The following is a 68224-nucleotide window of genomic DNA, read 5'->3' as shown; positions in this document are numbered from 1 at the left end:
CGCCCAGGGGTCTCACGCCCAGTCTGGGCAGCTCCCCACCACCACACACCCTGCCCCATCCCCAACACAGCTCCAGGCTCCGGTCGCCGCTAGGTGGAGCGAGGAGGCCAGTGGAGACCTAGCAAGAGCAGAGGCATGCTCTGGCTCTGAATCTGCAGAGGCTAGAAATGGGTGGTTCTCAGGCACAGCTGGCAGAATGCCTTGGCCTTCTCTGAGCCTGAGCTTCCTGCCCCACAGACAGCTGGCCTCGGAGGAAAGCACCAATCATGGCCCAAGAGCCTGCGAGAGGTGCGGACCAGGAGCCTGTGGGATGGTGGCCAAAGCACATGAGCTGCGCATAACTGTGACCTTGATCCCCCAACCCTTGACCCTGCTGTTTCAACAAGATGCCCACATGGAGTTCAGAATCTCCATCTTCCTGGCAGCTGGGCATATAGGCAGCTGGGGAAGCAGGCTGGATGCCTGGCTAGTGGGTGAGGGCTGCAAACACCCTTTGTACTTAGGGCGCTGTTGAGGCTAGGTGAGACTTCTCAGGGTCTGAGTATGCCCAGCCCACCCACGGGCAAGGACTCAATGACATGGAAGACAGGGCAGTTTCTCCAAGGAGGTGGTGGTTCAGCAGAAATCTGAAGTATGAGAAACATCAGGTAGGGGTGAGCACAGAAGAGACAATTCGTGGTGGCCCCAAGGTGGGGTCCAGCCTGTCTTGGAAATTAGAGACCAGGTGAAAACGGGACAGGGCCAGCCCCCACCCCCAGGCCTTTGTAGCAGCGAACTTGAATCTTATGCAGAGGGTACAGGGGCACCATGGGTGAGAACAGGAGAGTGACATAATCTAAGTTGCTTTGTCTCACAGCTCCCGGAGGCTACCTGGGGGACAGGCTGTGGGAGCAGTCACGGAGGCTGGAGAGGACCAGAGAGGGGCTGGGTAGGTGCCCAGTGGAGCCTGGGGACCTGGTACAGGGGAAGAGTAGGAAGGCTGAGCTGGGGATGACTTTGGTGGGCTCAGGTGCCAGGCAAGCCCTCAGGCTGGACCCAGGGGGTCCAGACTTCTTCCCACACCCGCCCCTAAAGTCTCAGGGTTGGACCTGTGCCTCCTCCTGTGTCCACCAGCTTCTCCTGCCCCCTGGTGAGTGGCTTCTGGCTTAATCCTCTTGAGTGACTCGTTTTCCAGAAAAGAAAACCGAGACACAAAGGCTTGGTCACTTGCAATACATCGGGACCTCTTCAGTGTAATCAGCACACCTGGGGGCCATTTTCCATGTCCTGGGCCATAGAAAGGCCACATCACCTTGGAACCTATTCTAGTTTTTATTGTATAAATGTGCCCCTTAACTTCCCCAGTCCAGTCTCCCTCGGCATGCTGTCTGCACTCACATGTCCATCCATGTGCCCGGACATCACTGCAGGGGCAAAATGGGCTTTGGGTGCTGGTTGGGGTTCCGATGCAACCCCGAGGCTCTGTGGAGCAGGGGGCAGCCTTGGGCTGGCGGGTCCAGCGTGTTGGGGCTGTCTCACCCCTGTCCCACATCTCCTGCTGTTTTTTCCAAATGATTTCAAGGCACGAGAGTCATGAATCTGGCCCTGACCTCCTCACTGGATCTCTCCAACCCAGGCACCTTGCTCTTTTTTAAACGAACCTGCCCTTGCCTCAGGGCCCGTGCCCAGGCCCTTCCCTTCTCCCTTGAACGGCCAGGCAAATAGCAGCACCCCCACCTGCTGCCCGCTAGTGGTCATGTACACCCTCCCCGACTGCTGGCATCCGTTTTTATTTTCAGTTTAACTGCATTTATCACACATGGGTTAGGTATTGTGCCCCTTTGGTGAATGAAGCACAGTCCCTGCCCTCCAGAAAGTCCCAACTGAGCACAGGAGACAAGCATGTTTTAAAAAGATAGAACCTGCAGTAAGGGAATAAAAGAGTCCTTACCCAGAAGAGAAGTGCTTCTGGCTTTGTTTTTGTTTTAATTGAGATAGAATTCGAGTCCCATGAAGTTCACCTGCTTAAAGTGTACAGTTCAGGGGGGTTTAGTACATTCACAGAGTCGTGCATCTACCCTAATTATCTAATTATCTAAGTTTAGAATATTCCATCACCTCAAAAGAAACCCCATCCGTGCCCTGGCTGGGTACCTCAAGTTTGCCAAGTTGTCAGGTCAAGGCACATACAAGAATCAACCAATGAATGCACAAATAAGCAGAACAACAAATCAGTGTTTCTCCCCTCTTCGTCTCTCTCTCTCTCTCTCTCTTTCAAATCAACAAATAAAAAAAAAAGAAAAAAGAAACCGTATCCCCAGCAATAGTCGCTCCCCATCCTCCTTCTTAACCCTGTGGCAACCATGGATCTACTTTCTCTCCATGGATCTACTTTCTCTACTTTCTGGACATTTAAGATAAATGGAAACACTCGTTGTGTGTCCTTTTGTGTCCAGCTTCTCTCACTGGGTGTAACGTTTCCAAGCAAGGTCCATCCACACTGTATTGAGTGCCGGTGCCCCCTCCCTTTTGTGGATGAATGATATGCCACCGTGTGGGTATTTACGATGTTCTTCCCCACTCTTCTCTCCATATTGATCAAAGCCAACAGGCGGGGCCTGAGGGGACAGGTGTGGACATTGTCCATAGGCAGCTGAGTTCGTGCCTGCCTCCCGCTGGGCAAGCATCCCCAGGCTGTGGTCTGACAGGGACCTGCCTTCTGCCTGACTCCCAAGCTGTCTCCTCCCTGTGCAACACACTTGGCAGCAGTCCGCTGCCTTCGCCCCAGCCTCTGCTCTGGGCTGGGCCCCATTAACAGCCCTATGTACCCTCCTTCCTGGAGCGACCAGGGGAACTTTTCAAATCCCCAAATCACCAGTACCTGTCCCTGCCTAACCCCCCTTGTGGCTCCCCATCGCCCCAGGGTTAGTCTGAATTCCGGGGCCTGATCAGACATCTCTGTGCGTTACATGGTGAGGCTGGAAGATTCTCGGGAGGTGGAGGAAGCGGGGTGCTTCCTTGTCCTAGGGGTAGAGGCCAGGAAAGCTGGGGAAGTGAGCAGTGGGATTGTCCCCATTTTCTGTATAAGGACACTTGGGCTCAGGGGATGAGGCTTCAGTTGGGCCCCGTGGGTCCTATTCTCAGGCATGTGAAGCGATGTCAGCCGTACCCACGATGACCAGACCCTGCTGCCCACCTGGCATTCTTGCTCAAAAGGGAAGGGCCCTTTCTGGTGGCTCAGGGGCCCTCACGTTGCTTCTGGGCTGGTGGTGAGTTGCAAAGGGTCGTTGTCAGAGACCCTGAAACCTGCAGGAACATCACCAGCCTAGTGAGGGTCCTCAGGGCCCCTGCCCAGCCTGGGCCAGGAATAAAGGCCACCTCTTCCATTCCACTGTTTCTCCACCGCTGTTGTAATAGGATTGGAACTTTTGAAGTTAATAGCAAATAAGGAGGCTCCCAAGTAGAGAATACTGTGCGAAGGGCTTAGAGGGGCCTTTGTGTGCCCAGCTGGCGATGATGAAAGCACTGTGAAATCAACAGTGTCACCAATGCCTTGATCCATGACAGGACCTTTTACTTGAACAAAAGAAGGGAAAAAAATCCCCAAATAGTTATATAGGTTCATGTGAACCTATCTGTTTGTGTATGCAGGGCTTTGGCTGAGGCAGAGGCCCTGCAGGTCGCCAAGACTCCAGCCCCAAGGTTCCATCTCAGGCAGGAGGGTCTGAGATGCCAGGATGTTTTATCAGCAAAAAGCATCTGGATTTTCAGCACTGGATCGGAGTCAGAGGCAATTTCTCACCCAGGGCAGGGAGTCCCACCCATGGCTCAAAGCCCTCTGCTTGCATGCCTCTGGAGGTGGGAAGCTTACTATCTTGCAGGCTTCCAGACAAGGTTTCCTTGTGTGTGGCCCCCAGGTGAAGGTGAAAATGCAGCTCACCTGAGCATGGGCTTCCAAAGTCAGGGAGGAAAGGTAACATAGGCAGGAGAGAAATGTAATGGTTTTAAACAGCCTCACTGAGCTATTCACATACCATACAGTTTATTCATTTAAAGTGCATAATTCATTTGTTTTAGTATATTCACAAAGTTATGTGTTCATCAACGCAATCAATTCTAGAGTATTTTCAGCCTCCTCAGAAGAAACTCTGTCCCCAACGGCTGCCACACCTCCCCTCCCCTTTCCCAGCCCCGGCGACCACTAACCCATTTTCTGTGTCTGTGGATGTGTCTGTTCTGGGCGTGTCATGTGAATGGAATCACACCCCGTGTGGCCATTTGTGTCTGGCTTCTCTCATGTGTTCGAGGTCCGTCCACGCCGTAGTGGGTGTCACTGCCTTGCTCCTTGTCCTGGCTGAGTGATATTCCGCTGTGTGGACGAACACATTGTGCTTGTCCACTGCTCTGTGAGTGGCAGTTGGTGTTCATGAAGGGAATTATTCTAGAAAGCCCTGTAGTCGTCTCTTCTTTCTGGCATTAAACCCTCCCACAAGTTCAATACCCACCAAAGCCCAAAGCAAAGGGCAGATCCCCACCCAGCGTGTCTGAGGCACCAAGAAGAAGCCATGTGTGGGTTTAGGTCATGGACCTGAGTCTCTTCAGTCAGGCTGCTTCCCTCTCTGACTTCGAGTTTCTCCATCGGCCAAAGCGGCTATCATCATCTATTGCGGTCACCTCTTCAGCTGCCAGACAGCGCCTGTGTCTGCCCTGGGAGGTGCTTACTTGAGTGGCAGGCTCCCATGGTTGGGGATCTCATCACCACTTGAACTGGAGGGCAGGCCAAGCTCGAGGGAGGGTATCCCTGTGTCCACGCCCCTGTTGCCCACCCAGATCTGAATCTCCTTCTGTGATCCCCGGTGTTGGAGGGTGGTACACTCGGAGCAGCTTCCTGCCCTACCCATCTGTTGGGAACTGTGGTAAAGGACTGGGAGGAGGGCAGGGTGGGGAGAAGTTCCAGAGACTGGCCTGGGCTTGGGCAGCAATAGAGTCTCCTTGCCCACTGGCCAGGGTGGGTGCAGGCATGTGGCAGGTGTAGGGTGGTCCTTGGAAGCTGCCCTGCTCTGCCCAGGGGTGCCTGAGAAAGGCCTGATCTTCCCTGGGCGGCAGTGACCCATGTCCCTTCCGTTCCTTGGTGAGTAGGAGGATGTGTAGGTCCCAGCCCTTTCCCACCCCTGAAACGGTTCCACCGCCTTCTTTTCCTGAAGGAGGTCTACGAGACAGAGTGGAGACTACACCGGACAGAGGCCAAAAAGGACAGGGGAAGGCCAAAGGTCATGAAGCAGGTCGGGGACAGAGAGAGAGTTCTGCCATTTGAGCTGAGACCTGAGGGGAGAGAAGGAACCATGCACTTGGTTAAGGTGAGCATCTTAGCAGAAGAAACAACAAGTGTAAAGGCCCTTGGATGGGCTGCAGCCTGATGGGTTTGCAGGGCCTCTGGGCGGCTGGCGTGGCTAGAGCAGAGCGGGTGCAGGGAGAAGTGTGGTTTCCCCACCAAGGGCACTGAAGAACCACGGCAGAGTGTAGAACAGGGGAGGGACGTGATGGGGGCATGCGTTTATTAGGAGGGCCAGGCAGGGAGGGCTGCCTGGAGGTGGGGAAGGGGCTCGGGACAGAAACCCTGTTAAAGGGAACGTGAAGAAAAATCCCTTCTCCTGTTCTCTTTCCTTTTGTTTTTGTCACTGATTGAGAAATCAGAGGGAAGGGCTTGTAGAGTGGATTTCCCAAGTGTCCAGGGTGCTGGTTCCAACAGGCCACCTCTCAGTGGGGATGTGCCCAGCTGAGCCGGCACCCTCATCCTGCCTGGCATTTCTCATCTGACCCTGAGGGACCACCCAGGCCCAGTGATGACCTTGGGCCTGGACAGGTGTCCAGCCGTGGCAGCCTTGGGGGTGCATTCTTGGTAGGGCCCCTCGGTCACTCCTTCCAGTCCCTAGGTAAGAAAGCACAGTGTGGTCTCCACAGTGGGACAAGCAGGTCCCATTCCAGGGTATATTGGTGGCTCAGGGCTGAAGAATTGCCCCAGGCTGGCCAGGTGGCCACCTCTGCCCATTGGGTCTTTGCAGCATCCCACCTTCCATGTGGGGAAACTGAGACTGGAGTGTTGATCTTGGCTGAATAAGTCATGTGTGCTGATTCCCAGGTCCTCCCCCCAATAGGTCTGTCTGACAGCCTCCCCTGACACTGTTACCTCCTCAATTTGAGGAGAGGTTGAGGCACAGGATTGAAATTCCTGGACTAGAGGAGAAATTCGTAATAACTTGCTTAGACAGGTGCCTTTAAATTGCTTTGCTGTAGAGGGGTGGGTGGCAGGGAAGGGGCTGTGTGGAAGAGATCACCCTGTTTTTTGCACAAAGGTCAGTTGCGGACCACTGACAAGGCAACACCAGTTTAAAGATGGAGGCTTAAGAATAACAGAAAATTTCCCTTCCCAGATACCTTGTGTGAGGGGGTTGCGGAGGTGGGGAGACCACTGGAGTAAAGTGAGGTAGCAGGCAGGGGACCGAGGAGGAACATGTGGCCCTGGAGACAGACCTCACACCCCTCACCCTGCCCCCGTGTTCTTGGCTGTGAAATGGGAACAGTGTCCACTCCCCTGGCCTGATTGGTATTGGAATTGCCTGCAGAGTTCTGGGTTCCTCTGGCACTCAGGCTCAGCAGGGAGGGACTGGGGGCTCGGCCAGTGTCCCAGCATCCTGCTAACCACAGCATCTTTGGGCAGAGCCCAGGAGGAAGAGCTGAGGCCTGGGGGAGGCCGGGATTCTCTGCCCCTTCCCTAAGCCCCAGGCAGGGACCCAGCAGTCCCCTGAGTCTGAACCAGACCTGAGGCTCAGATTTGCCAACCGAAGAGCCTTGACCCTGAAGGATAGTGCCCCAGAGGGATGGGGGTGGTCCCTTCCTATTCTGTGGTATCTGAGGACCTTCCTGGCCAGCCAGGGATTAGACACGAGCTGGCCTCAGCTTTGGGGACCATCAGCTTTGACTGTCATTGCTTCTCAGTAGTCACATAAAAACAGCATTGTCCCTACAGACCTCATTCCCTGAAGGAGACTTTGAACACGGGAGTGTTCTACATTGCAGGCTAGAGTCTTTTATTACTGTTTGAGTCAGCAGTGACCATGCCTGACTTCTGAAATATAAAGAAGCAAATTAGGAAGGTAACTTTGTCATTGAGATGAAACTTACATAGCGTAAAATTAGTCATTTAAAACAAATGATTTGGTAGCATTTTGTACATTTGCAATGCATGCCATCATTGTCTGTATCCAATTCCAGAATATTCTCATCACCCCAAAAGAAACCCTGTGCCCCATTAGCGGTCACTCTCATACCCCTCCTCAGCCCTGGGAAACCACGAATCCACTTTCTGTGTCTGGACTTGCTTGTTCTGGACACATCACATGAATGGAATCACACACAGTGTGGCCTTTGGCTTCTGGCTTCTCTCACTGAGCATGATGTTTTCGAGGTCCACCCCTGTCGTAGCAAGTGTCAGACCTTCACTTCCTTTCACGGCTGAGTGATAGTCCACTGTGTGGATGGCCCACGCTGTGTCCATTAGTGGATGGACACTTGGGTTGTTCCCACCTTCTGGCTGTTGTGAACAGAGCTGCTGTGGACATGATGTGCAAATACCTCTTCATGTCCCTGCTTTGAATTTTATTGGGTGTAAACCCAGAAGTGAGATTACTGGATCGCGTGGTAATTCTGTGCTTAATTTATGAGGGCCTGCCATCCTGTTTGGCACAGTGGCCGCCCCGTTTCCCTTTCCCACCCGCTGTGCACGGGGTGTTCTGGTTTCCTACCTGAGCGCCGGCGCTGAGCCACCCTTGTTGCTGCACACTGTTGTAGACATCCGCCATTCGGTCACTGAGCTTTTATCTACTATTTTTAAGATAAATGAAGACACGGGACACTGGTCTGCAAGGGTAGTCTCCCACGAGGGCACCCCCTGCATGGGGCACCCCGATCTGTTCCGAGTGACTGAGTGCGTCAGTTTCCTGGGATGGCTATAGTAATTGACCACAAGCTGAGAGGCTTCCAGTAGCAGAAATGTGTTGTCTCCCAGTTTGGGAGGCCAGAAATTTGAGGTCCAGGTGAGGCCACAGGGCTATATTTCCTCTGGAGGCTGCAGGGGAGGGTGCTTCCTGCCTTCTGATGCTTTACTGGAAATCCTTGATGTCCCTCGTCACCCCGGCTATCACACGGCCCCTTCCTGTGTCTTGTGTCCAAATTCCCCTCTTCTTACAAGGACACCATCACACTGCAGCAGGGCCAAGGCAAACTCATCTGACCTTGATCACATCCACAACGACCCTACTGTCAAATAAGGTTAATTCATGGGGTTTCATGGGGTCTGGGGGTTGAGAGGTGGACATATTTTGGTGGGGCACCATTGAACCCATAATACGAGGGATGAGAAAACTCACCTTCTGAAGATTATAAACAATTTGTGCAAATGCCATGGGTGGAGGGATGGATTAAGCAGATCCTTATATGACAGGGAGTTCTGGCCAGAGGATCATGGAGAGATGACATGACTAAATGCAACGCGAAATCCTGGACGGGATCCAGAAACAGAAAGAAGGCACTAGTGGAGAAACTGGTGAAATCAAAGACAGGCCGGCTTACTTAGCAGTAAGATACGTGTGCCCGCTCAGCCACTGCTGTTTTGCTTGTTGATTTGTGACCTGTTATCACTTAACAGTGTATCACTACGTGGCTCTCTTCCTCTGTAGATTCTTCTGGAACAGTGTTTGTGACGCTTGCATTATCCTTCTAGGCAGGGCCATGGTTGGCATTCACTGTGACTTCTCCCATGGGGCAGACCCCCTGGGGCAGGCCCTGGACAGATGTTTCCTAATTGCACCTCCAGGAGGGCTGCACAGACCCCAACGCCCGCTGGCGTTTGCACAGTAACCCACAGAAAGCAGAGCCTTTCCCAGCCAGGTGCCGTTGGGAAGGAGGCCCTGGTAGGGAGGGAGGAGCTGGGGTTCGGAGGGTGGGACCAAATAACCTGCTGAGGGGAACCACTGAGGCTGGTGGTGTGATAAGGAGGAGGCCAAGGCCTCCACATTCGAGCCCAGGGCACTCACTGTGGGCTCACTCTCTGCACCCCAACATGCCTTCACACTTCTGACCCTGTCCCAGCTGTGGGGTGCTGCTCAGCAAGATCTTTTCCAAACAGCTGTGCCAACAGCCATAGGGCCACTGGGCCCAGGAGCCCTGGTGGGGTCTGGGGTGGGCCAACGGAGGGTAGGTGGGAGGCTGAGTGGGTGAGCTAAACCCTTCCACAGGGGCTGGTTGGACATGCGCAGCAAGTCATCGAGTACACAATGCCCCTGTTGTCCCCAAGTTTCTGCTGTCCCCATGGGTTGTCTGCTGTCCCAGAGTCGCTGTGGGAACTGGGGACTGAGAGTCCTTCCAGGAAAACTGTCTTTGTCACTAGTTTGAGCATCCCTTTGGAGAGACAATGAGGGACACTTTCCTTTCCACTCTCTGGGCAAGGCGGGTGATGGCTCTCTGCTGATGGCGTAACAGTCAGACCCTCATCCATCTGGGCACTTGGGGAACGGGGGCCGCTTTCCTTCCTTGCACCTGCTCATCCCATTACAGGCTCTGTGGGGACCAGCATCCTCCTGCCCAGGGGCATTCAGCACTGTGACTGGTGACTATTTCTCCACGGGGACATGGCGTTTCTCTCAATCCCAGGTGACCAAAGACAGTGCAGGCATGAACCAGACAGAGAGGAGCTGAGGAGTGGGAGGTGGCCTTTGAGGTGATCAGGTGGGAGAGGGGCTCTGGACCCACCGCCCAGCTCAGGGCTGCCCCCTTGGAGCCATGGGGTGCAGAATTAGGGAAGACACAGAACTCTGTCAACCTAAAGACAGTATCGAGGAGAAATCAGAGCAGACACAACTTTTGCAGCCGTTGCAGAGGAAGGCTCACAGACAGTGAGGAGGCACAGAGTCTACTTTTTTAAAGATAAGAAGCCCGCTGTGACTGTCAGCCAGTTCCAGAAACCTCGAGATTTTCTCACTTTTCACCCAGAGCCTGTGGTTCTGGAGGGCAGCGATGACAGAGGGTGTCAGCACCAGGAAGGAGCACATGTAAACAATGCAGTCTCCTCTCCCTCTCCCGACCTCTCGGGAGGCCTAGAGTGAGGTGGCCACAGGTACCTGGCATTTCAGCTTCTTGAGCTGGCCGTGGCTTTGCTGCCAAAACCCGTAACAGTCACACAGATCCTGGGTCCATGCATAAAACACAAGGCTGTGCTAGCATTTCCTCTCCCACAGTGAACGCATGATCGGTGCAGACCCGCTGCACTGGAATGGCAAGGGACTACCCACACCATGGTTGCACAGCTGAGGGCCCTGCAGCATGGGCTGTGCCCCTGAAACAATCAGTGATTTCTGCACCACTGGCTTGCTCATTGCCTCTCTAGCTGGTCCTGTTTTGCAGGCATCTGACCTGACCAGGGACCAAAGTGTGCATTAGGCACCCAGTCACCCTATGTTCCTGTCCCCAGGGCCAGGCTGGTCTCCTTCCTCAGATGTGGTCTGCACTCCATCCAATTGGAGTATGGTCGCGGGGAGGAGGAGAAACGCTGTATACACCCGGTTTGCACACAGAATGGATTTTTATGCTGAGAAGCAGTAGCAGTGTTTGAACCCACCAGGGGCTGTTCATACCCATGCAAAGCCCTGGGGTGGGGAGTCATAGGCCCCCACCTGGACCTTGAATTTTCTACCTGTGGTGGGCATTCGCCAGCCAGCCAAGCAGGGCTTTGGGAGGATGGCTGGCATCCCCGATCCTGTCAGATACCCCAGCTTCTTGTACAAATTCCTCCTGTAAAGTGTACCATAAAGATTGTTTTTTATTTGAGATGAAATGTCCGAAATATAAATAAATAAGCATAAATATAACAATTTAAAAGTGAACAATTCCTTGGCATTTGGTGCATTTGCAAGGTTGTGCAACTGCCACCTCTATCTAACTGCAGAATATTCCACTGCTCTACGAAGCAGCCCAGTCCCCAGCAGTAATCACCCCGTCCGCCTCCCCAGCCCCTGACAACCACGCACCCACTTCCTTTCCCTGTTGATTCCCCGAGTTGCGATCAGGTCCCCAGCTGGGGTCCAGTGAGAGGCAACCTATGGATGTATCTCTCGCACATTGATGTTTCTCTCCTTTTTCTCCATCCCTTCTCTAAAAATAAATAAATAAAATCTTTTAAAAAATATTAAAGGATACCACGTGTTCTGTAATCCTACATGGAATACCTACTTTGTCTTGCTTTCAAACTTGGAATAAAGGGAATCATACTCTGGGGAAAAAACTCAGCTTCCAGAACCTGAAAACAAAAAGTAACAGTTTTTGTTTTTTTAAAATACTCAACTGTTCTCATTATTCATATTAAAAAAGTATGTCTCTTTCTGAATTTCAGAAGGAAATAATATTTTTACTGGCCAGTGGCTTCCCTCTAGGACTGTTTTTTACAATTGTATGTTCTTTCACCTGGAAGAGACAGCACGTCTGTGGAGGTTACCTGACTAGAGATTTACACACAGTAGTGGTGACTCTACTGGGGCGGTTCTGTCTCCAGAGGACACTGGGCCGTGTCTAGGGACTTCTGTGGTTGTCACTTGTGGTTGTCAGAACTGGAAGGGCTTCTAGCATCAAGTGGGGGTGGGGAGCCAGGGATGCTGCTTAACACTCCCTGTTCCCAGGGTGGCCCCCACAGAGGTGACTTTGCCCAATGACCCCAGTGTCCAAAGGGGGTCCTGCCCTACACTGAGTATTCTCTTGTGTGTATGCCCATGTCTGAATTTCCTTATTTAAAAAAATATTTTACTTATTTATTTTTAGAGAGTGGGGAAGGGAGGGAGAAAGAGAGGGAGAGGAACATCAATGTGCGCGCAGCCGGGGACCTGGCCCACACAACGCAGCATGTGTCCTGACTAGGAATTGAACCTGCAACTTTTTGGCTCGTAAACCAGAACTTAATCCACTGAGCCACACCAGCTAAGACTCTCATTCTTTTTTTAAGGACACTATCGAATTGGATTAAGGGCCACCCTGCTCCAGTGTGACCTTATCTGAACAAATGACACTATTTCAAAATCAGGTCACGTTCTGAGGTCCCAGGGGCTAGGATTCTAACACGTGAATTGGAGGTCACAATTCAAGCCCTGAACTTGCCTTCTCTTTGTACACTGGATTCCCTGCCACAGTGTAGCACGTTGATAGCTTGTCAAGGTCCTTTGGATTCTAGTCCTGTCCTCCCACGTGTCTTTGTGTCAGGACCATTTGCTTCAGGAGGCAGGCCTACTGCTTAAAAGCTCCCTTTCAACCTGCCTCCTCCGTCCTGGGGACTGGCACTGTTTTCCAAGCTGGGAAGCACTTTGGGTTCTGAGGGTACCATCCTGCTCTGGCCTCTGGATCCGTGGGCCTTTCATCCACAGACAAACGGCCTGGAGCAGCTGCCTGTCCCCTGGTTCTAGGGAGACAGTGTCACCTGATGGGACAGGCTTCTTCAGGGAGCCACTAAACTCCCCACTGCTTTGCGTGGGCCCCCAAATGAGCAGGGGTGACGGCAGCCCTGGGGCCCAATGGCTCCTGGTATGTTGCAACTTGTTGGGGACTTTATTTTAAGCCACTGCACTCCCCTCCAGCCTGGTGTCCTGTGAGTTCCATCATGTCTGCGTTTTCCCATCTTTCCAGAAGCTTTGCTTATGCAGTGGAATATTAACATCCTCTTTCACTCTAACAAAGACACAGGATGTCTGCCTCTCCTGCAGGTGATGATGATGAGTTTGCAGAAACACAGCGTACTGTGTTTTTTTTTATCCTCACCCAAGATAATTTTCCCCCCATTGATTTTAGACAGAGAGGAAAGGAGAAAGAAACATTGACGTGAGAAAGAAACATCAGTCGGTTGCATCCCATACACACTTGGACCAGAGATCAGACCTGCAACCTAGATAAGTGGGAACAGAACCCACAACCTTCTGGTTACGGGATGATGCTCCAACTAACTGAGCCACACCAGTCAGGGCTACTGTGGGGATTTTAAATACATTGCAAAGCTTCTGTCCCTGCTTAGCTGGAACCCTGTCAGCGAACACACACAGTCCGCATCCCCCTAAGCTCGTCACTTGTGAGCCTGGGGATGGTGAGGTCAATGGAAACATGGGTGGAGGTACCAGGGCTGCTGGGAGATCCCCAAGTCTCCTGGACAGATGGGAATTCATCTTGATTGGATGGGAGGTGGAGGGTGCCCACAGAATCTAGGAATGGGGCAGTTCTCCAAGTGGGAAGGACCTGCTGAACCCCCTGAGGAGGCACAGTGGTCTGTCTCCACATAGTTGGATGGGTGCCACTTGTCACTGTTCACAAGGCAGCGCCAGCAGCCTGGGGAGAGAAAAGATTTCTGTAGAACTTCCTTTTTGTGAATTTTTAAAGGAACTTTTAAACTTCTTATTTTGAAATTAAAGTCACTGAAAGGTGCAAAAAATATGTAAAGGGAGGTTCAACCCTTCACCCAGGCTCCTCCAGTGGTAACATCTTATAACTAGAGTGCTGAGGGGCCAGTGGGCCTGGACACTAGCCAGAGTACCTAGACACGAGAGTACCTGGATATGAGAGTGTCTAGGTAACAGAGCACCTAGACTCTAAAGTGCCTAGGTTATAGAGCACCTGGATTCTAGATTGCTTAAATACCAAAGTTCCTAAATTCTGGAATGCCTAAACACAAAGTACCTATGAGGCAGGAGACAGTCAGAAAGGAGGAAACTCCGGAGATGCCCCAGGGCTAAGACGTCAATACAGGACAGAGACCCTGTTCTAAGACCAGTTGTTCCCATTTTCTGGAAAGGTGCTGAATCATGGTGAGTCATGAATGCACCTGTACAGAAGATGCTGCATGACCCCTGCTTCATTATAGTAGCCTTATAATAAATTAACATCCCCTTCCCTAGTGGCCAATCAAGGAAAGTCATGGGATACCACATGCACAGTAGCTTTAAAGTAATATAACTACTTGTATATGTGCATCAAAAGCCCGCCAAATCTAGCCAGGAAATATCCACCCTATAAGAACAGAATCCTTCCAGCCCCTGACGTCCATCTCTGTTTAAAGTTGGCCCACTCCCATGTTCTGTGGAGTTCACTATTGCTTAATAAATCTACTCTCTCTTTCTGCTAAAAACTCTGTGCGTTCGGTTCAATTCTTTGTTTGTGATCATCAAGAACCTGGTTAGCTGTGCCCACCTGTGACACTAAGGTACCAGAGTACCTAGATTCTATGGTGCCTAAGCATCAGAGTACCTGGACACTCGAGTGCCTAGATTCTAGAGTACCTGGATTCTAGAGTACTCGGATAGCAGAGTGCCTAGGAATTGGTGTCTAGGTAGTGGAGCATCAAAGTCAGAATATTGACCTAGTACCAACTGCAGAGCCCATTGAGATCATACCAGACTTACATGCATGCATTTGTCTGTGTTTCCATGCTACTGAATCACATGTGCAGTTGTGAGTCACTGCTCCTGCGGCCGAGTTACAGAAGGGTCGTGCCCACCACCAGGAAGCCTCCCTTCCTCTCGAGAGACTCAGGAGCCACTCTGCCAGGAGTGCCCAGCGGACGAAGTGATCTCTGAGCAGATAGCATCAGCACATCCGTGGTTTCAGAATATAGCAAACGTTCATTGTGTCACAAAAAAGTCATTTTTATTATTTTTTTCTTCAGTTTCCCTCGTTCCCCTATATTCTCATGTATGGTGCTGTTGACAGCAGGTATAAGAGTCTAGGGTTCTCATGCAGCCAAGGATTAAAAGGTACATTTACAGCTATACTGCACCCAAGGAAAACGAGGCACACTGGTGCACAGTGTCACGTGACGGCTCCCACAGCCAGGCAGAGCACGAGGGGTGTGTGATGTGTTAAACTCCCTACGGAGGAGGAGGGGCCCTAACGATAGGAGGGGTGTTCCACAAACAGACTCATAACATCACTGAGCAATCCCCACTGCACTTTCTCAGGACCCGAACACTGAGAAACAACAGGTTTCTCTTCCTGACATTTTCATTGTCATCTTGGAGACCACACTGTGCCTCCCTCCAGCTTTTGTTACACTGACATAGACTCGTGGGTTTTGGACAATTTTTATCTACTGGCTTCACATCCAGAGAAAGGAGTTCAGTGTGGTGGGGATACTGACACCCCCTGATGTCATGTTGCACTTCGTTTCAGTGAGATGGTAAAGTGAATTCATCTGGACCTCATGGAAAGAATTTAAAAGCCTAGGACACTATGGTTCGCATCATGAGCTGATCCTGGAACCACAGCAAATATAAAATGGGAGTCAACTGAAAGAAATGCCTATGGTTTTAGTTTCTTAACCAGATTTGTGGTGGAACTGTTTTCTGTCCAGATGACAGATGAGGGGGAACACAGAAAATATAACCCAACTTTCAAAACTGGCCGTGGTTGGTGTGGCTCAGTGGACTGAGTGCTGGCCTGTGAGTTGAAAGGTCGCAGGTTGAATCCGGAGTCACGGCGCATTCCCTGGGTTGCGGGGCCAGGTCCCCAGTTGGGGCGTGTGGGAGGCAACTAGCAGTTGTTTCTCTAACACATTACTGTCTCTCTCCCTCTCTTTCTCCCTCCCTTCCCCTCTCTCTAAAAATAAATAAAAATAAAATCTTTTAAAAAACTGTCTTGCGTCTGGGGGAGTGCGTGTTGGGGAGTGCAGGTTTCATGGCATCAGAATTGCAGTTTAGGACAATGAGAAAGTCACGGAGATAATGGTGGGAATGAGTGAATAACAATGTGAATGCACTTAATGCCACTGAACTATACAATGGAAAATGGTTAAGATAGTCAATTTTATAATATGTGTATTTTGCCACAATTTTTATTTTTTAATTTTTTAATATTTTATTGATTATGCCATTACAGTTATCCCATTCCCTCCTTCACTCCCCTCCACCCTGCACACCCCTCCCCCACCATTTCCCCCCTTTCGTTCATATCCATGCTTCACAAGTTCTTTAGATTCTGTATTTCCCATAGTATTCCTGCCCTCCCCTGTCTATTTTCTACCTACCGTCTATGCTACTTATTCTCTGTACCTTCTCCCTGCTTCTCCTCCTCCCACTCCTCTGTTGATAACCCTCCATGTGATCTCCATTTCTATGGTTCTGCTCCTGATCCTCTTAGTTTGCTTTTGTTTTAGGTGTGGTTGTTAATAACTGTTGTCACAATTTTTAAAACTGTCCCTCTACCCTGGCCAGGTGGCTCAGTTGGTTAGAGTGTCAACCTGTGCACTGAAAGGTTGTGGGTCTGATCCTTGGTAAGGGCACATGTGGCAGGCAACTAATTGATGTTTCTCTTTCCCATCAATGTTTTCCTCTTTCTCTCTCTCCCTTCCTCTCTCTCTAAAGTCAATAAACATATCCTCAGGATTTTTTTTAAATTGCCCCTCTGGGAAAATGAGACATAGAAATAAACAAGGTTCCTTGGAATCCATTTCGAATCCTCACTGTTGAGCTGAGGCACATCTTCCCTGGGTGGGATGAAGGTGACAGTCAATACGATTAAGATCCAGACATTCTGAGTCCTAGCCAGGGTGTGTCCCCCCGGGTGAAAGCTGGACCGTGTGCACACACCCTCGGTGCTCTGGCGTGGGTGCCCAGGTTCTCGGGGACTTAACAAGGCAGAATCCTTACCTTCACTCAGTGTTTCGGGTAGAACTGAAACAGGGTTGGAGTGACCCTGAGAAATTAGAGTTCTTGGTGCCAGGTGGGGTCCTGGCTTGTATGCTGGGGGAACTGGGAGGCGCAGTTGCATGGGGGTTGGTAGCTGTGTCCTTGTGTAAGAGTTTCAGACAAAGAGGAAAATTATTCACGGGAACAATGTGAGGTTTTATGATAGAGGACCTTGAAGAAAACAAATAAAAGATGGTTGTAGATTACCCATAGTCTGGGAGAAGAAAGGGAAGGAAAAAAGGAAGAAAATAAATCCGTGTGAGGCACTTTTTTGAAATGCAGATGACACTGTGCAGCTTGCCCTGAAATGCCTAGTAGTTAAAATGAAAGGCTTGCTTAAAAAAATCAAAGGCACACAGGATGGAAATTCATGGGCCTAATCCTTGACTCTTTGTTGAAGAGACGCTGCAGCCTGCCCCTGTCCTGGTGGGGAGGACACAGAGATAAGAGAACAGTGGGGGAGAGGGGGTCGTGTTCCCGGTGGGGTCATATTCCCGGCAGGGTGCCTGTCACTCTCTGATCTGAGCAGTGAACACGTCGGGAAACATCCCACATGGGAATGTGGTATGGGAAACGTTTTCTTGTATGAATGGGGTTAAAGAATTTTTTTAATGTGGCAAAATATGTACAACATAACATTTTAATCATTTTTAACCAGTTTAACCATTTATTTTTTGTTTTTATTCTTTTAATATATTTTATTGATTATGCCATTACAGTTGTCCTATTTCCTCCCCTTCATTCCCCTCCCCCACCATCCCCCCCCTTTACTTTATGCCCATGTGTCGCAAGTTCTTTAGATTCTATATTTCCCATATTATTCTTGCCCTCCCCCTGTCTATTTTCTACCTACCGTCTATGCTACTTATTTTCTGTATCTTCTCCCCCCTTCTCCTCCTCCCACTCCTCTGTTGCTAACCCTCCATGTGATCTTCATTTCTATGGTTCCGCTCCTGATCTAGCTGTCCTCTTAGATTGCTTTTGTTTTGGGTGTAGTTGTTAATAACTGTGAGTTTGCTGTCCTTTCACTGTTCATATTTTTTATCTTCTTTTTCTTAGATAAGTCCCTTTAACATTTCATATAATAAGGGCTTGGTGATAATGAACTCCTTGAATTTGACCTTATCTGAGAAGCACTTTATCTGTCCTTTCATTCTAAATGAAAGCTTTGCTGGGTAGAGCAATCTTGGCTGTAGGTCTTTGGATTTCATGACTTGGAATACTTCTTTCCAGCCCCTTCTTGCCTGTAAGGTCTCTTTTGAGAAATCCGCTGACAGTCTGATGGGTACTCCTTTATAGGTGACTGTCCCCTTAACTCTTGCTGATTCTAGGATTCTCTCCTTCATTTTAATCTTGGCTAATGTAATTCTGATGTGCCTTGGTGTGTTCCTTCTTGGGTCCAACTTCTTTGGGACTCTCTGAGCTTCCTGGAAATAGACTTCCTGGAAGTCTATTTCCTTTGCCAGATTGGGGAAGTTCTCCTTTATTATTTGTTCAAATAAGTTTTCCGTTTTTCGCTCTTCCTCTTCCCCTTCTGGTACCCCTATAATTTGGATTTTGGGACATTTAAAGATGTCTTGGAGGTTCCTAAGCCTCTCCTCATTTCTTTGAATTCTTCATTCTTTTCTGTTTGGTCATTTTTTTTCTTCCTTCTGGTCCACTCCTTTGATTTGAATCCCAGTTTCCTTTCCATCACTATTGTTTTCCTGTGCATTCCCTTCATTTCAATTAGTTTAGCCTTCATTTATTCCTCTAATTTGTGACTAAAATCAACCAGTTCTGTTGATCACCATCCTGATCACCAGTATTTTGAACTATGCATCTGATAGGTTGGCTATGTCTTGGTCACTTAGAATTATTGACTCTGGGGCTTTGAGCTGTTCTTGAGCCATAATGTTTTGGTCTGTTCGCACTTGTTACATGTGAGGGGTGGAGCCTTAGGTGTTCACGAGGGCGGGGCAACCCAGGTCACTGGTTTGTGACACTGTATGTGGGGGCGGGGTCAGAGAGGGGCAATGGCATTTGATCCACTCTCTCCTGGATTTTGGTCCCCTCTGCTGCTTCCTGCAAGCAAACCTGGCCCTCCTGGTGCCGGCTCCCGGTGTGTGCACCTGTGCACCCTCCAGGACCCGGTGGGTCTCTCCAACAAACTCTCTGTGAGCCTGGGAGCTTCTCCCCGTACCTTTACCCTGAAAGTTTTTCCAATTGGTCCTTTTAGGTTTTAATTCCAGTCACTGGGGCCCTAGCCTGTGTGGTCTGTCTCACTGCTCGCTCCTTCGCCTGGTTTATCTGCATGCGAATGTGTGACCGAGGTCAGCCAGCCACCTTTCTCCCCCACTGGGTCTGCCTCTTGCCACCCCATGCCCGGGATCTGCCAATTGCCACCTGTGCTCCTGGGTTGGTCCGGCCAATTTTTCCTGCCCGACCCCGCTCGCCAGCCACTGACTCCACCCCTCTTACTGGTCTGGATGAATGGTTTGTGGTTGTTGGACTTTCGTACAGTTCAATTTTCTGTGTTTTGGTTGCATTTTTGCTACTAAAACTTTGTTGCCCTTAAACTTGGTTGTGCGAGGAGGCACAGTGTTTCCACCTATGCCTCCATCTTGCCTGGAAGTATCCCAGTTTAACCATTTCTTAAGTGTACAGTCCAGTGGCATTGAGCACATTCACCACCATCCATCTCCAGAACTTTCTCATCTTTCTTTTTTTTAATCCTCATCTGAAGATATAGTTACTGATTTGAGAGAGATAGAGAGAACCATCGACTGGTTGGCTCTTATAGGTACCCCAACCAGAGGTCAAATGTGCAACCTAGGTATGTGCCCTGATCAGGATCCAAACCCACAATCCTTTAGTGTGTGAGATGACATTCCAACCAACTGAGCCACCCAGCCAGGGCCAGAGCTTTCTCATGTTTCAAAACTGAAACTTCATCCTCATTAAACATGAATCCCCTTTCCCCTCCTCCAGCTCCCTGGCTCCCATCATCTTCTTTTTGTCCCTATATATCTGGGGACCTCCTGTGAGTGGAATCACATAGTATTTGTCCTTCTGTGTCTGGCTTATTTCACTCAGTATAATGTCCTCAAGGTCCATTGTAGCAGGTGAATGAATGGCTTTCCTTTTTGTGGCTGAATAGTACTCCGGTATGTGGATGGGACTGTGTTTCATTTGTCTATTCATCTGTTGATGGACACTTGGGTTGTTTGTGCCTTTTGGCTGTTGTAAATCATGCTGCTGTGAACATAGGCGTGCATCTATGTTCCAGCCCCTGCTCTCAAGGCTTTTGGGTATGGACCCAGCAGTGGAACTAGGTCACATGGTGATTCTGTGTTTACCTTTTCTGAGGAACCGCCACACGGGCCTTCAGAGCAGCTGTCCCATTTCACCCCTGTGCCTGCAGCTCAGCTCTCGGCCAAATCCAGCAGGGGGTGGACTCCAGCACTGGCACGTGTGCCCAGCATGCGCCAGAGACCCGGGGCATGTTGTCTGGAGAGCTGACCTGGAATGGCCTGGGAATAAGGACTCTGGGTACAGGGGGGCCTGGTGGTGGCAGAGGCAAAAGAAAAATCTGGTATCAGGTGTCTGAGGTTGCTGTGTTAGTCTGCTCTAGCTGCCGTGATGAAACATTGCCAGCAGGGCAACTCAGACAACAATGTATGGTCTCCATAACGGAGGCTTGAGGTACAAGGTCAAGGTGTTGGTGGGGCTGGCTCCTCCTGAGGCCTCTCTCCTGAGCATGTAAACAGCTGTCTTCTTGGTGTCTTCACATGGTTGTCCTTCTGTGCATTTCTGTGTCCTGATCTTCTCTTTGTATAAGGACACCGGTCTCACTGTATTAGTGCCCAACCTACTGACCTCATTTCAACTTAATCACCTTTTTAAAGACACTCTGTTCAAACACAGTCACATTTCCAGGACCTGGGGGTTTGGACTCCAACATGTGGAGTTTTGAGGAGACACAAATCAGCCTGGAGCTGCTGCTAGAAGACATGACCACAGACTGGGTGGTTAAATTCACTCTCTCATTTCTGGGGCCAGAAGTCTGATACCAGCGTGTTAAAAGGCCCTGCTCCCTCTGGAGGCTCCAGGGAGGGATCCTTCTCGACTCTTCAGGTGGCTCCAGGTATCCTCGGGCTTTTGGCCACATCAACCCAGCCTCTGCCTCAGTCTCCACGTGGCTTTTTCTCTTCTGTGTGTGTCCAATCTTCCACTTCCCTCTTACAAGGACACATGGGGTATCTAGGGCCCACCTGGAAAATCTCCCAAAAATGAGGACAGGGTAAGGAACCTCAGGGACAACCAATATTTCAAGAGTACCAAGTTACCAACATTTTCAGTTACCCACAGGGGATCTCCCATAAGACTATCAGCTGATTTTTCAAAAGAAACTTTGCAGGCTAGAAGGAATTGGCAAGAAGTATTCAAAGTAATGAAAAGCAGGGACCTAGAGCCAAGATTGCTCTAGGCTCTAGGCTATCATTTAGAATAGCTAAGCTAAGCAATTCTAAAGCTATTCTAAAGCTATATCTGCCCAGCTAAGCTATCATTTAGAATCAAAGGGCAGATAAAGAGCTTCCCAGACAAGAAAAACTGAAGGAGTTCATCATCACCAAACCATTATTGTATGAAATGTTAAAGGGACTTATTTAAGAAAAAGATCAAAACTATAAACAATAAAATGGCAATAAATACCTATCTATCAACACCTGAATCTAAAAAACAAATTAAGCAAACAGAAGAACAGAGGCAGAATCGTAGATACGGAGAGCATTTTGATGGTTGCCCTATAGGAGAGGGGTGTGGGGGAATGGGTGAAGAGGTGAGGGGATTAAGAAGTACAAATAGCTAGCCCTGTCTGGTGTAGCTCAGTGGATGGATCACAGGCCTGTGAACCACACGATCGCGGTTCGGTTCCCAGTTGGGGCACATACCTGGGTTGCGGGCTGGTTCCCTGCAGGGGACTCACGAGAGGCAGCCATGCATTGATGTTTCTCTCCTTCTCTCCTTCCCTTCCCCTCTAAAGATAAATAAATAAAATCTAAAAAAAAAAGAAGAAGAAGAAGAAGTACAAATAGGTAGTTACAGAACAGCCATGGGGGTGTAAAGTACAGTATAGGAAATGGAGCAGCCAAAAAACTTATATCCATGACTCATGGACATGAACAATGGTGGGGGATGGCCTGAGGGAGTGGGGGGTGCTGGGTGGAGGGGGGCAAAGGGGAAAAACTGGGACAACTGTAATAGCATAATCAATAAAATGTAATTTTAAAAAAGTTATGCTGAAGTCCTAACCCATAAATGTGACCCTATTTGGATGTAGGATTTTCGTTGATGTAATTAGTTAAGATGAGGTGACATCCTGAAGTGGGGTGGCCCTAATGCCATGACTGATGTCCTCATTAAATGCAGGAAATCTGAATACACAAAGAGAGAAGACAGGTGTATAAATGTGGAATCAGAGGCTGGAGTAACATGGCCACAAGCAAGGGATACCAAGGGACCTTCGAGCCCCCAGAGGCTGGAAGAAGCAGGAATGACACTCCCTTGGAGCCTGGGGAGAGAGCAAGACCCTGCTATAACTTGAGTTTGGATTTCTGTCCCCAGGACTGGGAACCAATAAATTTGTTTGTGGTATTTTGTTGCAGTGGCCTAGGACAATCATACAGAGGTGGTCTGTGTTCTGTGCAGAAATTCAGGCCTGTAACTCCAAGCTGTCACCTGTTAGCATCTCATCTAAGATATGTTCATCCCGTGTCAGGGCAGCCCTTAGGGACAGCACCAAGTTGTGAGCCCCAGAGGAATGACTTCAGACATGCCAAATGCAAATGGCTGGTGACAGAGGTGTATGGCTGGTTGTCAGGAAGGAATATTTTCAGTGAAAAGGAAACCAAGTTTGCCAAAACCAAATTGAGAATGCCAAGATTTTGTGGCAGGAGAAAGATTGGAGAAAGACAGTGGGAACAGGAGAAGGTCCCTGAGGGACCATCCAGCCCCTGGGCTCTCCTCCTCTCTTGCTGTGGCCCACCCCAGAGGGAAGTCTTGACAAACAGGTGAAGGTGCTAGAGGGAAACTGTCTCATTTTTTCATATACCAGGTGTACGGATGTTGGGTACAGGACAACCCAGGAAGAAAGCTGACCCCATCACAGCCACATCCAGGAGTGATGCCTGGAATGCAATTAGTCTATGGCTGTGGCCTCACCCAAGGTGGTGCTGCCCTCAGGGGACACTGCATTATGTTTGGGGACATCTGTGATGGTTATACTGGGGGTACTCCTGGCACTGAGTGGAGGGGAGACAGGGATTCTGCTCAATACCCCAAAGTGCCCCGGAAGGCCCCCCACAGAGAGTGACCTGGCCCCAGTTTCCCCAGTGTGGAGAAGAGTGGTTTGCGAAGTTTCTGGGTACCGTTGATATTTTGGCCAAATAATTCTTTGTTGTGGAGCTGCCTTATGCATTGGAAGGTGTTTAGCAGCACCCCTGGCCTCCTCCTTTTAGATACCAATAGCAGAAGATAGCCGACATACTCAAATATCCAAATCAATAAAGTTATTGGTGAAAATGAAAAGTGTGCTTTTTATTTTATGGAAAAAACATAACGGACTTTTTGGTCAACTCAAATATTGGTTCCAGGTCACCAAAGGAAGCTAAGGAACAAGACAGAATCCTGCCTAACCCCTCTTCCAGGACAGCAGCCCCACATTCACCAAAGTCATCATGACTGGGCCAGGTCTACAGCTTTGGTCCCTTGGTGACTTGAGCATCTTGGAGTTTTGTTTTAATTAGCAGCTTGTTCCCCTTGGGTTTCTTATGAATTGCAGGCATCTTCCAATAATCACGGTAATTGTCATCCCTTCAGCCAACACTGTCCATCCACTGGGTGCTGACTGGGCCCCTAGGAGTCTGGCTCCTCCCGGCTGGCAGGATCAGGGCTCTGCAGGCTTGTTCTCCGCTTTGGCTGAGTGCATCTAACTCAGGGAGGGTCTGACTGAGCTTCGTAGATGAATAGGAGGGTATGGATGATCTCAGACTCCAACCTGTCCGCATTTACCCCCCAAGGTTGTCTGTCTTTTGATCTCCGTGGTTCCCACCCCTCACAGCATCTCTCCCTCTCTTCCCAAACAGCAGCTATGTTGCCTGTGGGCCTTTCATCCTGTGTCACCGGGGCCTCCCTTACCATGCCCTCGTACTAATTAAGGTATTTTCCTAAATAAACTCTACATCTCTAAAATGATTTTGGTGCCAGCTGGTCGAATTAATTTTTCCCACTTTTCTATGATACAATAATGAATGACACATCATCTCTTGTCAGCAGGAAGTCAGCATCTGGGGGGAGATGAGTGTGTAGACAAATAATTACATTACAGTGAAATTAGCCCAACTTTCTGAGGAAAACTGCAGTGATAAACACCCAGCAGGTCAGTGTCATGATAAAAGGAAATGCACGCTGGCCACAGTGCTTTGCTGATATTGCATTCACCCAAGCAAGTAGAAATAAAACCACTACGTGCCCCACCCCCCAGCCCAGAGGAGAGAGAACCAGACTGATACAGTACCAGTGGCCACCATGATTTAAGTGCAGACTGGCTGTGGGCTCAGTGGAAGGGTTTCCTGAGAGAGCTAAAACTTGAGCTGGACCATGGAGCACCAGGGGGCAGCCAGAGCACAAAATGGAAACTAACTAAAGTGGGGGGTGGGGGGGCGGGGGGACTGGTAATCCCAACGTGGTGGATGAAGGAGCGCCCAGTGTATTTGTTTCCTACTGTGGGGCTGTGCCCGCTGCTCAGGGTCTCTAGGGTGGCGATCCATGTGTTGGTGGGGCTGTGTCTCCTCTGAGGCTAGGCTAGGGTCTCTCCCAGGTCACAGGTTGTTGGTGGCATTCCCTTCCTGGCAGCTGCATGACCCGTTGTGTGCTGCTTCTCCTCCACCCACAGAAGAGCCTCTGTGACCTCAGGGGGACCCCAGTCCCTCTTCTAAAGGGCTCCCCTGATTAGGCCAGACCCATTTTTTATTAACTAAAGGTCAGCTCATTAGGGACTTTAATTCCATCCTGCAAATCCCTTTGCCTTTGCGATATAGTATCATGTAATCAGGGGCACAACCCCCATCACCTCACAGGCTCTACACGTGCCTGAGGGGAGAGGAGTGAGCCACTGGAGCCTGAACTGCACTTCTACTGTTGGACTTTCAGGGGACTCCTGATTTTTTCCACAGTATAAATCATGGTGCAGAAAACCTGCCCCACACACATATTCGGGCATGTTTGTCTGTGTCCTTACGATAAGTCACTGGAAGTGGAAATGGCAGGACCGGAGTGTCTGAAACATTTTCAAGGCATCTGACAAATAAGCCGCAGTTCACATTTCCCAGGTGCCCTTCATCACAACCCACCTAAGCCTTCATAGGGCCAGGGACGAGGATGCCTTTCCTCTTTGTTAATCTGATGATGAGTGAAAAATGTGTAAATTTGCCATTGAACCATGAACTGAATCAAAGATTAAAACCTACTCATCCATGCACCACTAGTGAGCGAGCCAGCCTGAACCAGAACTGAATCTATGTTTTCTAAGGTGATTGAAGTTTAACATCAAAATAGTCTTTGAACTGAGTCTCACCTGGTGTGTCAGTCCATTCAAGTCCCTAATTAGGACATAAGGGGACCACAGTGAAAACCTTGACCATGCCTTGACCTTGTTGACACTGACAATCCAATCCAATCACTGGCATGAACAAACTGCCAGCCACATTGTGGCTCCAACCACAGCCCTACAGGAGCTTTACAGGTGTCAGTGACAGTTCCCCTTAAACCAGCCAAGTTTAATACAAGAAGTTCAGAAAACAAGAGGCAGCTGTGACACTCCAGGAGTCAGGCAGACAGACAAAGGCCTCAGGGTTCAGACCTTGGGGTCCCACTCCTTCCCTCCCCCTCAGTGCAGCCCTGGGGGCACATTAGGACCTGAAAGGCCCTAAACTCTGAAAAGACGTAAACAGAATCACCCTCCCCAATTTTTATTTTCTACCTGACATGACACTTCCACACTGGGTCCATGTTTGAGCAGGATTATAACATGTCAAGAAGCAACAGAAAAAATGTATACACATACATCAAATGGCTCAGTTGTACACCTGACACTAAGAAATAGTAGTCCCGCCCTGGCTGGTGTAGCTCAGTGGATTGAGCACAGGCCTGCGAACCAGAGGATCGCGGTTCGGTTCCCAGTCAGGGCACATGCCTGGGTTGCAGGCCGGTTCCCTGCAGGCCAACTCCCAGCAGGGGACACACCAAAGGCAACCATACATTGATGTTTCTCTCCCTCTCTCCTTTCCCGTCTGAAGATAAATAAATAAAATCTTAAAAAAAAAAAAAGAAATAGTAGTCCCCCCCTTATGAATGATTTCAGTTACCCAAGGCCCACTGTGGTCTGAAAATATTAAATGGAAAATTCCAGAAATAAACAATTCATAAGTTTTAAACTGTGTGCCATTCTGAATAGTGGGATGAATTGCATTCCCACCATCCCCTAAGGTGAACAATCCCTCTGTCCTGTACACACAGTTGTCAGAAGTACTTCATGGCAGTGCCTGAGTTCAAGTCACCCTTATTTTACTTAATAATGACCCCAAAGCCTCTCACATAACTTTTATTTCAGCATAGTTATAATTGTTCCATTTTATTATTGTTATTAGTCTCTTACTGTACCTAATTTATAATTTAAACTTCACATACCACTGACCCTTGAACAACATCAATTTGAACCGCACAGGTCCATTTATCCATATATTTATTTGAATACATACACTTGGCTTTTCGTGGGTTGCACATCCGCCAGGTTCAAGTCAGCGAATTCAATCAACTGCTACTCATTGTTTCCACATTCCGGATTGTATATATTTTTTAAATCTTTTTAAAAAATTTTATTTATCTTTAGAGGGGAAGGGAAGGAGAAAGGGAGAGAAACATTAATGTATGGTTGCCTCTCATGTGTCCCCTGACTGGAACTGGCCTGCAACCCAGGCATGCGTGCCGCCCGGGAATCGAACCGCAATCCTCTGGTTTGCAGGCCCGTGCTCAATCTGCTGAGCTACACCAGCCAGGACCGATTGTAGATTTTTAAATTTTCTTCTGGCTGGCTCACCAAAACTGTGGGAGCTAAAAAAAAATACTTCTCCCACTGTCTAAGTTCTTCTAGCTGGGCTAATAATCAGATGAACAGGGACAGATTAGCAGGAGAAAATCCATTAAAAAAAGATTTTTAATTTATTTTTAGAGAGAGGGTAAGGGAGGTAGAAAGGGAGAGAAACATCATAGTATGGTTGCCTCACACACCCCCTACTGGGGATCTGGCCCACAACCCTGGCGTGTGCCCTGACTGGGATTCAAACCTGTGACCCTTTGGTTCACAGGCCAGCACTCAATTCACTGAGACAAACTGGCCAGGACAGAAAATCAGATTTTAATACATACATATGGGGAATTCACATAAGCATGAAAATTCCAAAGACACTGAGACAGCACTGGGTGTATGACATTTTAGATAAAAGAGAAAAGGTGGGGGACAGAGTCTTAGATTTCAGAAGTAAGAGAGATTTATAGGTAATTGAGGAAGAGCAGAACTCACATGGCAGGTAAATTCTTTAGTGACAACCCAGAGACAATGGGACAGGGGTATCTAGCAAAGTAGTCCTTATTTGATGCCCTCCCACCCACCATACTCAATGCAAATGAGGCTGCTAAGTCCAAATACTAAGATTTTCCTTGCTGTAGCGGATGTTTCCCTCTCAATTTCTGGGGCAGGAAGAAGTAGAGTCAAAGATTCTGATTCTTGTTTCTTAATAACCAGTTTCAAATCCATATCCCAAAGGCAGCTTCAGGATGGCAAAGTTTCAGTCCCCTTTGGTCCCAACAGCAGTTGGTCAACTTCACAGATGCAAAGGGCAGAAGATATAGTGAAAAGGTATAGGGGAACTTCTGGCGGCACAGGATCCTCACCTGTCACCCCTGCTTGGGTCAAGGGTCAACCACATAGGAAAAAAAATATCTGTGTAGAGAGGGCTGGGTACTTCCCATGGTTTCAGGCCTCAGCGAGGGTCTTGGAACCATTCCCCACAGATTGAAGGGATGACTGTCACGTTCTGTGTCGATCTTATCTCAAATTTAAAAACTAACATTATAGTAAATAATTATATTAAAAAGAGAAAGGTGGGGGGAGCGGGAAACACGGCGTGCAGGGCTTCCAGGGGCCGTGCAGGAGCCCTATTTCTACAAGTACTGGACAAAGTATGCGGATTATTTGCAACATGCATGACTCCCTCTTCTGAGTGTGCGCCACCACCCTGAATTTGAATCGCTTCAGGAGAGGGTCCTCAGGAACAAGAAGGCTCTGGAAGGTTCTGGAAAGGTTTTCTCAGGGTCCATGCCAAGCCGCGCGGGTCTGACTGGAGGGAGTGGGCTTACAAACAGCTTTGGGTCAAAGCCCTTGACAAACTCGCGTAGGGAAGCGGCCAGGAATATGGAGGTTGCCTGCCCGCCAGTCACGTTCGCGCGCGCACATCACCTATCACTTATCACTCAGTCTACACACCCCACCCCACTCCAAATTGGTGTTGCAGCCTGGCCTCCCACAATTTGTTAATGCCCACCTGCGCCCTTTACTCAGTCTGCGTCCGCCCCACGCCGACCTGTCCATCAGCCAGCCTCGCTCGCGGCCCGGCGGAAGGGGTGGGACCACAGCGCAGTCGCACGCGCCCCATTGGTCGGTTCAGGGGGAAAACTCAGAGGCGCCGCGAGCCTGGCTCCGCCTCCTGCCCGCAGGGAACCACGGCGGCCGCGGCGGCGGCGGAGGAGGTGGTGGTGAGCACGGGCGTGGGCGAAGGCGGCAGCGGCTTGGGTGGCGCGGGTGCCAACGCCGTTAAGCCACCGCGGCCTCCTCGCTCTCCACGCTGGCCTCGGAGACGCCGCGTTGGGGAGGCCGGGCGCTTGGTGAGCCCGGCGTACTATACTTTTTCGGCTGGAGACTGAGACGGCCAGGCCTGGGGGGTGGGGAGTGGCGGACCCCCATAGAGGCTCCTCGGGGCGTTTCCCGAGGGGATAGAGGCTCCGCGCTTCCGAGGTACCCCCTCGTCCCTGCTGCGTGAGCTCCACCTCTGTTCACTAATCTCCTCTGCTGCCTGATTTCCCCGTCTTCAGCCCGAACACCCCTGCTGCCTGAATCCTCCACTCCGCTGCATGAGCTTCTCTCTGCTGTCCGAACCCCCTCCTCTTCTGACTGAACCCCCCCAACCCTACTGCGTGAACTCCCCTTTGCTGCCCGTAACCCCTTCTTCAGTCCCTGTACCCCCTCCTCTGTGTGAACGCTTCTTCTGCTGCTCGAATCCCCGCCTTTCCTGCCTGAATCCCCTCTTCTGCTGATTGAACCCCTTCTCTGCTGCCTTACCGCCACCCAACCCCCTGCTAACTGACCTACCTTCGCTGCTGTGGTGAATTCCTCCTTTGCACAAACGACCCCCCAGCTCCTTTGCATTTATGCCAACAGCCCAGCCAGCTTTCCCACTGATGTAAGGAGCCCCTGCAGCTGTCCCGTCCTTCAGGGATATGGCGGCCAAAAGAACAGGCCTTTCCCTCCGATTTTATTTTTTTGCTCTGCGGTCAACTGTTAGCTCCCCAAATAGGGGACAGTTGTGCATCTTGTTAAAAAAGCTTCCTGTGCTGAGGTCCGAGATGGCCTTCAGCATAGAGGCGATTTATTTAGGAGCTTTTAAGAAGTAATCTAGATACCGGATTTTGGAAGGGAATTTGGCTGTGTTTTATTTATTTAAAAAAAAAACACACCGAAATAACAACAGAAAAAAGGTGCTTCCCTGGGTACCAGGTCTGGTCATCTCTCTTTGGTATCAAGCATCTCCCTGCAGGGTTACCACTTGGGGATTAACTCCCTCAATCTTTGGTATTAAGGATTGCATCTGCCTAAAAGTCACCAGTGAACCGCGTTAGAAACCACTCTGCAAATTTTGTTGCAGGGTCCATCGCACCAGACCTTCAGGCACTGTGTGCCACATCCTTCCCACTTGCCACATGAGTCCAAGTCATGACGGACGCCAAGTATGTCCTGTGCAGATGGAAAGAGCGATTATGGCCTGCAAAGGTGACAGTGTGATTGTCTAATTTCAGGAATAGAAATGATTTTTCAGGTGACAAAAATCTTTATCAAGAGAGACACAGGAGCTTCAGTGGAATAATTGAGCCTGAACATTTGGCTGCTGTTTCTGTTGGCACTGAATCTCATTCCCCATTTAATGGGGTTTTGGTGGAGTGCTTACAAGGTTAAACTGCTGGAAGTGTCTTTTTTTTCACGCTAAAAAAAAAAATTTAACACCTCTGAAAGGCACATACGGCTGTAATTCAAGGAAATTTCTGGCAGGGAGCCCTGTGATAGTAAATAATGTGAGGATGTGGGGAGACTTTCCAGCCAAGCGGTAAGAGGAAAATCAAACCACAAGGCAGAAGTCCATCTTTGTCGGGAGTCTGCCATTGACCTTTTGTGCCTCAGTTTCCCCTCCTGTAAAATGAGGAAGATGAGACAATATCTCTGAAGTTCTGCACTTGTGTATTTACAGAATTACCTGCTTTGTTTGTATCTGTCGTCAGTGCTTCTTACTCTGTGTCAGCTGTTTGGTGTGTCATAATAACCAGGATTTTTTTTTTTAACAGGTTTTGGCCAGGACTGAGATATTAACTAAGAGGAAAAAGGAATTTTTTCTAAATGTTCAGATACTTTCCGTAGACAAAAAGTTAAGTGTTAACGGTTTTTTTTTTATACTATATTCTTCCTTATGGGATTTCTGGTACCTCTTCCTCCCCCCAAAAGGAAAGTCCATGCCTAAGGGCTTATTAAATGAACTCTTTAGTTATTGTAACTGGTTAATTCTCATAATGACCTTAGGAGGAAAACAACTGATTTTATTTTATACTAGTTTGGAAATTGAAGAGCCACACAAGGTGCATTATATGTGATCTCCAGAGAGACCAGTACAAAAATGTAAATTTAAATTACATAATAAATTTATTATTTAAATTTAATAATATAAGTATAAATTACAACAGGGTAAACTCTCCTCATTGGTGTTCAAATAGGATATTTCCTTCCCATGAATCTATTTGTGTCTTTTTTTTCTCCTTTACAAATTTGTGTAATAAGCCCATCAGTTTTGAAACATTTGATGTTTGAGCCTGTCCCTCTAATAAACTTATTTAGCATTCCGGAGGCAGATCCATGACTCTGGAAGTACATTATTGTTTTCTTGATTATCTGGGATAGAAGGACATAAAATCATCTGGAATGAGGATTAAAATGCTTAGATCGTGTAAGACTGGTATCGTGTGTCAACCTACCCTCCATCCCAGAGTACGATGTCTTCCAGTTCTTTATTTCTGGAATGCTGCCTATTATAAACAGAATTAAAACAACTGAGAAGGGCTCCTGTGGCAGGTCCGCACCCCTGTTTCAGAGCCTTCTTCTAAGCTTGGTCAGTCCCCAGCTCACTCTCCCTGAGGCTGGGGAGATAATTGAATACTTGAATTTGAAAGGAAAGCACATCCTTTTAAACTAAAACACACCTGCTGGGCTGTAAACAGCTTTCAGTGACATTATCTTTACTGTGAAAACAAAATGAAAGAGTTATATGTGCAGTTGAAAGTAGGGTTTGCCTTATAAAAGTCACAATTTGAATTCACTTTTACTCTTAAATCTAGCCAACCCTTTCTGTCTTGAAAGGGAGGGAAAAAATCATATTCACGAGGGTCCTTGTTGCCTCTAACCTCAGGCACATGATTCCTAGTTGGCTTTAACTTAGTTTAAGTATAAAGTTGAGAAGGAAGAAAATGAGCCTAGTTCTTTTGTCATCTGAAGAAAAATGTGTTTGAAAATGTCTCCATGGCCTGTCAGGTATCCAGTAGCGTATGACCGTTGTTTCTGTCCTTGCAGAGTGAGAGTGAAAAGCACAGAAGCCAAGATTTTGAGGAAGTCCCACATCGAGGACATTGCTGCCTTATTGGGTAAGGATCTGTTGAGACCTTAACAAAGGAAGGGAGGGTTTGGGGACATACATGTAGGGGACACCGCTCTCCAGGTCAAAATGATCTGACTCACCAGTTAGTCTTGTCACACAAGGGAACATGATTTCCCCAGGCTTAAGGAGAGGAACTTTAAACCTTTCTAGAATTTGCCGCTAGGGCCAATCTGTGTTTGGCTCTCAGTGGCAGGCTGTCAAGGATCTGCTGGTCACATCCATGTCCTTCAGGGAACACAGACCACTGAGTGGGTTTGGTGTCTTGAGGAAAGGTGGAAAGAATTTTCCTTTTCTTTCTTTCCCCCCCTCATCCTGTAAAACGATGCTGTTGCTGTCTGGTCTATGCCCAAGGTTTCTGAGGCTGTATATTTAATTTCTGAAGCTGAGCCCAATGGGGAAAGCACTGGTGGCTGGTCTGGCCTGGCATTAGCATTGCTGGGATTCAGAGACCCCTGCCCTCTTTGCATATTGTGTAGGTGGGAGACTTTGCCTGGGCCTAGACCTACAGGGGATTGCTGAGGCACGCTCACTCCGCAGGAAACCCCAGCTACAGGCAGCCCTGAGTTATCCTTCTCCTCCAGGTGTGGGAGTGCTTGTCCCATGTGCAAGGGGCTGTTTGTCTTGTAAAGGGGTCACTCAGAATTCCTTCCTTTGTGTTTGTAAAATAGGGTCTATATATTCCTGTGTCTTTGGAAAAGCATTTTTTTATTGTTCAAAGCACGTTCCACCCCTGCACACCCTTGGCGTGTCAGCCATCACCTCTTGGTCATCGCCATCTGTGTGCTCAGGTCGTGTTGGTGGCCACTTATTTGTGCGCACCTTTATATGAAACATAGGGAGTCCTGTGTTGATGGAGGTTGCTACGAGATTGCATCTGTCAGCTGGTTCCCATGAATAGTGCCAGGTCTGTGTGTGTGGGAATGAATAAATGATGCTGTTGCGGCAGAGAGAGGCCAGGCTGAACTCAATGCCTCGGGTGCTCTTGCAAAGAAATACAGAAAATTGACCAGCTCACAAGGAGTCCTCTCTGTACGGTCTTTCCCAACCTACCCTCCATCCCAGAGTACAATGCCTTCCAGTTCTTTATTTCTTTGAACTGGGTTCTCACTGACACTGATTGAATTGGGAGTTGTCAGGCTGCGAGAGGATTTGTGAAACATCTGAATATGTTTTGCTGGCAGGACTGTTTTGTAATCTGGAGGAATTTATTTTTGTAACCCACTCAGGTGAGAGCCACTCAATATGTTTTTTTGAAAAACAGCCCTGCAGCCCTGAACACAGATCCCACAGGCAGCTATGGTTTTGCAGCCCCGTCCCCCTTTGGGGAAGACTGGCAGGAGAAGTGTTAGTCTTCCCTTGAGGTGGAAAACTAGCTACAGAATGAGACCCAGTCTGCAAAGCAGTTTAAGTGCTCTCATGGCAGTGCCAGGGTGTCTGGACGTCCCCAGGCTTTGTTTCTTTGTCATCCTTCAGCCTCACAGGAGAAGGTTTCAGCAAAACCTGTGGAGGAGTTGACCTACAGACGGTCGCTTCGAGTGGCGCTGGACGTTTTGAATGAGAGAAGCTGTTTGCGTCAAGAAAACTCTTCTAGGGAAGAAGGAACTGCTGTGACTGCGGGAGAGAAGCGCGTGGAACGGGCATCCTCACCCTGTGGTCCCAACCCTTCATTTCTTCCCCATGAGAGGGTGTTGAAAAGTTCTGGACTTGAGAGAAGGGAGCGAGTGTACCAGAGGCTGTCGCGCTCGTCCATTAGTGAAAGTGACCTCAAGTGCCAAGTGGACCACAAAAAAGGGATTGGGGAAAGTGAAAGCCCACTTGCCCTGGTGGTCTCAGCTGGAGGTGGCCCTCAGGACCGGAGTAGATCAAGAATACACCTCGAAAATGGGACAACCCCTAGTAAAAGGGGAAGAAATTTGGCACAGGAGCCCAGTGGACATCGGAATGGCCCTTTCCTTCCAGTGGGAGTTGGGGCAAGAAAGAGTAAGGAAGAGGCGGGCAGCCCAGCGGCCCAGAGTTTACCTTCTGCAGTTAGGGAGCTGGGTCTGTGTGCCAAAGGGCGCCACCCAGATTTGCCATCAGGCAGCCCAAGTATGTACCCAGCCCGCCCGGATTCTCGAGACCCACTCGCTAAGCAGCTGTGCTCTGGTGGCGGCCAGAGGTCTGGGCCAAGGGGATGCATGATTCTACGCAGTGCCAGTAGGTCCACCCACCTCGCTCCCTCGGAGGACACAAGTCTTCATGTCCTGGAGGAAGGTAGGTCTGTCCCACCATTGGGACAGGGTGGGGTTCTGGTTCTCCCTCAGCCAGATTCGGAGCCAGGCCCCATGTTTTCCTTAAACCACATCTTAACGAGATCAGTACCAGAATAGATCAGACAGACCTCCCAGTCCCTTTATGCCTACCTCTCCCACTGGGCTGTAATGACTCCCACTTCTCACCATATCTGTGTCATTATTTTTGTTCTGAGTGGGGAGGAAAGGGACAGAGCGGGGCCTGGGGCAGCTTGCCCACTGCTGCTCTGCGCAGCCCCGCTGTGGGAGGCACGGTGGTTGTGACAATGCTCTCTCTGTCCCCAGGATTAACTGCTTTATTTTTTAATTTTTTATTTCTTTAGTAAAACTTTAAAAATGTTATTTATTTACTATTAGAGAAAGGGGAATGGAGGGAGAAGGAAAGAGAAACATCAATGTGCGAGAGATACGTCAATCATACATTGATCGTCAATCATACATTGATCGGGTGCCTCTTGCATACCCCCAGCTAGGGACCTGGCCCTCAACCCAGGCGTGAACCCTGACTGAGAATGGAACTGGTAACCTTTTGGTTCGCAGGCCAACACTCAAATCCACCAAGCTACACCAGCTAGGGCTAATATTTATTTCTTAATTTTTTAATCGGTTTGAGAGAAAGAAATATTGTGTTGTAGTTTCACTTATTTATTGTTCTTTGTATATGTCGTGACTGGGGATTGAACCTGCAACGCGTATTGGGTGTGAACCTTGGTGTATGGGTATGACAGCCTAACCGACCTTTGCCAGCCAGGGCTAATTCCTTCTTAAACTGTTGCTGGAGTGAGAAGACAGGGATCTCAAACTGATGAACTCTCTGTAGAATTTCCTGACCTCTCAGGAATTCCTGTATAGACATGTTTCTGTGCCTCTACAGTTGGGCGCTGTGATTTTTTTCCATTTTCACATTGTAGCAGGCCACTTACTTTTGAAATGCTAATTAGAATCTTTTCATTTCTGCTTCCTGGGGTGTCTCGAATTTACTTGCTACCTACCTACTGCCCAGAGTTCTGCCCTAAGTCCAAACTTCCTTCATGAGGCCTGAGCCTTGGCATATTCACAGGCTGCACCCTCTTCCCCCATGCAGAACACAGGTTCTCACCTCCCCATGTGCAGAGTACAGCCCTGCCTTGTTCCCAAGTTGTACCCCATCCCTGACATCCACTGAGAGCTTTACATTGGAAAGAAATAAGCCCCACAAAAGGGATCCTGCCCAGAATCCAGTCATCCTCCTGTGACTTCTATTGCTTCTTGTGCCTTCCAGCTTCAGTGTGAAAGGCGTCCCCCACTCTGTCTTACCCTCTGTCTCATTTATTTGTCTTTTGAATGCCCTCTAATGGAAGTGCACCCCACTTGAGTCGGGCAGTGTGGAAGTCTGTGTAACATGGGATCTGTTCTCACTGATGGTCACGGATCACGAAGTGTTTTTCTTGGGATGAGCCCACTGACCATGAAAGTCTAATCTGACATTATTGGCAGACCGTCAGTCTTCTGAAGAGTCAATGGAGTTTGATCCCATTAATTCCATCCTGGAGGAGGAAGAGGAGGACGAGGAACTCCCAAGAATCCTTTTATATCACGGTAAGGCTTGAGAATGACCTGGGGGTTGGTGCTTGGGGGTGGCGCACCCAAGTGTCCCGTCCTCTGGAAGGAAGTGTGCGTTCTTGATCCACTGTGAGACCTTGCTGGAAGGTCTCTTCCTCTTCTGTTTTCCTCCTCCTGAACCAAGACCTTTGAAAGTGCCACACTTTCTCTTCCTTGCCTTAAGCTTAACCACACAGAGGAAGGAGGGACTCTTTGTTAGCATATGGCTTCCTTCCCTAATCCTGCTGTCTGTCCCCTTGTGGGAATAGTACAACTGAATGAATAGGTGAGAGCTCTCTGGCCACATCGGGTATGACCTGGCACCCCTCACAGGCTTTTGGAGACGGCATCTGTGTGTCTTTCAGAGGTAGGAGTTGGTGCCCTCCCACACGTGCTGCCTGCTCTGAGCAGACCATCCTGAACAGATCAGTGAGGGCCCCAGATTGCGGAGTAACAACACAAAGTCAGTTTGCGTCGTGAAAAAAGTGATTGAAGACTAGTTCCCTTGTTAGACTCGCCCATGAACCTCTCACGTTAACAGAATCTAGCCTGTTTTTCTTTTTTAACCTTTCAATTTTGAAAGAATTATAGATTCACAGTATGTCGCAGAAATAGTACGCACGTGGAGGGATGGGGACCTGTCTCCCAGCTTCCCAATGGCAATAGTCTATAAGACCAGGAAGCCATGATATGGGTGCAGCCCCGGGGTGTCCCCACGTCTCCCGTGCTGCCTAAGTATCCTCGTCACAATCTTTTCTCCGAAAGCACTGAGTGCTTCTCTCTCACTGTCACTGTACTACAGGTTTTCATTTTACTTTTTTTTTTCCCCTTAACTTAATGGTAATTTAGACATTTTCTTTTTACGTTTCCACATGGTGTTATGATTATTTTCTGTGGAAAGTAGTTACCATTTACTAGGAAAGATGGGCAGTCACATACTGAGCCTCCTCCTCCACTGTTGGGTGTATAGATTGTCCCCCAACTATGGGGGACAGTGCCTGTGATGGATGTTTCTGGGAAATAACTCCGTAGCATAAGCTCCTTGAACAGGGCCTCCTGGGCCACAGAGAAGGGACACCGCCTTTTTCCAAAGGGGCATTTCTGCCCTGTCTGCCACAAGATGTGGGTCAGGTTGCCTAGGCTGCCAAAACCTGAATGTTTGCTTTTTCTCCTGGTTTCTGCTTCCATTTGTTTTGGGTTTTCACCATAATCCTGATTGTCTGGCTGGCTGTTTACTCTTGGTCTCTGAATTGGCCGTCTGCCCCCTGATCCATTGTCCTCTGAGAAGGGGAGGCTTCTCATGGGGGTAACTGTCCCTCACAGACCCGTGGAAGGCGGCTTCCCAGTTTGCCTGTGTGCTCCCGCGCTCTTGCTCCTTAACTATGTAGAGTTTCAGCTGTTAGTCGTCGGCCAGCGCGGCTTCCCCTTCCCACCTCAGTGTCCAATGGAGGATCCTGGCTCCAGGTCAAATGTTCTTGCTTCTTTTCTCCAAGGTTTTGTTACCCAGTTTTTTTAAACATTTAAATTACTTGCTCACTGGGGAGGTTTTGGTGGAATTCAGTTTAATTTTGTTCAGAAATAATTCTGTAATTCTCTGATGATCATTTTAAATAATTCTCTTTCCCCTTAAAAGCCCCCAGTTTCTCACAGATGAGCGTCTCAGAAACAGTTTTCCCATTGGGTTTTGTGTGCCACTGGCTTCATTTTGGTTTTCTACCAACACTTTTTTTTTATGTTTATTTTAGAATAACTTGAGATGTACAGAGACATCTTTCCCCTTAAAAGCCCCCAGTTTCTCACAGATGAGCGTCTCAGAAACAGTTTTCCCATTGGGTTTTGTGTGCCACTGGCTTTATTTTGGTTTTCTACCAACACTTTTTTTTTATGTTTATTTTAGAATAACTTGAGATGTACAGAGACATTGCTAACACGGTACAGGGTCCCTGCTACCAGCTTCCCCTGTCTCGCCACCTCTGTGACTGGCATATTGTCACCATTAGGAAACCAGTGTGGTGCCAACCCTTCAGCTTGCTCGTAACCAGCCCTGAGATTCCAGGGCGGGAGTCAAGTACCTTTCCGGTGCTCTCTGAATTGTGTTAACACATTTAAACATTATCGCAGTAACTGTGTTTTCTCAAGCTGATGGATTTGCTCCTTGACATGGATCTGACTTGTCTCTTCTTTTTGTTTTCCTTTCTTTTTAATTCTAGAACCACGCTCATTTGAAGTAGGAATGTTGGTCTGGCTTAAATACCAAAAATACCCCTTCTGGCCCGCAGTGGTAAGAACAACTCTATTTCCTAGATGCAGTTACTTAGTCCCCCAGACATTTGGACCTGGGCGAATGTTTTTACCGTTTAATTATTACTACGAAAAGTGATGGGCTTACGGGCAAGATTTTTTAAGACACCTGTACCTAAACAAAGGAAATTTAGTAGTTGTGGCACCAATGAGGATAAGATTTACAGGTCAAATTTTTACTGACCAGGCTTGTGAAAACTTGCCTGAAAAAATATCCAATTTTCCTTATTTTAAATGTGCATTTCAGAGTTTTTCCCTATGGGAGATTTTGGTTTGTTTGTTTTTTCTTTTTGTTTTTTGTTTTTTAATCCTCACCTGAGAACATTTTTTCAGAGAGGGAGAGAGAGAAATATTGATATAAGAGAGAAGCATTGATCGGTTGCCTCCCGTATGCACCCAGAACAGGGATGGGACCCGCAGCCTTTTGGTTACGGGGTGACGCGCCAGCCAGCGGAGCCGCACCATCCAGGGTCTCTTGTGGGAGCTTTTCAATCTTTCACATTTGGGGGTAGGAAGTGTTGTCCATATGCAAACAGGCATTTGAGATATTGCCCAGTGCCCCCAGTGAGGTGAATGAGCTTAAATGTAGACAAGTTTATGGCTTTGCTTTTTGTCTATGCCAGACATTACAAATGCTAAGTTTATTCTTTAGGCAAAGGCACTGTCTTGGCTACGCTCACCCCTTTGTTTCCCCTTTTATCCTCCTCCAGCTGAGACAGGATCTGCATTATTTTACCTGGACTAATTTATAGTGAGAGATGATGGCATTTAAGTTGGAGAGGTACCCGTTGTAGTCAGGAGCAGCTGTGTCGTCTGGATGAGTCTGCCCTGCAGTCACAGGGCCTCTTGTATAGGGCGGCATGGCTACGGGGAGGGCAGAACCAGACTGGGAAACATTTGTGGGTAGAATTTGTAGCTTGAACACACATCTGGTGAGCCCAGCATCTCATACAGCCCCTGGCACAGTTGTAGTGGCCATTTATAGGGCCCCCCTCTTCCCTCCAGCACCCACTTTCCAGCAGGTGTCGCATCCTGCCTGCAGTGAGCACCCTCTTTCTGACCCTTTCAGCCCTTGTTTTCACCAGTTCCCTGGAGGCCCTGCTGGTTAACAGGTCAGCAACAGGACAGATTCTTGGGGTGATGTTTCTGGGCCATGAGTGTCCATGGCCACACTTGTCAGTAAACCCCGTGTGCAGCCTGTGAGGCAGTACAGAAAGAGGTTCCTCGGCCTTCACAGTCGGAGAGTGCGGGTTGGGGTCAGACCCTGCCTCCATCTCGTGCCCTGGGCTGATCCTGAACAAGCCCTGCTCTTCAGTGGGATAGTCAGTCATGGCAATTACGTGGAGATGGCTGGCAGCAGCAGGTGTGGTTGCTTTTATTTAAAAATTTAAGAAAACCTGGTCTGGTTCTGCTCAGTTGTAAAGCCTCTCAGAGGCATGCATGCAGCAAAATTTGGGCAGTCCCTGAGACTGTTACCGTGTGGTCTTCACCTCTATCCTCCAGCCAGTGGCATTCCCTGTCACACATACCAGTTCTTGCTCAACGAGATGGTGTCAGAAAAATATTTAAAACCCACTGCTCCTCCTTGGTTCTTAATGCTTTGTTTTCTTGGCTTCACCCATAGGTCAAGAGTATCAGGCGGAGAGACAAGAAAGCAAGTGTGCTTTTCATTGAAGGACACATGGACCCGAAAGGACGAGGGTGAGCCCACCGTCCCTGGCTCTTTACAGATGTTTCCTGAAGTAGGATCCAGGGAGCAGGCATCTAGGGTGGGGTCGCCAGGTTCTGCAGCTCAGTTTTCCCACCTCAATTTGTCAGCTTTGAAAGGCCACCCAGCAAGACAAGCATTAGACCCCCATTTTCCATGAATTAGCAGAGGCGGCTCCCTTCATGCAGATCATAAGCAGCAAACCTGATGCAATCTGAGTTTTGCCATGTGGGTGGTTGCCCGTCTTTCTGCACTCACCTTTCATCACGGGGTTAGGATGCTCACAATATATCACTCTATTCCCAGTAAGCTCTGAAGGCACCACGTCCCTCGTCACTTAGGTGACTGTGGGACTGGTCCTCTCTGATCCTCTGTCACTTGGGTGCTGCCACCCCTCTCTTGGTCACCAGCAGTGTGGAGGTTGGGCCCTGGTGTCTGCCTGTCCTGCACCGCAGCCCCAGCTATGTCCCTGTAAGTACCCACTAGAGGGTACCCATCACTGCAGGGCCTGGCTTCAAGGGGCTACCTCAGACAGCTGGGGACAGCAGTTGTCTTGGGTGACCTGGTCTGGCAGAAACCCCAGCGTGGCTCCTACTGACTTTGTCAGAGGAAGAGAATGTCTTTTAGGTTATGGAGTGTCTTCCATTCATGTAACCTTGCCTTTGCTTCCTGCAGCATCACAGTGCCTCTTAGGAGGCTGAAGCACTTCGACTGTAAAGAGAAACAGGCACTTCTGGTAGGTGGCTTGTTGTCTGTACTTATCTAACTAGTTCCCTTGTGACTGGTTATAATGGCTTTTGTGGGGTCTTTGAAACCACTGTCATGGGGTACTGGGGGCCTGCCATGCCGGCTCTTGCCCCTACCCTTGTGGGCCCCTGCATGGGACTCTCAGCCACCTGGGAGCTTGCTACCTGTCTGCCCTGTTGTTCAGGGGTGGACATTGAGGCTGTGGTGCGAGGAACTGTTTGTCCTGGGCTGGGGGGCTTAGGTGGCAGAGAGCCTGGGTGCAATGCCTGCTCCTTCCGACTTCTTCTGAGGGCCCTGCCCCCTTTGGGATGAGATACAAGGGTGCCTTAGAGTAGGGGCCCCACCCTACGTGGTGCCTGAGTACTGCTTGAGTCAGGGCCAGAACACTCCCTAGGGTACCTGCTGTGCTTCCAGTGGCCTCGTCCCCCCGATTCTATGATCAGCTTTGTTACATTCATGAGTTCATGAACTGTGAGGGGCTGCCCCATTCAAAATGCTGACTGTTCAGCCTTGAAAAACTGCTTTTTGTTCCAGCTTTCAAAAATACTGAAACTGGGCTGGTGGGGAGACTCCTGTCTGTACCCCACCGTAGGGATTCCCACAGCAGTTGCTAGGGTTTCCTGGGTTTCCAGGTTGGGAAGCACCCTGTGTCTGAGCCACATTCTCAGTGCTGGGAAGCTCACTGCCCATGCCTGCCCTAGTTCCCTGAGGATAGCAGGCCTTGGGCTGCAGGGGTGGGTAAGTGTTTAGAAGATTGGCACCCGTACCAGACCCCAGCCCTTTTATTTCCAATTTGCCCATATCCACAACACGAGTCTCACTCCACCTGTCTTGTCTGTTCAAGTTTGTTCACTGCAACGTCTAACCCACAACCAACACCAGGCACCCGGTCCCTATCAGTGCCTATCAGTGGGACCTGGTTCTGGAGGGGGCCTGATTCCATGCCCCGTGAATGTCAGTCTGCATGTATAGGGAGCTGCTCACCCAGCCTTCCAGGCCAGGAGCCACGTGACTCCTTTAAGTGCTGTGTTCATTCTTAGGGTCCTGTAGCTTTCCCATGGAGTGTGCAGAAAGGAGTGGGAATCTCGCTCTGAGATTACAAAATCTTTCTGTTATAAAAGATGGCACATGGGCTTCTCGTGGTCCAGATGCCTGAAGGGCATCCATGGCTGGCTTCCTGTTCCCCAGGTTTACCTGTGAGGTGGGTGTGCAGTGGAGCACCAGGGGCTGGTTCCTCTGAGTAGCAGTGAGCAGCACCTTCAAGGGGTGGATGTGCTACCTGTTCTGGGTTGTTGATGGATTTGCCCTACCTCCACTGACGCTTGCATGACTCTTACTGTGTTCATGGAATCTGTAGGGTCCTGTGTATCTCCTTTCCTGAGGATCCACACTGCCTACCATCCCAGGTGCCAGTCAGTGAGCTCCTCTCTCCCTACCCCTAGAGCTGTTTGCTCTGCTTGCATCCCTTGCCTGCCTCATGCAGCCACCAGGGGTGGGAGGCTGGGCTAAAGCAATGGTAACTCAGGATGTGGGTCTTAGGTTCTCTTGAGCCTGTGGACATTTCTTGGGAGCTTGTCCCAGCTAAGGAAGCCTCGCGGGTTGTATTGTCCTTGGTTTGGTAGTGGCTGAGTGTCCCTCCTTCCAGCCTTACGCTGCTGCGCTTCAAGTTCTGGACACAAAGACATCTCTTAGGCCCTGGCTGGTGTAGCTCAGTGGATTGAGTGTGGGCCTGCGAACCACATGATCGCAGTTTGATTCCCAGTCAGGGCACATGCTTGGGTTGCAGGCCAGTTCCTGGCAGGGGACTCACGAGAGGCAACCATACATTGATGTTTCTCTCCCTCTCTCCTTCCCTTCCCCTCTAAAGAAAAATAAATAAAATCTTAAAAAAAAAAGATATCTCTTAGAAGGATTTATTTCACACGTTTTTTTGTTTGTTTTGTAATTTTCTTTTATTTTTTATCTTTTATCTTTTAATTTTTTAATTGTTGTTCAAACACAGTTGTTTCCATTTTCCTTTATTTCACATGATTTTAATGCCTTCTCCCTATGGTGGTCATGGCAACTGCAATTTGGGATGTTTATCCACCTTCCTCTTCTTAGAGCCTTTAAGTCTCTGGCCCAGAGCCAGGCTCACAAAGGCCCAGTTTGTGAAAAGCCCAGCCCCAGACCTGGGCCTTGCCAGGCTTTCCCTGAAGGCCTCGGGAGCCTGGCCCAGGAGCACCTGTGAGGTAACAGGCACTGAGATAGCAGGCAGTGGTGAGGAGCCCAGCAGACTCCCATTGACACTTGTTCTCTCTCTTTCATTGCAGAACAAGGCCAAGGAGGACTTTGACCAGGCCATTGGCTGGTGCGTCTCCCTGATCACTGACTACAGGGTCCGGCTTGGTATGTGGGACCTCCACGGCATCAGACAGAGGGTGTGAGCAAGGGCAGCAGACCCTCCTTTGCAGACTCTCTAGTGAAGGCTGAACACGGCCCAGTCCCCATAGTAGTCTGGCCAGGCCCCTGACAGTCGTGTCTCCAGTACGGGTGGGTGAGCAGGTGCCCAGGCAGAGGTGGGGATGTTGGACATGGACAAAAGGCCTTTGAAAACACGTTTTAGTCCACCCCAAGTTAGGCTGTTGGGAATCTAAATCAGGCTTGTTAGCAGAAATGCCTGGCCTATTCGGGGGTCCCAGGCTCTGTGCTGCCCCAAGCCTCTTGCTGGAAGGGGTCTGCTTGGACCTGAAACATGACCCTACAACCTAGGAGATTCTAGAGTGTACTTCATGTGTGACGTACCTTCTCCCATCCTTTCTCCTGTGCAGGTTGTGGTTCCTTCTCTGGCTCTTTTCTGGAATATTATGCAGCTGATATAAGTAAGTCCACCAGCTCCTCTAGCATGGCCCATATTTTAGTCTAAAAGCAAGAGGTGTCCTGAGCCTGCTCCTGGGTGGTAGGACCATGCAGCCTAGCCCAGTGTCCATGGAGCACCCCCGGGTCTCCCCTCCCTGCAGTAGGGGCATGGATGGCAGGTCCACATCCAAAACTGCCCCGTCTGTACTAACACCCAAGTGTTAAAATACATGAACAGCAGTTTCCTTGTTGCTTCGTGTTCTCAGTTACTGACAGCCATACACCGTCCCATTCCTTCTGTCCTTAAAGAGGGAGGTAGATGAATTAAATGCTGCTTTTGGGGGGTTGAAGGGGCTCTGCTCTTTCAAGTTAAACTTGGCTGAAGGGCAGAGTTGGGGGAGAGAAGACAGCTCCTGACAAAGGAAGCGCTCTGCAGGAACGTGGCTGTCCCAATATCCCCAGGCCTGGGGCCCCCCTCACCCCCACAGAATGCAGTGAATTGGGACCCCACCTGCGTGAGTGGCAGTCCCATGGATGTGCGCCTCCTCTACAGGCTATCCTGTGCGTAAGTCCATCCAGCAAGATGTCTTAGGGACCCGGTTCCCTCAGCTCTGCCAGGAGGACCCCGAGATGCCTGTGGCTGGGAGCCCCTGGGGCAGGAGGCAGCCCTGCAGAAAAGTCCTGCCTGACCGGTCTCGGGCCGCACGGGACCGAGCCAACCAGAAGCTGGTGGAGTACATCGTGAAGGCGAGGGGTGCTGAGAGCCATCTGCAGGCCATCTTAAGGAACACGAAACCATCCAGGTGGCTGAACACATTTCTGAACTCGGGGCAGTACATGACATGTGTGGAGACGTACCTGGAGGACGAGGAGCAGCTGGACCTGGTGGTGAAGTACTTGCAGGGGGTCTACCAGGAGACGGGTAGCAGGATGCTGACACAGATCAATGGTGACAGAATCCGCTTCATCCTGGATGTTCTTCTGCCTGAAGTGAGTGGCCAGAAAGGCATCCTGTGTGGGGGGGTGGGGGTCTGTGATGTGGCCTCAACCAGAACCCCAGCCCAACTTTGCCCAGGCGTGGGCTGTAGAGGGCATGGGATGGTTTGGTGTTGGGGTATCACCATCCTGAAACCTGCCTGGAGGCCTTTGCTGCCGAGGAGCCCAGCACTTGCCTGGCTCCTCTTTGGGCGGTGGCACAGAGCCGGATGTTCTGGTTTCATTGCCAGCCCCGGGAGAATGAGATGCGGGTGTCATCTGCATGCACAGGTAGTAAATGTTCCAGAATTTACTCAGGAAAAGGGGAATTTTTTAACTTTCCAGTTGGGGCTGGACTGGGCGAGGAGCAGATACGGCTCCTCAGTTACTGTTAAGTTCCGAGAGGGCACTGCCTGGCATGTACACACTGTGCAAAAGACGTTGTCAGGTGCAAGTATGTTGAACTTTGTATTTGTGGAAAGAAAGTCTCAAATAGATACAAGAACAAAAGAAAGTCATGAGCCCTTATGCGTCATCTCTTGGCATGGAGGGTGTGGGGCCGGGGGCGCTGCTCCATACCCCACGGTGCCCACGATGGCCCCACAGAGACCTGCCCCTGATGTCTTAACAGTAAACTAAAAAATGTTCAAAATGCACTTGTTTGGGTGCTGCTTTTCATTATATGTTCTTCGTGACAGGAACTCCCATCTAGTCCAGAAGGTAACATTACTGATTTAATTCATAAACTTTATTGCAAGCAGAGCTGTCATAGGTTTCATCCATATCTTTTGAGCCATGACCTGAGATGTGTCTGGAGGCCAGCATGGGGTCAGACCGGCCCCACGTGGATTTCAGAGTTTAGCACCACAAGTGGTCTGGCCCAGTGTTGACCTGTCCCCCTCTTGCAGGCCATCATCTGTGCAATCTCTGCTGTGGACGCAGTAGATTACAAGACAGCCGAGGAGAAGTACATCAAAGGACCTTTGCTGAGCTACCGGTAGGTTGCTCAGGGCCCTGTCCCAACCATTTTGCAGCTTATCTTCCAAGGCTTGTGTGTGCACACACGCTAGTATCTGACACTGAGGCCCCTCTTCTTGACGTGTTGGTCCAGATGCCCACTTGAGTCACATAAACTTGAAAATATATGTTAATTCTTGGCTGATGAATTGTCAGGCAAACCCAATAAAGCCAGCAGTGAAAGTTCTGTTCTCTGGCCAGTTTGGGCCATGGGCCCTGGCCCCTGAAATGGACACAAGCCCAGGGGTGGCCAGGGTGACCACTGGACATGTACTCAGGCCTCTCTGCCTAATCTCCTGTTGCTTGGGGCTCATGTTTGTGTATCCAACTCTCCCCTGTTGCTACAAAGCTGGGGCTATTTGAGAACAGGCAGCACTTGGCCTGATGAGTCCTCACCAGTCAGAGAAGGCTCCGATCAAGATGTTTCTCTCACATTGGTGTGGTTAGCTGACCTTGGAGTTCTGGCCCCAGAGCCCCTAATCCCATCTGGGCGTGCTGCCAGGCCTTGCTGGGAACAGACTTGACCGTGTGCCTGTGATAGGCTGAAGCCTCAGCTAGAGTCACGGACCAAGGGCTCTGTCCAGAGTTGACTGGGCACTGCCATGGGACATTCAGGGTTGAAGACGCTCGGTAGGAAGGGCCCCAGCGTATGCAGGATGGTTAGGAGGGCCACCTGTCAGCTGCAGTGGATGACAGGCTTGCTCTGCAGCTGCCCACAGAAGGGTCACTTGGCTCTGTGTGCAGTTGTCTTGGACCCAGGCTTGGTGGCTCGGTTGGAAGGTTCTGTACACCAGAAGGCTGTGGGTGTGATTCCTGGTTGGGGCACCTATTCAGGTTGTATGTTTGATCCCCAGTCAGAGCACATACAAAAGGCAGCTGATTGATGCTTCTCTCTCATATCAGTATTTCTCTCTCTTCCTCTCTTTCTAAAATCAATGGTATAAAATATCCTCTGATGAAGATTTTAAAAAAAGATAGTGGCCTTGGGCAGTGGAGGGCAGAGCAGCAGCGCCTCGGAGCACAGCCTTCTGCTCCTGTGACTGCATCCCCATCTCCATGCCCTTCCTTCTTTTTTCTTTTTAAGATTTTATTTATTTGTTTGTTTGTTTATTTATTTTTAAGATTCTTAAAAAATTTATTTTTAGAGGAAGGGAGGGAGTAAGAGGGAGAGAAACACCAATGTGTGGTTGCCTCCTGTACACCCCACACTAGGGACCTGGCCCACAACCCAGGCACGTGCCCTGATTGGGAATCGAACCGGTGACCCTCTGGTTTGCAAGCTGGCACTCAATCCACTGAGCCACATCAAACAAGGCTATTTATTTGTTTTTAGAGAGAGCGGAAGGGAGAGAGAAAGACGGAAACATTGATGTGCAAGAGAAACATCAGTTGGCTGCCTCTCACATACCCCAGCTGGGACCTGTCCCATAACCCAGGCATGTGCCCTGGCTAGGAATCGAACTAGCAACCTTTTACTTCCCAGGCCGGCACTCAACTCACTGAGCCACGCCAGCCAGGGCTCCATGCCCTCCCTTCTGCTGGCTTGCCAAAATTAAGAGTGTTAGGAGTTCTTTGCTGCTTCTGTCTGCCAGGAACATGTGAAATGCCCTTGAAAATGGGGTCATTGGCTGATGTCACTGAATTAGGGTGAAAACACAAGCCCCCTTTATTCCTCAGGGACATGGTCTAAGGAACATGGTTAGTGATTGTCCTCTTTATCCTTTGGCCCATTTTCATCCACATGGTCTGTCATGGGCTCCATCACCTTTGTGTTCCTCTCATCTTGCAAGTTCAGAGGTTGTGCACACACCTGGCTTTTATTATACTCTGCATTGCAAAGGTGTGTGAACTGTGAGCACTGTGTGCTGTTTCCTCATCCCGTTTTTCAGGCTGCCTGTGTGTTTTGTTTTGATCTGACTCATGCACACTTACCTCGCCTGTGTTGCCATGCTTTGCCAGCACCCACCTCAGAATCGGTGTTCCTTATTAACCTCTATCCTGAATGTAGTGGCCAGCCAAGTGATTCTTAACACAGTGTTTCTTAACAGGGAGCCACTTAATAAGGATAATATGATATTTTGGACTTTTAAAATTTATTTGTACTTAGTTTTGGTAAAATATACGTAACACAACTCCACCCAAACCATTTATTTTTTAAAAAAATATTTATCCTTATTTATTTTTTTAAGATTTTATTTATTTATCTTTAGAGGGAAAGGGAAGGAAAGAGGGAGAGAAACACCAATGTATGGTTGCCTCTCGTGAGTCCCTTGCTGGGAACTGGCCTGCAACCCAGGCATGTGCCCTGACTGGGAATCGAACCACAATCATATGGTTCGCAGGCCCGTGCTCAATCCACTGAGCTACATCAGCCAGGGCCACCCTAACCATTTTTAAGTGCACAGTTTAGTGGCATTAAACACATTCTTCACATTGTTGTGCAACCATCACTACCATCATCTCCAGAACTTTCCATCTTCTCCACCTGAAACTCTGCCCCATCATACACCACCTCCTCTGTTTTCTGTTCTTTAAAACATGATTAATTACTAAAATGAAGATGTCATTTTTGTCTTCTGAAGGGAGAAAGAAATGTTTGACAACCAGCTCCTAGAAGAAAGGAACCAGCGATGCTGACGTGGGAAGGCACCATTGGTGGTAGCGAGAGTCGCCAGAGGTCCCTGTTCTGCTGAATGCGCTATATGAAGACGGGGCTGGGGAGATGCGTGTGTCAGACGCTCTGTTTTCCCGGCTTTTGGGGGAAGATACAGTTCTTGGAAGGTTTTTAGAAGGACAAAAATGACTTATTTTGCTTTATATCATTACTTGTGACTGTATGGAATAGTTTAATATAAGGTACACATTTGTCTTTTTATGTTAAAAAGCATTGTATCCGATATTAAACAGGAGTTTAAAAATAAGTTTGATATGAATGTATAGCTCCAGAGACATTGTATATTTTTCCATTCCCCCCTTCTTTGTGTGGTTTCCTCTTAACATTGTTCCTGAGTTAGGTATGCTTCCTTGTACATTTTTGAGGAAAACTAGTGTTTATAAAAGATGGAGCCAAAGACCAGCTGTTTTCTCATGCTTTAGCACTTGCGGTGTTGTGGTGTTGATTGTGCAGAACAAGAGATGAATGTAAATCATTCTGTGGTCTCTTTTCCCTCGGTCTCATGTGGGGGGGTCTCTGCTTCAGACAGATGCCAAGGCCACCTGTCCGCTATGGGTGTCCATACGACACAGCATCTGTCCCTGTGCTGGGCATTGTTACCACCCGGCCAACCCTGTGGTCTCAGTAATCTGCGTGGGTAGCTGTGATGATCCTGTGTGTTCCCTACTCCAACATGGACAGCCAAGGTCATCATGCACAGGTCTTGGGCCCAGCTCTTGGTCTGGAAGCCACAGAATTGGGCTCTTGTTCCTGCCTGAAGCATGAGACAGGTCTCATGGCCTCAAGAGTCCCTGACTTGGGATCCTAGCTGTGTGTAGACCCGTGCCTCATTTTCACTTGGCCAGGCTTCGAACATGGGTACCAATCAGAGCCACGCACAAATGAGTTATTTATTCTAAGTTGGTGTGGCAGTAAACATCGATGATGTTAACTTCAAGGTCCTACCCTGTTGTCACCACCCTGGCTTCATTGTCATCCCTGGGCTGAGGTCAGTGCACCCACTGGCCCTCTCTCCTAATGTACCCCTCACCCAACAGGAGTTACCACAGAAGGCCGTCGGCAGGAGATTCTCGTGGGATGTGCAAGGGTGGGTGCCTTGGTTCCCCAAGAGGTCTGAAGGAGTTGTAGAAATCACCTCTGGTTGGTTGGTGGGACACACTGGGGAAATGGCTTACAACCTTGGGGCCCCAGAACCCTGCTGGTAATCTATGTCTCATATGATTTTGCTCAAATCTAAGAGCAGGAGGTCTTTACATGGAGGTCTCCCCTGCTATCCCTCCCAGGTTGGCCAGAGGGGTGACTTCAGAGGGAAGAGCTAGTGACCCAAAGCTGAAATCATTGGGTGAGGGTCTGCATCTGAGGGGAGAGACTCCTGATGCCTAGTAACCTGGCTCTGCCAGGACCAGTCTTCCTGGACAGAGTCCTCCATAGCTACACAGGGTGGCCCCACCCTCACTGCCAAAGTGGGCCTGGCTCCCTTCCAGAAAAGTCCAACAGCACTGTCTACTGACAGCAATACTTACTGAGATCAGTCAATGAGAAGTTTCCTGTCTGAATATACTGGCTGTTTTCCTGGGTGACACATGGACCCAAGTGGAAACTCTGGCCTACATGAAGTTACCCTGTTACTGTGAAGTATTTTTAAATTACTGGGGTTTTTTTCCTCTAATCTTCACTGTGCTTCAAGTCTGTGCTTGCAGACCTAAACCATTCAAATAGGAAATAAATGTCATTTTGGAGATCTGGCTGCTTTCCTGGGCCCCGCATTCAGGCATGCAGTCAGGGTGGGCTTGGAGCTTGTGGGATCCAACTCCAGCCCCATCTGGGGAGACTTCTAACCTACAAACTGGTCCCATATTCCAGCAGGTGTTTTCAGTGCCTGCTGTGTTTTTGTGGATTCTAAGGGTGTTGGTAGTTGTGGTTCTTGGGGTTGGTGGGGGTCTCTTTTCCCTCTAAATGAGTGGTGGTAGTAGTTCATAGCCAGATTACCGGCCAAGTGAGGAATGTCCTAGAAAGCCTAGAGGTAGCCACTGCCCTGGGTAAGCCAGTGCCATTCAGCTGCTTCTGAAGCATGGAGAGGATGGACTTCACCCAACAAAAGGCAGGGTACAGTTGGAGTACTCCAGCTATCCACACCCTCTCCTACAACCCCCATTCTCAGTGGTGATGGCTTTCCTCAGCTTCCCTTTGGCAGCTGAGCCTGTGTCCCTTATAGCCGGCTCTCCCCTCTGTATTGCTGACACTGGTTTTGGGAGGGTGGAGATGAGCAGCATTCCTGGCCCCATACACTTGCCAGGAGCTCCCCTATAAACTGATGGGGTCCTTTCTGCCTTTCCCTGTCACCTTTACTATGGAGGAAGTGATTCCCACCTGCCTCCTCCACTCCTTCCTGGGAGCATTGTCTAGCTAGTTGCTCAAAGCTGCTACAACCTGCTGGGTTCTCTCTGCTGTTCCCTTGTCCTCCCCGCACGCAGGACCTCCTGGGGAACTGTCCTCCACCCCTGCCTTCCCCAGCTTAATCCAGAACCTCATCCAGGCCCTGGGACCCTGGGACCCTGTGACCACACCCATAGTCAGTTAACTCTCAGCACCAGCCTCCATAGTGGAGCAGTGAAACCCACCCTCAGGGAAGTAGCACGTTTCTACAGAACCACTTCCTGGAGCAGGGATTCTCATTGCACAGCGTTGACACCTCTGCAAGTTTTTTGTTGTTGTTAAAACAAACAAAAACTTTGCCCTGACTGGTTTTACCCAGTGGGTAGGGCGTCATCCTGCAAACTGAGAGGCCGAAAGTTCGATTCTGGATCAGGGCAAGTACCTAGCTTGCAGATATAGTCCCAATCGAATTGGTGCCAAATTGGTCGATGTTTCTCACATCGATGTCTCTCTATCTCTCTCTCATATCAATAAATGTATCCTTGGACAAGGATTTGAAAAAAATTACACGACACACAAGTGAAGAGTGTTCTTGCAAGCTATTTTGCCAGTTTTGGTGTTCAGTAGTGTTTGTGTTTACAACTAGCTCTGGTAATACTACCAGAAAAGAATTGGGTCGGGGAAATGGGACATTTAGGCTGAAATCCTAGCCTTGGAGGTTTCAAGTCTTCACGGGGGTTTGAGTGCCTTGCTCTGTCCGTCCCACGTTGGAATGAGTGGCAGCCCTGCTCGTTATCTGCAGAATGAGGACACATTCTGGTGAAGGGAGAAACTGCACGAGCCGCGAGGAAAGGATAATGATGCTCCCGGGGCGCTGAAACTCTTGCCGAAACTCGGGATCGAATCGGGGACCTTTAAACCTTCAGTGAAGCACTTTTCCAACTGAGCTTTTTCGGTTGGGTGGCAGGTGTCGCTATCATCCCGTTTTTACTCGGTTTTACACAGACGCCAGCACACAAAAGTATTTCGCTTCGTATTTACCAATCGCACATACCTCGTAGGGCAGCGTTTGGAAGAGGACTGCAGCTCCGTCTCTGTGGCGCAATCGGTTAGCGCGTTCGGCTGTTAACCGAAAGGTTGGTGGTTCGAGCCCACCCAGGGACGTGCTTCTCTTTTTGTTTCTCGGGTAAGGAAAAGGTGGGCGGGCCCTTGCTTTTTTGGAAACAAACCTCTATAACCTTTTATCCCTCGTGGGGCGTCGGCGGTGCACGTTGTGGGGGGACATCCACGAAGGCGGAACGTTCTGGGCTTAGGTTCCGGCTTCCGCTCACCAGCCGAACCACTTTGGACGAAGATCCTTAGGAGTCGGAGCACTAAAGTTGACGGACCGCAGAGGTTATCTGAAGGCCGAGGCCAAGATGGCGGCGCTGGCGGGTGAGCGGGTTGGGGCTCCGCGGTCAGGGTTCTCGGGGACACTGAGGCCGGGGTAGCGACACAGGCCCGCTAGTCTTTGGAGGGCGCCGGGGCGGAGCCCGGAGGGATCAAGGCTCTGCTATCCTGGAAGTTTCCGAGAAAGAAGCGGCTTGTGGCTTGCCTTCCTGACTGGCAGGGAAACTGAGGCCCGGAGGGGGCCGGAACTCCTCGGGGAGGTCACATCACTCGCACAACAGGCGTCCCAACTTGGCCTGCTACTGGGACCTTCGTCTGGAAATTAGTGATTAAACGCACAGGATGAAATCCACAAGGTTGCAAAGGAAAACAGTTACCCCGAGATAGTTGATAGGATTTTGTCTCGAAACTCAGTTGGCGAGTTCCTCATTCAGGTGCTTGGTTATTAACGCTCGAAATCCAGCACCAAGTCTGATTGCTATGGTTTTGAAGAATGGGTGGAAATGTTTGCAACCCTTGTGACGCCGTTGGGAATGTCTGTAATTTCTTTTGGTAAAAACCACGGGTCCCGTGGTTTGTTGATGACATTCAGAATTGAAAGACCGATTTTCAGTAAGATGGTGACAACAAAGAGAGTATTTTTACTTCTTGTGGAAGTTCACAGATCTACTGACCTGTGAAGGGCATTTATTGAGCTGTGAGCTTGTGCAAAGCCCTAAATTTTTAGGTGGGGGAACTGAGGCTCAGAGAGGAGCAGCTCAAACAGCAGCCTCTGGTTGGGCGGTTAGCCGGTCTTCCATGCCCTTCCACGCTCCGTTCTGGGGGTTTGTTTACTCAACACATACTCATCACTTACAGCCAAGGCTGAAGGGACACCAGGGTCACCCTAGGAGGCCCTAACGTTATTGCTGGGGAGGCAGACACCACACGAATACATGTAGGTGACCATAGAACAGGTTGACAGGATTGAGAGAGCCTGGGGCCTGATGAAGACCCAGTTAGAGCTGAATCCTGCCCCATGAGAAGGGCTGGCTATGTGTGCATGTGGGGCACGGTGCTCTGGGCAGATGAAATAGCATGTTGGGAGGCACTGAAGCAGGAGCAATACTGACACCTGTGAGGAAGGGAAGGAAGGAACCTGGCTCTTTCTAAGGGCTGTGTGGTTTTAAGCAAGGGAGTGGCAGTATCTGGTTCATATTCTGAAAGATGCCTCTTTACCAAACATTTGTTAAAGGAGAATTTAGATAGGCCAAGGGTAGAGGGAGAGTGCTTGAGGCAGGGGCCTGGGGGGAAAGAACTGGCTGACGTAGGCATCAGAGATTGTGGCCTCTGGTGCTATCTGAAACTCACGGCCCACACCCTGTCGTTCTCTCTACAGCCCCTGGCCTGCTCCGCCCGATCCTTGCTCTGTGGTAAGTGCCTGTGTCTTTGGCCCTGGCCATAGCCAGCCATCCAGAGGCTCTTTCAGAAAGAGGTCAGACTCGGGGTGGGGGGTGCAGAGGGGATAGATCAGAGTACCTCAGAGCTGGGAAGAACTCAAGCAACTACAAGCGAGCCCTGCCCACTGAAGGTCACACAGTGGCAGGGGCAGCACTGGGTCTGGCAGTCTACTCTCCAGCAGGTTGTATGCAGGCCCCTCAGTGCAAGCAATCCCTGTTGGGGCAGAGCCTGTTTTTAGACCAGCTGTTCTAGTGCCCTCAGGACTCACATATTACCTGTTGCTGGAAAACAATCAGTGCATTTGCTCAGATGGCAGCCCCATGCAGGCCTCCTCAGGACAGGAAGGCAGATGGCCACTGGGGCCTCTTCAAGGACAGAGACCAGAAATCAAACCCTCAGCACCATGGGACCTGGGACATGGCAGATCTAAGGAGAGAGTTTTCCTAGTGTGGAGAAGTCAGGGAGCTTTGAGGCAGGCATGGATTTGGATGTCTTTTTTTCTAGGGATAAAATACATATTCACTATAAAACAAAGGAAAATGAGAGAAGTGTGAAATGAAAACCAGGCACTTTATGGCCCAGGGTTCAGCAGACTTTTTCCCTGAAGAGCCAGATGGTAAATGTTTTCAGCCATGCAGGCCGGATGGTCTCTGTTAAGACTCCTCAGCTATGCCTTCATGAAAACAATTGCAGACAACACAGAAACACATTGGTGTGGTTGTGTGTCAATAAAACTTTATTTCCAAAAATAGACAGAGGGCCAGGCTTGTAGTTTCCCCATGCCTGCTCCAGGGTGGCCCCTGTAACAGCATCTCCAGGCATCCAGTCTGTTCTTCATGTGTGCTCTGTCTCTGCAGCTCCAGTGTGGGAACAGCTGTTCAGGTACGCTGTGTCCATGCGAGTTTGGCTGCCGACGGTCAAAGCAGGTGAGGCCAGCCCTCATGGTAGCCCACATGCTCTGAAGCAGCCCCCTCCCCCAGCACAGCAGCACCTATGGTGACTCCAGGAGCCTCCTACACCCAGCAGAACTATGCACTCCCTGCCCAGCCTCTCCTGCACATGTAAGCCAGTGGCTGCACATCCCCAAATCAAAGGGCCTTCGCTAAATAGTGTGTCAGCTGGCCCCTGTTTTCCAGGTGGAGAAACTGAGTTCCCCAAAAGACTGGGTCTTCTGGGGCCACAGCAAGGCAGGATGATGCATGTCCGTGCAGTCTTTCATTTTTTTGTTCAGCAGACCTAGGCCTGGATACTGGGACTCTGCAGCCCCTGGGCAATCCCTGGCTCCGAGGCCCCTCCCACCACTGCCTTTGGGACTGGCAGTGACCACAGCTTTGTCCTGTGCTCTGACAGGCACTCCGTGCTAGGCCCCAGGGTAGAGGCTGTGGGAGTGGCCAGCACTCATCTGCAATTCCTACTTGACTAACACCTCCCTGTGCCATGTCCCATGCCCAGCACACAGCCTGCAGTGGCCAAGGCCGGAGCCGTGGTCCCCAAACCCAGTTCACTTCCCAGCAGCCGGGGCGAGTATGTGGTGGCCAAGCTGGACGACCTCATCAACTGGGCCCGCCGGGTGAGCCCCCAACCCTCCTCCATCTCTCCAGCCTCAGCTGCACACATGCACATGTGCACATGGGCAGCACACACGCTCACCTGCCCCTGTGGTTCAGGGAGCCTACTGGACTTCTCCAGAGGCTCATGATTATGTGAGGACTCATCTTCCACACACCCCCACCACCAGCTTCTGGTCCTGATTTCCCCTCCATGTCTCTGTCCTACCCGCTTGTCTCTCCCATGGCCTTAGTGAAGATGGCCCACCTCCCTTCTGTAGTTCTGTTTTCTGTTACTACCTCTTCTTTCTCTTAATGTAAAAGTAACCTTTTCATTTTTATTTACTTTCTAAAAGGTTTGATTTATTTATTTTTAGAGAGAGGGAAAGGGAAAGAAAAAGGGAGAGAAGCATTGATGTGGGAAGCACATGTGAGAGACAACATCGATGAGTTGCTTCTTGCATGTGCCCAGCTGGGGACCTGGCCTGAAACCAAGTCACGTGCCCTGACTGGGATTGAACCAGCGACTGTTTGGTTTACAGGATGACCCCCCCATCCACTGACCGGCACCAGTCTAGGCTAAAAATAACCTATTAACTAGAAAAATATTGTCTGCCAAAGGCAGTAACTTCTTTCTGCAAAAAATCTTAAAAGCCTGCCTTGCCCCCAGCGTCAGCCACGAAACAGCTTTTGTCTTATATTCACTGTTAAGTCATGTGCCTGGCGTGTCTCCCACTGGACACGTGTCCGGTGTCCTAAGACAGGGGCTCCTTTCAGTACCCAAGCTATGCTGGGTTGGGACAGGCCACTTTAACAGTCTCCCACTGACGGTCGTATGTGGGCTCAGTCTTTTGTGTGTCTTTGTGCCACAACACCACAGTGAGCACCCTACCAGGGCCCCTGGACAGCTCCAGGACAACGATGTCTGCTACAGCCTTGTTTATGACTGTGAATGCCCAGAGATGAGGTCAGGGTCAGCCAGCTCGGGCACCGTCAGTCAGGTGGTCTTGCCATGGTGGACAACCCTTGCACTGTCACTGCACTAGAACATCAGTGGGGCAGTGGGGACTAATTCTGGTTCCAGATTGGATGCAGAGGATCAGAGAAGGTCTAGTTGAGGACCCCAGCTGTAGGGTACTCAGGCACCAATCAGATAAAGGAGTCAGAGGGCAGCTGAGGCCATCCCAGAGGGCTTCCTGGAGGAATTGGCATTGGAGTTCTTGGACACCAGAAGGTGTCCAGAACAGATCCTCAGTGTTAGGCTTCTACCACATGTGGCTGCCAGGCACTCAGAGCAGCAAATACCCATGTTGGAAGGATGGGGTTTAGGATGTACTAGGTACATCAATGGTACTATTTAAACTAATTTTATGGTTTTTTTTAAACTTTTTTTTCCTTTTAAAAAGGAAATGTGGCTACTGGCAAGTGTTGACCCATAGGCCTAGCTCACTTTGCCTTCCCATTGGGCAGCCCTGGTCGTGTGGTTTCTGTATGGGTTTGGGGCAGGGAATGACTGATGTGTCGTTCTTCAAGAAAAGTTAGAAATCTAGATTTTTCTATGTGAAATCGCCCAGTTTTTTAAAACACAATGGGACAACTATCCACTCACAGTTGACCACCTGACATCCCCAGAGCTCCCTGTGGCCCATGACCTTCGGTCTGGCCTGCTGTGCTGTGGAGATGATGCACATGGCAGCACCCCGCTATGACATGGACCGTTTTGGCGTGGTCTTCCGAGCCAGCCCACGCCAGTCAGATGTCATGATTGTGGCCGGAACACTCACCAACAAGATGGCCCCCGCGCTCCGCAAGGTAGGCCTGGCCCTGGCCCCTACCCTCTCACTGCCCAGGCTTGAGCCTCACGTAGACCCTGTCATCTCTTCCAGGTCTATGACCAGATGCCAGAGCCACGCTATGTCGTGTCCATGGGAAGGTGAGTGTCAGGTGGGGCTGGGGCCACGAGCTGGCTCCAGTGATGAGACATACCTATGACACAGTGGCATGTTTCTCCCTAGTCTTTTATCTGGGCTTGTGGCTGATCAAGGTCATGGAGGTGTAACTTATGCTCAGTACAATCAATCCTCCAGCTGCAGAGACTCTGACACTTGTGCCGTGTGCACTCACCATTCCACAGAATGTCCCTACTGTGGGTTATCATCGCTCCCGCAGCCCAGCAGCCTGTCTGACTTCTGTCCATGTGCTTTGTGAGCACATGAGTGATGTCTCCCTCTATCAACAGCTTAGAGTCTCCTTGCCTTTTTAACTTGTTGTCAGTTCTCCACATCATTGAAACCCATTTAATCACTTATGTTTTTTGTTGAGATAGAATTCATACAGCAGAAAGTTTGCCTTTTTAAAGTGTACAATTCAGTGGGCTTTATTGCATTCACAACATGTAAAACCATCCTCTCTGTCTAGTTCCCGATCATTCCATTACCCCAACAGTAGGCCCCATCCCCGCTCATCAGCAGTCACTCCCCACCATCACCCCCAGTCCCTGGCAACCATGAACCCATTCCCTATCCTGTGCCTGTTCTGGACGTTTCATACAAGTGGAATCACACACAGTGTGTGTGGCCTCTAGTGTCTGACTGAGCATCATGTTTTCACGGTCTATCCATTAGCCTTGTTCTACCTGGTCTCGGGTGACTACTGCATTCCCTATGGCTTCATGTCCCATTCTAGTCCTTTGGTGGCCTAGGCACCTGCTTGCAGTTGAAGGTGGCTGTGGGTTAGGGGCAGGGCCCAGAGGAGGGAACGGCCAGTGGCCAGAGAGGCCTTCACAGCACTGCTCCCCCTCCAGCTGTGCCAATGGAGGAGGTTACTACCACTACTCATACTCCGTTGTGAGGGGCTGTGACCGCATCGTGCCTGTGGACATCTACGTTCCAGGTAAGTCCCCTTGCCCGTGTCTCTGGGCAGGCCTTCAGGTTCATTCCCACAAAGGAGTCCCCACGCTCCTGCAGACACAGTGGGCTCTCCCTTTTTTAGGAATGAGCAGGTCCTGGCTGGTGTGGCTCAGTGGGTTGGAGGGTCATCCTGTAAACCGAAAGGTTGTGGGTTCCATTCCCGGTCAGGGCATGTGGTTAGGTTGAGGATTTGGTCCCCAGTTGGGGCACATGCAAGAGGCAACTGATTGATGTTTTTCACATCAATTTTTCTCTCCATCTCCCTCTAAAATTAGTGAGCCTGTCCTCAGGTGAGAATTAAAAAAAAAAGAATGAGCAGATTTGGGTCTAAGACAGGTAATGCCCCAGCCTTTCCTTTTGTTGTCCCTTCATGGGCTCCCCAATTTCATCCAGGTACTGGTTGAGGCCAACATCAAGAGGTTATGTTGAGCTGTACAGAATTGCTGGTACTTGGTTATTTTTAAGCTATAGTTTTATATGATTCTACCTAATAGAAACAAAATCAAAGGAATGCTATTGAAAAATAGAAAACAGGTCCTGGAGGACATGAACAGTGTCTGTGAGCTCTTGCCCTCACAATGGGTTGTGAGACCCCACATTCTACAGAACTCTCCCCCCCCCCCCCCCCGCTCGTCTGGTTTGGACCCATGATCACCAGGGTGGCCAGATTCAGCAAATAAAAATGCAGGGCACCCAGTTAAATTTGAATGTCAGAAAAACAATGAATATTTTTTTATTATAAGCATGTCCCATGATATTCAGGATATACTTATACTAAAGAGTATCAGTGGTTTGTCTAAAGTTTTCATGTAACTGAGCAATCTTTGTCTGGCCACCCTGCAGGACTCACATGCCTCCTCATCTGGAGGGTCTGCGGGGTGGCCTCCCGGGCACGTGCTGGCATGTGCTGGCATCTCCCAAAGGCAGAGAAACAGGTTTCCACATTGGATTGGAGCTCATTGGAAAAGGGAGTTGATTTGTTTCACATTCTGCAAATATTTATTGTTTTTCCTAGGCCTGGGCCTCATGTGGGCAACACTGGGCCCTAGAGAAGTCTCAGCACCTGGGCCAGGCCCTGCAGGGTGCGGGGAACAGAGCCTCACACAGACCCGTCCAGCCCCTCCTATTGGGTGACAGAGGGCACAGTGGGTGGGGCTTTAAAAGATGCATAGTGGTCCATCCTGCAGGCTTATTAACCTTGACCAAGAGCCAGACTCTTGGTCAGTTACTGCTTGTTTACCACATGACCTCAGGTAAGTCTCCTCTCTGAGCCTCAGTTTCTCCATCTATCAAATGGCCCGCTGTGACCATATTGTAGCCAATGAGCACTCCAGAGTCAGCTGGAAGTGAATGACCATGACAGTTCTTTATCTGGCCACCTGAGGTGGCAGGCCTGCCAGGTCCTGGCAAGTCCTCCAGGTGGCAATGTGTCCCTCTACTTCTTTCACCTGAGACATCAGGGACAGAGACTGTGAGGACTATTTCTCTGGGGTTTACCTTTTCAGTCTGTGGGCTTTCCTGCCTTGCCTACCTTGCTGGCTACTTCCTGTGGTGGGCCAAGGCACCCAGCCCCTTCAGTGCATTTATGGGATGCTAGGGTAGGGACCCATCTCAGCCCTCCCCACCCTGGGAAGTGGCTTGGATGTAGCCAAACAGCCCTCAGCAGACCTGAAGCTCCTGGGTCACTCTTCCCAGGGCCCTGGGAAGCACAGGCCTTTCCTGCTCCACTTTACCTGTAGTTGTTGCCCCCAGCCAAACCATTTGATGTTCCTTCTGGTTCATTTGCCCTTTGCCAGACAGCATTGGGAGGGGTGGTGCCCCAGCAGGGCCCAGAATCCACTCACTGGTCAGGGGCTCCTGGCTGAGCCAGAACTGTGGACCCCTGCCCATGGGCAGAGACACTGAGGCAAGATCCCACCCCTAGGCTGCCCGCCCACAGCCGAGGCCCTACTCTATGGCATCCTGCAGCTGCAGAAGAAGATCAAGAGGGAGAAGAGACTCAGGATCTGGTACCGCAGGTAGTGCCGCCTGACTACTGCCTTGTGTCCTCTTCATCACCCCAAGAGATGGTCAATAAATCCAAGAAACCCACCTGGACCAGTGCCTGCCCTTGTGGTGTATGGGCAGGGGCTCTGGGAGGTAGGGGCCTGCCCACAGGGCAGAGAGCACCCCCTGGGCCTGATGTGGATGCCTTGGGCAGGGTCAGTCCTCAAAGATGCTCAGGCTCTGGAGGCAGTCCATACCAACCCCTCCTCAGGGCTTGCACTTGGTCTCTCCAGGCCCCACCACTATGAAGGAGGGGAGGTAGATCATCCCCTGGAGCCAGGTGAGGGCTGGGCTGCCTCCACACAGGGACTGAAGAGGGTGTTGAGGCAGAGGAAACAAGGCAGCAAGTGACACTACTCCGGTAGCTGAGGGTCCTGTGAGAGTCCAGATGTAAAGGTTTTGCTTTATTTTACTGTTCACTCTAAGTGGGACCAGAGACCCTTCTCAGTAGCCCAAGGACCTGGGCCTGGAGCTGTTATATTCCGTACAGTTCTGACCTAGTTCTGTACGCCCTTGGGCCCCCCCAGCTGCTCACCACAGGGCAGGAGGGGCAACTCTCCTGGCTGGCTAGGGGAAGGAGCCATAGGTGACTGATTGGCGATGTCTCCCATGGACAGGATAGGGTTTATAGGCTACACATTGGAGCCGAGAGCTTGCCCACTGGCTCCCTGAAGGTTCATTTAACAGATTTCTTTTTCTGGAGGGACAGGAGGAATAAGTGAGAGTGCACTTGTGTGTCAGGCTGCTGATTGGCCAGCCCAATGTCAGCATTTATTTTATCTCCCTGACCCTGGAACGAGGCTGGTGTTAGTCCCCTTGCAGAGGTTAGGGAAGGTGGCCAGGGTCACACAGCTGGTGCTGCCCCAATTAGGACCTGGGCTGTAAGGCTGCAGCCTGAGCTCCTGGTCACAAAGGCACTGGGGTGGGAAGGTGGGGCAGGCCATGGGTGGCTGAGCCTGGGGCCACCAGACTTAGTGCTTGGTGACCATGGGTGTGATCATCTGTGGGAAGGCATAATAGCGGCAGTCAGCAGGCGGGACCAGCTCCATCACCTGTGTGTGGATGTTTTCCCGCAGGAAGCCCGCCTCCAGCAGTGCTGGCACCTGTGTCTCCTGTCATAGGGAAGTGCCAGGTCACATTCAGGCTGTGGGGCCTCATATGCACATACAAGCACACACACATACCCGGTGCCTACCCTTCCTCACACAGCATTGCCAGTGCCAAGGCCCCACCCAGGTCAAACTACTGAGACAACGTGGAAGCCCAAGACTGAGTAGTGATCCCCAGGTGTCTAAACTGGGGTAGCAGCTTCCAGGCTGTCACAGCTGCCCAACTGCTTGTCCTCACAGACAGAGGGAAGAGCTTGGTCAAAGGCCCTGAGTCAGGCTTGGCTGAACTAGCAGGTGCACCCTGGGTGGAGGGGGACTCAGTGAAGGGTATGGGTCCTCTCAGCCAGGTGGGGGGCTTAGGCTGAGTCCCTGTATCCCAAGGGCACTGGGGAGGGACCTTGCCTGATTTCCATGCAAGAGGGCACAATATACCCAAGAGAACAGCCTGGAGGCAAGGGACCCTCCTGGGTCACAGGTGACTATAGCTACCTCCCCAAGCTGCCTGGGGTAAGAGGGAGAGAGGTGGGCCCAGGGAGCTTTAGCTGCTGCACCTCGAACATGGTGGTGATGTTGGAGTACTTGGACTTCATCAGCTCCCCCCAGGAGGTAAGGTTGCAGTAGGTGAGGATGCCCCCTGTCTTCAGCAGACGAAAAGCGTGGGCCTAGGAGGGGGGGTCAGAGGTCAGGAAGATCTGAGACCAGAGTGGAAAGAAGGGTACCCTGTGTGTGGATGGTAAATGCATCCACCCAGCTGACACCCCATGCAGGGAGCTGCAGACCCCACTCCCCTGCGAAGTCCTACCCTGATGAAGTTGAATTGGTGCGTGTGCCAGGTTTCCTCAGACAGTGGGTAAGTGTCGTACAGGATCCCTGCAATGAGAGGACAGAAGCCATGTGGTCAGGACCGGCAGCAGCTATATCAAGACAGTGGCTACACAGGTGGAATTCAAACGGCCTAGGAACCCTGGCTGCTGCACCCCAAGTTCACCAAGCTGCCACTTCTGGCTATCATGCAATTCAGTCTTTCCTTTTAGGTCTCATCACCCTCCCTCTGAGTGCCAAGCCGCGCACGCACCCATGCTCTTTGCCCCAGTGACATGTCCGCACGTGTGTTCTTTAGAAGGCCCCTCCACAAGTGAGGAGGAGACAGGCAGAGGCTCCCTTCACCCAGTGCCCAGAGCCCTCCTCACCATCAAAGTGACCATCTGGCAGAGTGGGTGCCACCTCTTCCCACAGGCCTTTCAAAGGAACCACCTTGGGACAGGTGAGAAAAAGAAGACAGAGTCAGCGGGGTCCCCAGGACTTCTCCACTGTGAGGATGGGCAGAGGAACTTCCGAGGACAGTCCCCCTCCCCTGTGCCTGAGACTGCTAGGAGTGGGTTGGGGGTGCTTATAGGCAGAGGTGGCACCTTGTGTGGCTGCTGCTGAGCCCAGTCCTGGAGCCGCTGGAAGACGCCGTCATTGCATTCAATGATCCAGTGCTCATCGATGGCGGCTTCCTGCACCTTGGTGGCTGCGATGGCCATGCCGAAGCCCACCTCCAGCACCCGGCCCCCTGGACACACAAGAGGCCGGGGCTGGGAAGCTACCTGGAGGAGGAGGCGCAGGGGCAGCGCCTTGGCACAGAGAAACTAGGACAAGAGGCTACAGTGGCCCTGAGAGAGAACAGCGTGGGCCCTGGCCAGCAGCCAAAAAGGGATGGCCTGCCAGCAAGGCCACAGAGCAGCTTTTGGGCCTGGGGGAGGGGTGGTTAGACCCTGGACTTTGAGCCTGATTCTGGCTGTACACCAGTGCCAGTGGTGGCATGCCACTGCTACAGCTTATCTCCGTTACATTTCTCTCTCCCTCCCACCCTCTCCTCCATGAAATTCTCAGGAGAAGAGAAAGGGAGGACGAGGACTCCAGGCTGGGGCCTGGAACAACCTTGGGGGAGTACTCATTGCACCACAGACGGATGCCGAAGGGCCACACACAGCCCCTGGGGACCTGAGCACCTCTAGGGCTCTGACACCAGAGCACAGAGTCACCCGGCCACAGCTGTCTGTAAGCCTCAGCTTTTCAGAGTTATTTTTAGCTGGGCCGGGTAGAATGTCCCTGCTCAGGTGCTCCTCACGTGTGCTTGGGTAGCACCCACTGCCTGCCACCACCCGTCCCTGAGCTCAGGCGGCTGAGTTCCACCTGAGGTCCTGCAGCTGAGGACCCATTTCCCCTGGAGAGGAAGTTCCTGGTACTTATAGAGCGCCTAGTATGTGCACGCGCCGTGCATGCAGCACTCCTTTTATTTCCCCGCCACCCCCCTACTACCACATCTCCCACACCCCTCGGCAGCTAGAGGAAAGAGGCACGGAGAGGTTCCAGTGCACATCTACNGGTGCTCCTCACGTGTGCTTGGGTAGCACCCACTGCCTGCCACCACCCGTCCCTGAGCTCAGGCGGCTGAGTTCCACCTGAGGTCCTGCAGCTGAGGACCCATTTCCCCTGGAGAGGAAGTTCCTGGTACTTATAGAGCGCCTAGTATGTGCACGCGCCGTGCATGCAGCACTCCTTTTATTTCCCCGCCGTGCATGCAGCACTCCTTTTATTTCCCCGCCACCCCCCTACTACCGCATCTCCCACACCCCTCGGCAGCTAGAGGAAAGAGGCACAGAGAGGTTCCAGTGCACATCTACAGGAGAGCAGACTGGTACTGAGTCTGGTCTCTCCTGGGGGCTACACTCGGGCAGGGCGCTGAATTACCTCTGGAGGTGGCGGTGGTCGCCAGGGCATGCATGTAGGGGGTCTCCCAGCGCTCCATCACAGGCTTGCCCAGGATCTGCAGTTGCGTGTCTGACGCATCGTAGGACGCGGGTGCTGCCAGCCACACAGGCTTGCAGTTCTCACCAGGCACAAAAATGGGGGTCGCAGTGGGGGCGCTCATTGTGCAGGCTGACTGGCGCTGCAGACTTGCCTCCTGATGAAGAAGGTTGGTTCTGCCAGGGCCTTCTGGACCGGGGTGTGTGGACTGGACAGGCGGAGGCGTTGCCCAGGGTGTGACGTGAGGAGGACGTGAGGAGGACGGCCAGAGCAGACTGTGCCGTGGTTTTAGTGGTTCGAGTGGCCCCTAGCGGCCTTGGAAGAGAAGACGACCCCAGGTGGGGCAGGATGCCTGCCAACTCCCTCCCCTTGCTGAGCCTCCAGCACCTTGTCCTCGAAAGTAGCACAACAGCAAGGAGCCCTCGGGGTCCAGAGCCTCTCCTCTTCACTCCAGCCTCAGTTTTCTCATCTGTCACTGCCTCAGAAGGCCCCTCTTCCTTGCTGGGGTGAGAGGGTCTAATGATTTCCCTGGTGCTGTTGGAAGTGCTTTAGGTATTTGAAAAAGTCAATCTTTAGAGATAGTGCAGTGGGTTGGGGGTGTCCTCATTATTGTCCTCATTTCACAGATGGGGAAACTGAGGCTCCAAGAGGCACAGCCAGCAGTCTCATGGCCCCAGGGGTGGGAAGGTGAGGACAAAGGATTAGAGCCCTGATAGTCCCCAATTTCACCACAAGCTAAGCTGCCTGTCCTCTTTCAGGAATTCACTTCACATCCCCATAAGCTGGGGATCACCTGAAAACCCAGGATCCTGATGGGGGTGCTCATTGTGCAGACACCTGCAGTTCTGGGGACCAAAATGCTATTCCAGCAGTTTGCTGTCCCTCACACCCAGGAAGTCTGGTAGGGCAGTCTTACAGCGACATGGGACTGAAGCCTTGTTCCTGCTAGGGCAGCCCCTTGGAGACAGCTGCATCTTCTATCTGCCTGCCAGGGACATACCCACAAGCATTGGCCTCCCAGCTCTGTAATATGACTCCCTTTTTCCAACCCTCTGCACACTGGGCCACCGGCCACAAGCCCTGAACACTCCATTGCACGTGTGGGGGAAACAGGCTCAGAGACACCACGGTCATGGGTTTTGAACCCAGGAAGCCTCTTAAACAGCTCTCTAGTTCAGTCTCTTCCCTGCACCTCTGTGTCCATCTCTCGCAGCCCTGACTGACCAAGCTCCAGACTCCTCACCCCAAACCCTGCCCACCCACCACCTGCAGAGCTCCTGTGTCCCTCCTGCCCCTGGGCCTTTGTACATGCCCTTCCCTTAGGCTGGACAACTTCTCCTTTCTCCTGATCCAGTGTGGGCTTCATGCTTCAGCTTGTACCTCCTCTGGGAAGCCCCCAGGCTGTTTTATCTCAGAGCATGTCTCCTCAGCACTTCACTAACTGAAGGTATTTATTTCTTCATAGCTCTATTGTTTGTCTGATGGTCTTGATGCATAGAAAGTACCTGCTTGATGAATCCTGAGTGCACACTGGGGTCTAATGCAGTTTAGATGTGACGTCACTGATTTCATGAGAATCTCAGGAGGAGGCAGGATGAGTAGATGTCATCAGACACCTGGGTTGGTCTTTGCTGCTTTTCACCTCATATGAGTTCACTCAGTCTGGTTTCCCCACCACCATCTACTGTCATGACCACTGTGATGGACACTTTGCTGGCCTGTCTCCCTGCATCCTTAGGCTGCCCGAGAAACATGGCTCAGGATGCTTCCTTATGTATCCTGTGTAAACCAGTGGCACTCACTAAATGTCACACAACTCAAGGGATGCCCTGGAATGCCTGTCTGAGACAGGAGGAGGAGGCTACATTCATTTGCACTTGCTATGTCACACATCACCCCACCTGAAGCCACTAAAACGAGTTACGTTCATGATCTCAGTTTCTATGGGTGCAGAATCCAGGCTCAACCCAGTTGGGTCCTCTGCTCACAATGTCTTACGGGCTGCAGTCAATGCACCGCTGGTGCTGAGACCTCATCTGAAGGCCCAGTCAGGGAAGGGTGCTCTCCAAGCTCACTCACTGGTGGGCAGCAATCAGTTCTTTTTGGGCTGTGGGCCCCTGGGCCCCTGGGCCTCAGTTCCTGGCAACATGGGCCTCCTCAACATGAAAATGTGCTTCATCAGAGCCAGTGAGAGAGAGACTGCTATCAACAAGAACTGGCACCCTTGCCCTGGCTGATGTGGCTTAGTGGTTGAGTGCCAGCCTGTGAATCAGGGGGTTGCCATTTCAATTCCCAGTCAGGGCACATGCCTGGGTTGTGGGCCAGGTCCCTGGTGAGGGGTTTGCAAGAGGCAACCACACATTGATGTTTCTCTCCCTCTCTTTCCCCTCCCTTTCCCTCCTTAAAAAATAAATAAAATCTTTAAAAAAAAAAGAACTGACACCCTTTATGAATTTGTATGTAACAAACTGCAGTCGACATTAGATGAAAAGGCAGAGCGGAGGCAGAATGGAGAGTGTGCCGCAGACTGTGTGACAGGGGTGTGCTTGTGGGTAGGCTGGGGCATTGTCTCGCAGTGGGAGGATGCTCAGGGAGTTAGGTCATTGCAACCAGGGCATTGTAGGGGAGATTTTAATATGGGTACACTTTAAAAAAATATATAATCTTGGCTACCTTCAGGTTTGAGGTTTTCTTTTTTTAAGATTTTATTTTATTTATTTTTAGAGAGAGGGGAAGGGAAAGAGAAAGAAAGGGAGAGGAACATTGATGTGCTATATATACGCTGATCTGTTGCTTCTTGCATCCCCCCAGCTGGGGACCTGGTCTGCAACCCAGGCATGTGCCCTGACTGGGAATAGAACTGGGGAGTTTTTGGTTTGCAGGCGAGCGCTCAATCCACTGAGTGACACCAGCCAGGGCTGGGTACACTTTTTATTGTAGTAATACACACGTAACATGAAACTTACCATCTTAACCATTGTTAAGTGCACAGCTCAGTGGCATTAAAGACATTCATTGCTGTGCAACCATCTGAGCACCTATTAAACACTAACTCCCCAGCCGCACCATCCCTACCCCTGCCTCCCACTATCTACTTTTTGTCTCTATGCCATTGATTCCTCTAGGGACCTCCCATGAGTGGGAAAAAACAGTATTTGTCCTTTGGCATCTGGCTTATGTAACTGAGCATCATGTTCATCTACACTGTAGCAAGTGTCAGAATGTCCTTCCTTTTAAAGGATAAATCATATTCCAGAGTGTGGACGGACCACATCTCACTTGTCTGTCCATCTGTGTGTGAACACCTTGGTTGTTTCCACCTTGAGTCAGGCTGCTGTGAACAGTTGAATAGAGGGAAGTATCTGCTGAGTCCCAGCTTTCAATTCTGTGAATGTGAAAGAAGTGGAGCTGCTGGACTATATGGGGATTCTATGTTTTTAATGTTTTGAGCAACAGCCAGACTTTCTACCCAGGCCTACCCTCCCTGCTTCCAATCCAGTCCAGAGGGTTCTCACTGGCTGACTGCATACACCACTGGCTGATATCATAGGGTCTTCACTCCATTGGCTAACTCCATATAACCACATGACCCCCACCTTAGCCAATCAGGTCTTTCCACTGCCTTGTCACAGCAATTGATTGAACAATGACATGTGACTGGAATAGGGCCAATCAGAACCTTCCCTTGCACTTTTGCTGCCTCTCTTAGGTTAGAAGTGCTGACCTGCTGAGGCTGTTAAGCTTTTGGGGTTATTTGGTCTAGAGCTGTTGGCAACATCTTTATCCCCATAAAAAGTAAGACTGTTGAGGGAAAAGCCAAGACAGAGGGTGACAGAGCCAAGAGATGGAGAGGTGGATAAATCTTTGAGGCACTGTTTGACAGTCCGAGATCTGGGTGAGCCTGAAACCAGCTGTACCAGTGTGTCTCAACCAGGGGTAATTCTGGGAACACTGGGTGATGTCTGGGGACATTTGTAGTAATCATGCCTCGGGGGTTCTAGCATTGCATGGATAGGGGCCAGGGATGCTGCTCAACACAGAGAAACATCTAATCCAAAATGTCAGCCATGTTATACTCTGGTATCTCTTCAGATAGCATAAATCTTTCGCCTTTTACAAAATGTCAGCCATGCTGGGGCGGGGGGAACCCTGAGTTACATCTATCCCTAGACCTTTCAGTTCCATGAGCAAAAAAATTCCCATTAAAAAAAAAAAAGCCAGTTTCAGTTTCTGTGAGTTGCAACCAAAAGATTCTAACCAATATGGGGAGTAAGACATATGCAGGGGGTTTAGAAGATGGGAACTGCAGATGGTTGGCCTGGGGGGACTTCACCTCCATGAAGCACAGCACCCTGGGTAAGATCAGGTGGGAGGGCATGGGTTAGGCCCTATGAGTTGATCATTTTTTTAAATAGTCTTAGTTTTGCCCTGGCCAGTGTGGCTCCGTTGGTTGGGGGCATCATCCTGTAACCAAATGACAGCGTTCAATTTCCAGCCTGGGCACATACCTAGGTTATGGGTCCGATCTCTAGTCCAGGTGCATATGGGAGGCAGCCAATTGGTATTTCTCACGTCAATGTTTCTCTCTATCCCTTCCTCTTTCTACAAAAACAATAAATGTCCTTGGGTGAGGATAAAAAGATAAAATAAAAATAAAACAGGCCTCATTTTAGATT

The 68224-nt window shown here is 50.2% G+C and overlaps 3 protein-coding genes and 1 non-coding gene across 7 annotated transcripts; 3 read left to right on the top strand and 1 right to left on the bottom strand.

Annotated features, from left to right (window-relative positions):
• The first annotated feature begins 28530 nt into the window (after nt 1–28530).
• On the top strand, nt 28531–48414 carry PWWP3A (PWWP domain containing 3A, DNA repair factor). 4 transcript variants are annotated; one of them, XM_037042339.1, is made up of 14 exons: nt 28531–28592; nt 29759–29883; nt 30450–30529; nt 31723–31793; nt 33281–34060; nt 35575–35676; nt 37890–37960; nt 39605–39681; nt 40364–40424; nt 42748–42823; nt 43246–43296; nt 43827–44263; nt 45157–45245; nt 47848–48414. In XM_037042339.1, exons 2-14 carry the CDS (start codon nt 29827–29829, stop codon nt 47900–47902), a joined length of 2007 nt encoding a protein of 668 aa, XP_036898234.1. In that variant the 5' UTR covers nt 28531–28592; nt 29759–29826; the 3' UTR covers nt 47903–48414. The 4 variants fall into 4 exon arrangements, with proteins under 4 accessions (XP_036898234.1, XP_036898233.1, XP_036898238.1 ...); XM_037042338.1 differs by having other exon boundaries at nt 28543–28721; XM_037042343.1 differs by lacking the exon at nt 35575–35676 and having other exon boundaries at nt 28543–28721.
• Nucleotides 48415–51405: 2991 nt separating this feature from the next.
• Nucleotides 51406–51479, top strand: TRNAN-GUU (transfer RNA asparagine (anticodon GUU)). Its single transcript has one exon. It is a non-coding gene; the product is annotated as a tRNA-Asn (tRNA).
• Nucleotides 51480–51622: 143 nt separating this feature from the next.
• NDUFS7 (NADH:ubiquinone oxidoreductase core subunit S7) lies at nt 51623–59697 on the top strand. The gene is made up of 8 exons (XM_037042336.1): nt 51623–51749; nt 53083–53116; nt 54002–54070; nt 54597–54714; nt 56324–56503; nt 56578–56624; nt 57495–57583; nt 59525–59697. The coding sequence occupies exons 1-8, from the start codon at nt 51734–51736 to the stop codon at nt 59620–59622; spliced, it is 651 nt and encodes a 216-aa protein (XP_036898231.1). The 5' UTR covers nt 51623–51733; the 3' UTR covers nt 59623–59697.
• A 337-nt stretch (nt 59698–60034) lies between these two features.
• GAMT (guanidinoacetate N-methyltransferase) lies at nt 60035–63791 on the bottom strand. Its single transcript, XM_037042337.1, has 6 exons — nt 63492–63791; nt 62165–62310; nt 61946–62009; nt 61558–61625; nt 61307–61417; nt 60035–60758 (listed from the first exon to the last, which is right to left on the bottom strand). Exons 1-6 carry the CDS (start codon nt 63670–63672, stop codon nt 60618–60620), a joined length of 711 nt encoding a protein of 236 aa, XP_036898232.1. The 5' UTR covers nt 63673–63791; the 3' UTR covers nt 60035–60617.
• Nucleotides 63792–68224: the final 4433 nt, after the last annotated feature.

This window comes from Sturnira hondurensis, unplaced genomic scaffold (genome assembly GCF_014824575.4).
Source record: "Sturnira hondurensis isolate 20B ecotype Veracruz unplaced genomic scaffold, ASM1482457v3 Scaffold0003693, whole genome shotgun sequence".
In the NCBI taxonomy this organism is placed as follows: Eukaryota; Metazoa; Chordata; class Mammalia; order Chiroptera; family Phyllostomidae; genus Sturnira; species Sturnira hondurensis.
The sequence above is the reverse complement of the archived record's forward strand: the minus strand, read 5'-3'. Positions and strand labels throughout refer to the sequence as shown.

Excerpts from the sequence above, each read along its gene's own strand:
- GAMT (XM_037042337.1), bottom strand. The coding sequence starts at position 63,672 with ATGAGCGCCCCCACTGCGACCCCCATTTTTGTGCCTGGTGAGAACTGC. Across the intron at positions 62,010-62,164 it reads CTCAGCAGCAGCCACACAAG|GTGGTTCCTTTGAAAGGCCT; the intron begins GTGCCACCTCTG and ends ACCTGTCCCAAG. Across the intron at positions 61,418-61,557 it reads ACCAATTCAACTTCATCAGG|GCCCACGCTTTTCGTCTGCT; the intron begins GTAGGACTTCGC and ends CCCCCCTCCTAG.
- PWWP3A (XM_037042339.1), top strand. The coding sequence starts at position 29,827 with ATGACGGACGCCAAGTATGTCCTGTGCAGATGGAAAGAGCGATTATGG. Across the intron at positions 35,677-37,889 it reads AAGAATCCTTTTATATCACG|AACCACGCTCATTTGAAGTA; the intron begins GTAAGGCTTGAG and ends TTTTAATTCTAG. Across the intron at positions 37,961-39,604 it reads ACCCCTTCTGGCCCGCAGTG|GTCAAGAGTATCAGGCGGAG; the intron begins GTAAGAACAACT and ends CTTCACCCATAG.
- NDUFS7 (XM_037042336.1), top strand. Across the intron at positions 53,117-54,001 it reads CGCCCGATCCTTGCTCTGTG|CTCCAGTGTGGGAACAGCTG; the intron begins GTAAGTGCCTGT and ends CTGTCTCTGCAG. Across the intron at positions 56,625-57,494 it reads TATGTCGTGTCCATGGGAAG|CTGTGCCAATGGAGGAGGTT; the intron begins GTGAGTGTCAGG and ends CTCCCCCTCCAG.